General features: G+C 48.0%; 1 protein-coding gene across 7 annotated transcripts; it reads right to left on the reverse strand.

The window, feature by feature from the left end:
* Positions 1–9,158: 9,158 nt before the first annotated feature.
* On the reverse strand, positions 9,159–51,930 carry SLC25A37 (solute carrier family 25 member 37). 7 transcript variants are annotated; one of them, XM_077868822.1, is made up of 6 exons: positions 51,503–51,641; positions 44,622–44,739; positions 42,594–42,687; positions 16,702–16,930; positions 14,649–14,705; positions 9,159–12,788 (listed from the first exon to the last, which is right to left on the reverse strand). In XM_077868822.1, exons 4-6 carry the CDS (start codon positions 16,922–16,924, stop codon positions 12,268–12,270), a joined length of 801 nt encoding a protein of 266 aa, XP_077724948.1. In that variant the 5' UTR covers positions 16,925–16,930; positions 42,594–42,687; positions 44,622–44,739; positions 51,503–51,641; the 3' UTR covers positions 9,159–12,267. The 7 variants fall into 7 exon arrangements, with proteins under 7 accessions (XP_077724948.1, XP_077724947.1, XP_077724949.1 ...); XM_077868821.1 differs by having other exon boundaries at positions 42,594–42,690; XM_077868823.1 differs by lacking the exon at positions 42,594–42,687.
* Positions 51,931–71,536: the final 19,606 nt, after the last annotated feature.

Genomic DNA, 71,536 nt, shown 5'->3' on the forward strand with positions numbered 1-71,536 from the left:
GCCCAGGGTGTGATCCTGAAGATTCGGGATCCAGTCCCATGTCAGGCTCCTTGCATGGAGCCTGCTTCTCCCTCTGCCTGTGTCTCTGCCTCTGTGTGTGTGTGTGTGTGTGTGTGTGTGTGTGTGTGTGTCTGTCTGTCTGTCTGTCATGAATAAATAAATAAAATCTTTTTTAAAACCCCCATGTCTAATTTTAAGTTTAAACAGTCTCTACAATTTAAAAAAAAGCCACAGAAAAACTACATTGTGTCTTCCTATAGGCATATACTAGGTGAAAATAAGGGCATTACTACTATCACATTCCGGAAGTTGCAGGCACTTGATACATTATGACCTATTTTGTTTCAGGCATTGTGCAGAGCCTAGAGTTCAACACAGAGGAAGAGTCAGCACTCAGAATTTTTTTTTAATTTTTTTTTTTTAAATTTATGATAGTCACAGAGAGAGAGAGGCAGAGACATAGGCAGAGGGAGAAGCAGGCCCCATGCACCGGGAGCCCGATGTGGGATTCGATCCTGGGTCTCCAGGATCACGCCCTGGGCCAAAGGCAGGCGCCAAACCACTGCGCCACCCAGGGATCCCAGCACTCAGAATTTAGATAGACATATAGGTAAACCAGTTATTTAATTACAGTTGCACAGAGATGTAGCAGTTAAAAGCCTATTACAGAGAAGGATGTGAAATACACTGAACATCCATCATTTTCCTATACCAATTTTCTGGATGTTTATATTTGATTGTATAGGAAACGAGAAGTGAATAGTAGTAAAGAAAAATGATAATGAATGATTCTTTATGGCAGGCAGGCTAAAAGGTCTGTGGAGATTCTCTTTCCAATCTCATATAAAAAGCATGTAATCATACTTTTGATTATAGACTTAGAGACAAGGTGGAGCCTATACTATATGAACAGAGGCTACTGCAGCTGAAGGAACTATTACAGGACATCTGGCCTACTCCTTTCACTTTGCAGATGAGGAAACTACAGACCAGAGAGATTAAATGATATGGCCAAGGCCACTCAAGATTGTCCAACCAGTTAGTGAGCTCCAGGACTAGCATCCAGACCTTTGGATATGCTGACCCATCTGCTATGTGCTCAATGGTTAAAATGGACCAGAGCAAATAAATTACTTCATTATAACAACAAATAAAATTATCCATGTATTAGTATTCACCATAAGATAATTGTATGCTTTTCAAATCTGGTTTTTAGAAACTCGCTGATCTTAAAAACACAAGCCTTACAGAGGCCAAGGTGGACATTCAAGAGAGCGTCAATAAACAAAGATTTTTATCTAAGCCAAACCAACAAAAACAATCTCTTCAAAATAAGAAGCTGGTTCAGATGAAGCATGACACTAGGAATTTAAGAACATTTGACATACATTTGACAACCCTCGCTCATTGGAACACCATGAAGCTTAGGACCTCAGATTCCATTCTGCGTGAAGGAAGTTTTTCTATCACGATGAATAATAGTCTCAGGGTCTGGTACAATCTTTCCATCTAGAACATTCTCTTTTCTCTTTTCTCTTTTCCTGGCTGCTCCTCTCGTATAATTGCCCTTGCAGTACCATTAGCCATGACTCCTGTATCATTCACCCAGATGTCACTCATGTCATGAGTTTGAGGGGAGGCAAGTGAGGATCATACACTACACTTGGCCATCAGATCCAGGATCCTGCCTGAATACCATGAACTGACCATAAAGTTTCCCTATTATGGACATAAACTAAATCATGAATGAGATCACTGGAAATGCTAGAAAATAAGCAAGAAGCAAAGAAAGTTGTGAGCCTTCGGGTCTTACCAGCTTTTAGGCTGGTGATGTTTTTTCAGTCTGGGACCCAAAGCAGTTGAAGTTTGGACATTGCCTTGAATCCTTAGGTATTTTTTTCACCTAGGATTCTCATTATGGAAAGTACTTACTACAAAGCAGTACCCATTAAAACCTCGTGAAGCCCAGTACTCCAGAAAAAGGGCATTATGGGTTTTTCATTGAAGTTTGCCTATTATTTTATTCCAAACTTTGCACAGACACAATTAGCTAAAGGGAGACAATTTGCTGAAATATTTCACTCACATGGTTGCATTAAGGTAAATATATGACTCTCAGGAAACATGTCTGACACCTGTCATCCTGAGCTAAAGGCGTCCACCAGGAGGATATTCTCATTTTTCAGTAGAAAGCCAGAATCTATTTCCATAAGTCCAGAAACAGAAGAGAGCAAACGTTCTCAGAACTACTCTTTATTTCTTTTTTTTAAGCTACCTCTTGCCTAAAGGCAGCCACAAGGGCCAGTGTGACAATAATGGGGAACCCACATATCCACAGTGGGTCACTTCTGTCACTCTGGGCTTCACGAAGCTTCAGTTGGGTTCTGCTTTTTAGTAAAGGCTGTCAGCAGTGAGTCCTTCACAACAATAGAAATTCATGAGGATTCTAAAGCAATGGCAGGCCTCAAATGCCCTGGGTCAAAGACAAAAACAGTGGATCACCTGGATTTCTATCTTTTCTTCCCACAGAGGAGTTTCAGATAACAGTGAACATGGGCTAGGCTGTCCCTCTTAGGGTGGCACTTTGCCCACTCAGCAAAGCCACCAGTGGTTCTCACCAGGTGCCCCACCTACAATGGAAAATGAAAGATCAGGACCACCATGGGTAAATAATAACATCAGCAAAGAGCTTCCTAATGAAGCCCTATCGGCAGAAAACTGGAATTCTAAAGTATCATCTCATAGCCATACATTTACCAAAGCAAAAGCTCACATGTTCCCCGAAATATTACTTGTAGGAGGCAAGGCCAGAGAAGTAAGTTTGGAAGTATTCTCAAATTGTATAAATGTACTGGGGAGTCTGTACTTTAAATATGGTGTCTGGCTGGAGACCCCTCATGAAATTTTCTTCCTTCCCACTAAACTACTGGGATAGCCTGGATGTTCTACAAATTATCTGACTTCTTGATAGATATCGTTTGTTTCCAGCTTTTGAATTTCATGAACAATCATGAACAATCCTAAGATGTGCAATTTTGAGTACCTAAATATCACCTAATATTATGTGCAATTTTGAGTACCTAAATATCACCTGAATATTATGTCAGATACGTTAGGAATGGCGCTGGGAGGGAAAGCAGGTGAACTTGGCAAAGGTGGGATTTATAAAGCAACTAGTAAAGACAAGAGTAAAGGGGGGGGGAACAAACCAAGGACAAGAGCAAGGAGAAAAATGTGGAAATTTTTAATTGCTTCAGTTGTTTCCCCACCACACATAAGCAGGTAGAACTGATGACACCTCCTCCTTCTGAAAAGCTTCAGCTCTTGGCGACCTTCATGGTTTTCCAACCACTCGAGTGTCTCCCAGTTCCTAATTTTTCATTATTAAATCTGAGCATTCCAGAAAGTTCTTGTTCTCTCTTGGAGTTCTCATCTGTGTGCATGGCTTTTGCCACCACATCCCTTCGGGTAACTGTCAAATCCTTAGCCCCAGTTCCAGCTTTGCTCCTGAGCACCAATATTGTTATTCCTTCTGAGTAGGTATCTCCACCTCTGATATCCCATAGGCATTCCAAACTCTACAGGACTTCAGAAGTTTGCTAAATACAGCTAATGATTGTTGCTCTTATGCAGAATGAGGGACATGATAGGATGGGGGGGTGCTGTGGAGAAAAGAATGAATGAACAGCAGTTTCTGTTCTCATGGGGCACACATCCTGGACAGATGGTAGCAAAAGTGCAAAGCAAGGTAGGCCCCAGTGGCTCTAGGCCAGGTACTGACAAGGAAGAGAGAAAGAGAGAGATCACATTTCATATGAGAGACAGGAAGAACTTTCCAATGGAGTAAGAAATGCCATCATCAGGGCATCTTAAATATAAGACTTTGATGGGTAGAGAGAGGAGGTAGGGAAGAAGCAGGAGAGGGAGGAGGACATTCCAATGGGAACAAAGATCTGTATAGCCAAATGATGGAAAGAGACCAGATGTCCATCTGTTCACCAACAGATGGATGGATAAAGATGTGATATATATAGATAAATATAAATATATACATACACACACACAATGGATACAGATACACACACATACAAAATGGAGTATTACTCAGCCATCAAAAATGAAATCTTACCATTTGCAATGACATGGATGGAACTGGAAGGTATTATGCTAAGCGAAATAAGTCAATCAGAGAAAGACAATTATATGATGTCACTTATGGAATTTAAGAGACAAAACAGAGGATTATAGGTGAAGGGAGGGAAAAATAAAACAAGATGAGATCAGAGAGGGAGATAAACCATAAGAGACTCTTTTTTAAAAAAATATTTTATTTAAATTCAATTAACCAACATATAGTGTAATGCCCAGTGCTCATCCCATCAAGTGCCCTCCTTAGTGCCTGTCACCCAGTTACCCCATCCCCATCTTCCTCCCCTTCAAAACAAAGCAACCCTTTGTTTCTTTCCCAGAGTTAGGAGTCTCTTGTGGTTTGTCTTCCTCTCTAATTTTTCCCCAGTTTCCCTCCTCTTCTTTATAGTCCCTTTCACTATTTCTTATATTTCACATATGAGTGAAACCATATAATGATTGTCTTATTTCACTCAGCATAATACCCTCCAGTTCCATCCACATCAAAGCAAATGGTAGATATCCGTCCTTTCTGATGGCTGAGTAATATTCCATTGTGTACATATACCACATCTTCTTTGTTCATCTGTCAAAGGACATCGTGGCTCCTTCCACAGTTGGCTATTGTGGACATTGCTGCTATGAACATTGGGGTGTGGATGTCCCAATCATTTCACTACATCTGTATCTTTGAAGTAAATACCTGGTAGTGCAATTGCTGGGTCATAGGATAGCTCTATTTTTAACTTCTTGAGGAATCTCCACACTGTTTTCCAGAGTAGTTGTACCAGCTTGCATTCCCACCAACAGTGCAAGAGCGTTCCCCCTTCTCATCCTTGCCAACATTTGTTTCCTATCTTGTTAATTTTAGCCATTCTCACTGGTGTGAGGTGGTATCTCATTGTGGTTTTGATTTGTATTTCCCTGATGGCAAGTGATATGGATCATTTAATCATGTGCTTGTTGGCCATGTGTAGGTCTTCTTTAGAGAAATATCTGTTCATGTCTACTGCCTATTTCATAACTGGATTGTTTGTTTCTTGGGTGTTGACTTTGCGAAGTTCTTTATAGATCTTGGATACTAGCCCTTTATCTGATAGGTCATTTGCAAATATCTTCTCCCATTCTGTAGGTTGTCTTTTAGTTTTGTTGACTGTTTCCTTTGCTGTGGAAACGCTTTTTATCTTGATGAAGTCTCAATAGTTCATTTTTGCTTTTGTTTCCCTTGCCTTCATAGATTGTGTCTTGCAAGAAGTTGCTGTGGCCAAGTTCAAAAAGTTGTTGCCTATGTTCTCCTCTAGGATTTTTATGGATTCATGTCTCACATTTAAATCTTTCAACCATTTTGAGCTTTTCTTTGTGTGTGGTTAAGAGAATGGTCTAGTTTCATTTTTCTGCATGTGGCTGTACAATTTTCCCAACACCATTTATTGAAGAGATTGTCTTTTCTCCAGTGGATATTCTTTCCTGCTTTGTTGAAGATGAGTTGACCAGAGTTGAGCGTCCATTTCTGGGTTCTCTATTCTGTTCCATTGATCTATGTGTCTGCTTTTGTGCCCGTACCATGCTGTCTTGATGATCACAACTTTGTCATTCAACTTGAAGTCGGGCATTGTGATGCCCCCAGCTTTGGTTCTCTCTTTCAACATACCTCTGGCTATTTGGCGTCTTTTCTGGTTCCATACAAATCTTAAGATTATTTGTTCCAACTCTTTGAAGAAAGTCCATGGTCACCAGGGACACCTGGGTGGCTCAGTGGTTGAGTGTCTGCCTTTGGCTTAGGGTGTGATCCCAGGGTCCCCAGGTCGAGTCCTACATCGGGCTTCCTGCATGAAGCCTGCTTCTCCCTCTGCCTATGTCTCTGCCTGTCTCTCTGTCTCTCTCATGAATAAATAAAATCTTTTTAAAAAAATAAAAATTAATTAAAAAGAAAGTCCATGGTATTTTGATAGGGATTGCATTGAATGTGACCACAAGAGACTCTTAATCATAGGAAACAGTCTGAGGGTTGCTGGATGGGAGGGGTTGGGGGATGGGGTAACTGGGTGATGGGAATTAAGGAGAGCATGTGATGTAATGAGCACTGGGTGTTATATGCAACTGATGAAGTGCTGACCTCTACCTCTGAAACTAATAATGCATAATATGTTAATTAACTGAATTTAAATAAAATAAAATTTAGAAAAAAAGTTCTGGAAAGAAGGCAGCACTGCTCTGTTTGGGATTGAGACCTGAGATCTCATACATCTATCCTGCTATCCTATCCTGTTTCTCTTTATTCATTCACACAGGAAGCTAAATCAGGTACTGGCATATGTAGGAGAGCCTATTCTTAAATTCAATGGGAAATGAGGAGCCTTAGAAGGTTTTGAGCAAGTGAGTAGCACGGTAAGCCTCTGGCAGCAGGGGGCAGGAGTCTCTTGGAACTAGGGGACAAATGTTAAGATTTGGAGGATCTCCAGCAGGCACCTGGACATTTAGATCTGGAGCTCAGGAGAGAAGTCAGGGTGCTATATCCCACATCTGGGAACCATCTTTCTCAAGGGGCCAGCTGAAGCTATGAAGGCAGGCCAGCACCAAAAGAGGGAAGAGAGACAGAAGGTGCAAAGGCAGAAGCTTCCCGAGCAGCCATCGTTAGGTGGCCCAGAAAGGAACTGAAGCCAGGGGATGGTAGTCAAGGTGGACAGCCTGAAGGAGGGCGGGAAAATGGAAGCCAGGAGAGGGGAGCTAAAGAGGCAGCTCTTAGCTAAGACCTCAAAGCTCTGGTATTGTGCATCCTGGAGGAGAGGCTGAACGTAGAGACAAGGTACCTTCTCTGCCACCACCTGCTATTCCTCTCAGCCAAGTCCCCCCCTTGACACCGCCCCTGCTCTCAGACAGTGAGCTCTCGTTCTCATCTTTCCGTACAGTCACGTGCACCCTGCCCCCAAGCCCTGTAGATCCCACTTTTACACGCTTATCAGCTACATGCACTCTGTTCTGGTCACCTTGCCATTCCCTTCATTATCCCACTTCTGGTGGTTTCACTGTGGCACCAATACTGTGGCCGCAGTATTCCTTCTCCACCTCATCCTGTCCACTCCTGCCAGAGACTCTTCCTAAAGCCGAGCTCACGGTGCCCTCTGCTCCAAGACCCTTAATGGCTCCACATCACCTACTGATTCAAGGTCAAACTCCTGATGGCAGTCAAAGCTCCGATTTGCAGCTTACCACTGGAGCACCCCCTACAATGCTCAGATGGCCACACACTAAGCTGTTCTCTCTAGTTGCATTCATCACTCCTAGCCCATGGCTGCCTCTGCCTCAGACCAAAGACCACTCTTCATTCCCCTGTGAGCAGTACCAGCCCACCTGCACACCCTCCCAGTGGTTGTCTCTCTCTTGCACAACTCTGGGCCTGTTACATTCTTCTTGGAGCTGTTTGTTCCCTAAGACTGCTCTCGTGGGTAGGACTGGCATCTCTCCCGAGAACTCAGATAGAAAGGAGACCTAGGCCCAGCAGGAAAGGAACCTGCTTCCCTTGATGGCTTTTCTAGGGCTGGCATCTGAGGAGCATGGATGTGCTGGAGAGGGTCCACTGGGATGAACAGGGCCTCTGCCATGGGCAGAACTGGAGGGTCCAGCACTAGAAGGGGAACCGGTGGAAGATGAAAAGTTTCTCTCAGCACACATTTTCCAAGCACCTGCCATGTGCCGAGCATTGGGCTGTGCGCCAGCTGTAGCAGACTGGCAAGCTGGTAAGAAAAAAGCCCTGACTTGTAGCGCATGCCTATTTCTGTGGTGCAAATATTCCTGCCATCCCTGATTTCAAAATAGCAGCATGACAGCATAGCACAGGAAGCTGGCAGGAAATTTAGAGTCTGCCCCAGGGAGCTGGGTGCAGGGGCTGGCTCTAGCAAACTACCAGTGGGGACAGAGTCATGAATAAGAGGGCCAGGAAAATCATGGCCATGGAGTTTGACCCAGCGGCATTACGTTACTGTTTTACCTCTGTGTATTCCCTTATGTTCCCCTATTGGGCTGCCTAAGGCTGGACAGGGCAGGAACCACAGGGTATACTTGGCTGTTTTCCCCAAGGCCCCAGACACGGTGCTCTGCTTACGGGATGGACTCCAGCCTGGGTGGCAGATGGACTTCATGGGGCACACAGAGGAGGATGGACATGTATGCTCTGGAAACAGCCCCCTGCCCCCATGTCTGCCACCCACCCCAGAGGAGTAGAAGCAACCACAAGCCACAGATCTGCTTTGAGAAGCTCGGGTTGGCCTTTGGTAAAAGGCCACAGCTTCCAGTTTACCTCGAGTGTTCCACAATCTCCAATCCCTTTCCCTACTTCACGCACCCTTGCCCATGGCTGGTTCTCAGGTCTGCCCTCGATTTTGACTTTTCACCCTTGCTATGGCCTTCAGTGGTGATGCTGCAAGTAGGTTCTCTGACCTCCGAGCTTTGTGAAGAGTCAAGACCTGTCCCTGGCTTTTCAAAAGGGTCTGAGGTCTCTCTCCACCCCTCTCCTACCTCCAGAAAAGGTTAGGTATCTGGCTTAACCTGTGATCTTCAGGAATTATGTGAGGAATCTAGTTGCTCTTGGGCCTTCCATGAAGAGGGACCCTCACTGAACTTCTAAGAGGGGTGGGGGTGGGGGAGGTACATGCGCACACATGCCCCCCCCCCAACACAAAGCGTGAAACAGGCACATTCCAGGTACCAGGTCTGTGCATCCCATATCCTCACAGCCTGTCACCCTCACACTCCCACACTAGGAAAGAAAACTCCCACCCTCCCCAGGGTGGAGATCAAAGCGAGAGGTGGCTCTCAGCCCTTGCTTTGGCATGATGATGTGACCGTCCCTCAGCTGCCCAACATAGTGATCTGCTTCCATTTCTAGGAATGCTGAAAGGGCATTTTCTATCCCAGCCATGGATCTGGTTTTGCATGAGTGAGGCTGGACTAAGCACCAGCCCCATGGATCAGCCTCCTTCTCCCCATCCACTCTCCTCTTTTCAATATTCCCACCACAGAGCCCACAACACTTCAAAGATCAAGGCTTTATTTTCTCTAGCTCCAGTGTCACAATGGTAGCAGCAAATCTGAAATATCCCCACACATAAACACACATTTGTCCCTGTTCCAGAGAGCTGGCAACAATTGGAGGCAGAAACTGTGCTATTTACTACAGGCATTTAAGAAACAATACCTGCTCACCCTTCTACACTGTGCATCTTACAGGTAGGAAGCAGCAGTACATCCGCATTTAACAGACACAATCATCCTTAAATAAAGTTAAATAAAACCTTATTGGCATAACAATGTGCTAGAGATGAAGCTTTGGAGGGGGGACTTTGGAGGACAGTGCTTGGAATAAGACATCATTACAAACAAACAGAAAACACACAGGATGGAGGCCAGTAAATAGCTAGATTCAATACAAAGTTAATAAAACCCTGTTCTACAAGGGACTGAATCTCACACCACGGTCTGGGCATAGGAGTTCATGCCTGTATGCCCACGCAGTGACTGAGCACTGCACTCAAGGGGCACTGCCCGGCTGCGGACATCACCCCAAAGACACGAACGAACAAGCACATGCCATGATTACGTTAAGGTGATCATCACCGGGGTGGGGTGAGGACACCTTCCCATTTAGTTACTTCTCAATGTCAAAGTCACTATTGATAACTGGACTGCAGCCTGCACGGCGCAAGAACACAAACTTTGGAGCTCAAAGGGGGAAAATTAATTCCCATAAAATTAAGACAACTTACATTTGTTCAGTGCTTCACAACTTTCAAAACTCTTTCAGATACATGGCTCATCCAGGCTCAGGACGGTCCGGGGCGGTGGGGAGGCAGGATGAGTGCCCACCCCCATTTCCCAGACCTTCCAGCTCAGTCCACAGAGCTTTCAAACCCACTCCCTGCCTCTCCTTCTTGCATCCCTCACCCAAAGGAGTTTTCCTAGAGAAGTGAACAGTTTCTTTTCTCAATACCATCGAAAACAAAACCCCATAGGAAAGAATATTTTGCAGCAGTGTGGCATATCTTAAGAGGATGAAAAACAGCGGTTGGATAATTATTTTAGAATTATAATTGTCTTCCTTTTGCAGAATTTCACAGTAACGCACAGCATGTTTTAGAAGATGCAAATACTTCCCGGAGCACCATGGTTTCCATGGGCTTTTGGCACCCCCAGGTGGGACAGAGGCATCCTGCAACTGGTTTCTGACTGGGTGGAGGAAGGTGAGGGAGTGGGAGTGGTCAGCTCCAAAGTAGGACAGGTCAGCAGCCGAGACCTCCCAGCCCAGGAGTCAAGGTCCTGCTCAGGGGTCACGAGTGGGAGCTGCCCGATATGGCACCGTCCTGTCTCTGATCTCAAAACTACTCCTGGAGGCAGTATGCAGGGTGCAAGACGAAAACTGTCCCAGTGCCACCTTGAGTTCTTTGCAGGAGTAATAGCCTCCAAAGGAGTCTGGGTGGGGACCTCAGTGAGGTGCACTGCATTGACCCTGTGGAAGGTGAGGGACAAAGGGCAAAGGCCGAAGGTCAGGGCTAGGCCCACCAGATTGAACATACGTGTGCTTCCTACTCATTTTTAAAGGGCTCCAGAAGGAAACCGTGAAGCCACTTGGTCTTCCCTTGGAGATGCCTGGCAGCCAATCAAAGGGCGTGGCCAGAGGAAACAAGCTTGCATTTTTCTTAGTGAGCATCTGGCTCGGATGTACCATTTCAGAAAACAAGGCAGTTAGGCCTGGAGTCCTCAGCTGATGCAGATAAGTGAGGCTGCAGCCAGCTCTGGAGAGGCGGCTTGACTTGTGCACGAGGGTCTGGGCCTCGCTTCCGCAGCTGAACTTGGCCAGAGGATCCGACCTCAGTCCCTCTCTGCGAGGCGAGAGTCTCTGTGACAGGACAGGTGAGCTCATGGTGAACAGAGGGATGGACAAAAGCCATCAACATACTTGCTAGGCTTTTCAAAAATCCCTGAAACCACACAGGGAAACGGATTTAGTCCACACACACGCGCGCACAAAAACGAGACTATCTGGAGTGCCGGAGTTAAAGGCTAAAGCAGAAATAAGTCCTAGGATAAAGGTAGGACTTACCCCCATTGCCTGCCCAACAAGTAACAAAAGATTGGCATGTCAAGAGCTGCTAAGTGCTGGCCCAGAGTGGCACACACTCGCATCATTCACAACGAAGAAGGGAATGGTGTCAGTAGGTATCCCGATCCTACTGGGGGCCGCTGGCCTCCAATGCAACCCATCCTGCCACATGATGTGTGCACACGTGTGTGCTGACAGCGAGAGAAGACACTCCAGGGCCAGGTCTTTGGTCCTGGAATTTTCAGGAAAGACAGAGGGAAAAGGCACATGAAGGTGACTGATTGAATAAAAGGAGAAAAGAAGTAACTGGAAGTAATACATCATCATTTGGATTTTGTTTTCAACGTACCTTTTACCCCCACGAAAAGAGAACTTCAAAATAGAAACTTTATTATTTTACATTCAAGTGAAACTGCCATCTGGGGGCTCCACACAATTTTAGGCCACGTTCAGCAATTTATCACTTTGGCGCCTTTTTATTACTTAACCCAATGTTAGAATCCAGCCCTCTCTTTTTTTAAAGAACAGCCGATACTCCCAGCTGTACCACTGATCTGCACACACACGCTGGCACACACACACACCCCCCGCCAAAAACTTCTACATAGAAAAATAAAGGATAAACATTATCCATCTATTTTCGACTGTGTACTAGAACTTTTATGTACAGAATTCTCTGTTTTTAATGTTTCCAGTCACTGCACATTTCCTCCCCTCCCGTGGGAGCTGATTCTAGGGCAGGAGACTGCTACAGTGAGGCAGAAAAGCTACATTCCTGTCGAGGGGACGGAGAGCAAAAGCCATTCCTCGCTCCCCTTCCAAAGTCTTTCCCCATCTACCACCTCGGATGTCCCTGAGGACGGCCTTCCGGTAAGCGGCTGTCCCATTGTCCCCTGAGGCGTCAGGGAGCAGAGGGCCCCCCACCCCTGCAAACCTCCTGCCAAGATAACCTCAACCAAGTATGAGGACAAGAGAAGGGAAGCAGGCAGGGAAAGCCTTTTAAAAATAAAAGATTCTGGAATCACTGCCCACAGCCTGTTCCTTTAGTATGGAGTTCGATTCTCCAGCTGGTGCTTGGTGAGAAAGTACTTGAAAAACTCATAGACAGACCAGGAAATGGCAGTGGAGGGCATCTGGTAGATGACACGTGCCTGGATGCCTTTGAAGTAGCCGGAGAGGCCATTGAGCTGATACACCATCCTGAAGGCGTTGGCCATGCCCGACAACCGGCCGCTGATGTTGGCCAGGTTGAGGGCCATGTTCTCCTGAGTGTTGAGGAGCGTCTTACAGACGTCCAGGGGGGTGGTGGCAGCGGCAGCGAGGGCCCCGGCCAGCCCACCCGAGATGATGTGGGACTGCGGGTTGTAGCTTCGGTGAGGGTTGACCTGCTCCTGCAGGAACTCGTAGGTGATGAAGTGGATGGACTGGAAGGGAATGTTCATGGTCAGCTGTGTGGTGTAGCTCCGATAGAAGGCCCCCAAGCCCTCGGTCCTCCAAACCGTCCAGATGCAGCTGAGGGCCGACCGGTGTGGTGAGTCGTACATCTGCATGCGCTGCTTCACAACTGTGGTCAGGCCGCCGGCAGTCAATGGGTGGTTGGTTGGGTTTGGCCCCACCCCAGGTCGGAGTGAGAGGGGAAGCCAAGCCATAAAGAGAAACAAGCAAGTTTAGACACACTGGTAACAGGCCCCAGAGAGCTAGCACACACGCAGCCCCAGCCTGAGACACCAGAGCCAGCTCCAGGCACTCCTGCCTACCAATGTGGCCCTGGGACCCTGTGCTGGGTCACCCCCTGCCTGAAGCCCATGTAAGGAGGTCCTCGAATTGGGCAACCACTTCAGACTAGATTCACCACTGATCTGATCCCCCTGGGGCCCGGAGGCCTCCAGCATTGCACCTGCAGCAGAACTAAATCCTGCTCTCTGGTCCCTCTGCCTGCCTCTCTGCCACCCCAGCTGCACAGGTGTCCCGTCTTTTATTCTCTGCACGTGGCCTGTACACAGCATTTTCAGCCTCTGTGTGTCACAGGGCTCTTGGGAGAAACACTGGCATTAAGTCAGCCCGGATTCAGGACAAACTCCAGTGAAGAGCCTGGCTGGTTCAAAGGAACAGGAGGCAACCGGGCATTAGCTGGGGCCTGAGAAATAACAGCCCCCACACATGGCCAGGTGAACACATACAAGGTGCTTTGCTTTGTTTTTCAAGAAATGAAGTCCTTGGGTCAATACGACAAAGACAAGATAGGAAGTTGGACCTCACTTATTTCTCTTTTAAAAGTAGAAAAAGAATTCTTGCCTGGTTGCCATGGGCTAATTACCTGGTCACTAACCAGGTCCCTGTATGCACTGCCTTAAACACACAAGAACAGAAGCCCACCTCTTCCAGCCTGACCCATCACATCCCTGCAGGTCAGAACAAGTCCTTTGTCTGCTAGGGGATGGGAGGCACCTGAGAGCAAATTAGGAATTTTAACCTTAAAAGACAAAAACTCCTAACACAAGACTTGAAATGTTGATGTTCTACCTTGAATTTTCCCTTCTGGCAAGGGACCATTTTCAGATGGGGACAAAGGAGGACAGTCATATGCATGGCACACAGGGAATAACTCTGCGGAGGGGATGCCCAGGACAAGGCCCCACTGAAGCCCCTCACTGTGAGGACACGAGTCGGCTAAGGACTCCAGTCTGCACAGCTGACAACTGTTTCCCGGTGCTCCCAAAAATCAAAATAAAAAATAAAATAAAAAGTAACGTGGGAGGAGTTGGCTACGACAGGGACGGCCAAAGGTTAATTCATGAGGAGAGTAAGGCACACGTGGGCATTCCTGACACTCTTCTCTCTACAACTGTGTAGGTTAGAAATGGTCAGAATTTCAGATTTCTTTTAAAAAAGCAAATTGAACCCAAGCCCTAATGAATGGCCTTTGACGGCTTCCCCCTAAATTTGTCTAGGATTGATAAAGGTTAACAAGGGTCAGAGGGGGTGTGTGTGTGTGTGTGTGTGTGTGTGTGTCTGTGTGTATACGTACATTACATGTACACACAGGTTTTAGAGGAGTGCCAAAGACTAGCCAAGGGAGCTTGTTAAAACAGACTCCCTGTCTCTACTCCCAGAGATTCTGATTTAGCAGGTCTGGGGTGGGACTAGAATTAGCATTCCTAACGTGCTCCCAGGAGGTGCTCCGAGGAGATGCTAACGCTGTTGGTCTCCCCGGATCATAGTCCCACTCTCTGTTCAAGGGATCAGGACCTACACCATAAGCTCAAATGCTCAGTCCCTTTTCAAGGCCTTTGCTAACGTGGTAAAGAATTCTGCTTATCCTGACTGGAAGTCCCCTGGCCCGACCTTCTGTCCCCACCACCACAGTTTTTCCTGCCCCTTTGCACATCCCCTCCTGCCATTCCCTGGGACCATAAAGCATTACCTTCTGCTGGATTCATTACCGCATCGTGGAGCAGGGTGGCCATACTCCCAGCTATCCCTGCAAAACAAACTTCAGAAAATTACCCTCTGGGACCAGGCGTTCTGAGGAAGTTCCTGGAACCTAAAATCAGACGGAACGCTGTAGGAGAGCTTTCTAAGAAGCAAAATCTATGATCAGCTGCACCCAGGTGAGCACTGACTCCTCAAAACGTAAAGTGATGATTGAACTGTTGGGGAAAATGGGAACGATAACACAGATGCCATGAGCCATATTTTCATCTTGCAGATCTGTAGTCACTGCCAGGCAAGGCTAGACCCGCTGACATCAGATGGTACCCAGGAGCCACACCTTGTGGCTCTTCCCAGTGGACAACTGCCCAGGTTTTAATTCTCTCCTGTCCCCTCACCTTTGTCTACAGATTAATTTATCTGCCCTCAAGCTGGGGCAAGCAAAGGGGATGCGATTATATACACAGCTAAGAGGGGAGGACAAAAAGAAATTCAAAAAGAAAAAAACCCTTAATAAAATCCAGGCATTTTCAAGAAAACAGGCAAGGGAAGCACACGTCAGGAAGCTCTGCATACGGCAGGTTTCCAGGGTTGGTCTGCAAAGCTGTGACTTGTCTCAGACGGCAGACCCCATCTCAGGCTCTCATCTCGCCTGGCTTCAAGAACCAGGAACTTTAAAAGTCTAATTCAGGCCTGGAATCTGGCTTTTGGCTTTGGGTTTCCTCCCTAGACAGGTGACACTGCTCAGCAATTAAGATTAGCACCAGAAGGGGGAAGGAATGAGCAACAGCAGGATAACGCTTCAGAAATGCATATAAAGCCCCCGTCCCCCTCCACACACACTTACAATTACTACCAGAAAGGTCAAAGTGCAACCACAGCATACATCACAGCAAAGCAGTAACAGCGCTGGGCAGAACTGTGTTCCATCCAACCGCCTACAGGGGGTTCAGTGACCCAGGACTAAACCATGACACGAGGCAGTTTCAGCAAAAGGCAAGCCCCGAGGCCACGCACTCAGGGAACAGCATCAGAGTGTGACCTTTGGGGCTGTCTTGATAAATGCAACCAGGGACCCGGTTTTGTTTTGTTTTTAAAAAGCAAAATAAATGTCTGCAAACCAGCCAGGTAGTTATTATTACCAGGGTTTGCTGATGGAAGGGATGCTTTGGGGTTCTCTCTTAGTGGGACAAAAAGAATGGGGGGAAGCTGTCGCTGGTCACTCTACCTCTTCGTTGCTGAAAAATTAGTTTTGTTAAAATAAAGATACCTTACGCTGCTCTTCGTAGTCCCCTTCCATACCCAAAGAAAAACCAACAAAAGCAAAACCCACAGGAGGGGGAAGGAGCAGCTACCACTGAGCCGCCTGCTGACCCAAGCCCCCTCCCGCTGCTCCCTCAAAACGACAAAGGAAAACCACTCCAGCCCTTGCTCGCAGGGCTCGCAGAGATGTGCAACCTCGACCAGAGACCAACAGAAGAGAATGGGGTCGAAATCCCCAAATCCCCAGAGGCTTAAGACGGGAAAGGTGGCCTGCGCTGCAGCAAATCCTTTGTCAGCCATAAAACTTCTTGACCTTTTAAAGCTTAGTTAGATCTTGACGTTGCAGGGACCTGTTGAACCAGTTTTTAAATAGTCTCAAAGAAGCTGTCCAGATAACTTTTTTTTTTTGAATCCAGCATTGAAAAGTTTTGTTTCTATTCAGGGTTTTTTTTTTTTTTTCCTAGATCTGATCATTAACTGCTTTTCAATGTCTTAAAAAGAAAAAAAAATGAAAAACCCACGCAACAATGCAAACTGAAACACCTCTGTCACCGACTTCCCCCAGGCTTTAGAAAGCGAAGAAGGGGAAACAGAAAAAGCCTGTGTGTGTGTGCGTGCGTGTGTCTGGGTGTGTGTGCACACACGACTCTAGAGTCCTTTATTCATAAGCAAGCGCGGCGGAGATGAGGCGTCAGGCTGCTGGGTCACGGGGAGGAGAACCCCGGGGAAGGGTCTGTTGAAGGAGAGAGCTCTCTAACTCCAGACAAACGCTTTCAAAATACCGTTGGCTAGGTGGCTGTTTCCTTGGTGGTGGAGAACGGCATTTAAAGTCCTTTTCATGTTTTCATAGCAGGCAAAGTACATGGCGTGGGCCGGCCCTGCGCCCATCATCATCACGTTGAGGCCTCGCAGGGGCCTCCAGAAGCCTTCAGTCCGAATGATTTTCTTGAGGGCTCCATAGACGCTTGTGTACTGCGCTTTGGGATCCGGATTCAAACTCTGCATTCGTGTCTGGGGATGGGCAAGAAGACAAAACAGTGGATGTTAACAAGGATGATAGGAAAAAGGAGACCTGGGGCAGGGGGAGAGAGAGCTGTCCATTGTCGGTTTCACAGGATTCCTCGGTGAAGAAAACATTTCTTCCCTCCTTCCTGGAGGACTCCCTCCCTCACAGACACACATTCCCATGGATTTCATTACAGCCAGGAGAGGGGGAACAGGTGGGGGGCAGATTTGGGATAGGAATAGGTACCCTGGGGACACCTGGGTGGCTCAGAGGTTGAGCGTCTGCCTTTGGCTCAGGCCATGATCCCGGGGTCCCGAGATCAAGTCCCCATCGGACTTCCTGCATGGGGCCTGCTTCTCCCTCTGCCTGTGTCTCTGCTTCTCTCCCTCTCTCATGAATAAGTAAATAAAATCTAAAATCTAAAAAAAAGAAAAAAAAGGAATATGTACCCTGCCACTGGCAAGCTGTGTGACTCCTGATCCCTTAATCTCTCTGGACCTCAGGACCCCCAATTAAAAAAACAGGATTGCCACAAACATCAAATGAAACAATGCATAAGAATTCCTTAATAAACTCAGAGACCTAGTCACATGTAAGTATTCTTTTTTAAAAAAACAGTTTATTTATTCATAAGAGACACACACAGAGAGAGGCAGAGACACAGGCAGAGGGAGAAGCAGGCTCCATGCAGGGAGCCCGACGTGGGACTCGATCCCAGGACCCCAGGATCACGACCTGAGCCAAAAGCAGATGCTCAACCGCTGGGCCACCCAGGTGCTCCCACATGTAAGTATTCTTATCCTATGGTTCCACTTCTGGTCCTAAAGTCTGTGTCCTCACTTATCTGAAAGTTCTGAATGCTCTTGTTCAGCCCCAACTGGGCATCTCCCGAAGGTCCTCCAGGCCTCATCTCACATCTCCTCTATATTTTACATTGTGCCTTTAGAAGTTAGCACTTATATTTTTTAAAAAATATTTTATTTTTTTATTTTATTTATTTATTCATGAGAATAAATTCATTCACACACAGAGGGAGGCAGAGACACAGGCAGAGGGAGAAGCAGGCTCCATGCAGAGAGCCCGACATGGGACTCGATCCTGGGCCTCCAGTATCACACCCTGGGCTGAAGGCGGCACTAAACCGCTGGGCCACCAGGGCTTCCCAGAAGTTAGCACTTTTAAATACAAACGGTCTTGTTCTTAATTTGTTCCTGTGTGCAGCCTGCTTGAGACAGAAGCTTGGCTTTCCCCACCTCTGTTATCCCTATCAGACTACCAGGGCACTGAAGTAGGTGTGACAGTTCATCTACGAGTCAACATGGCAAGACCATGGTACTTACAATGGCTCCAACTATGGCCACACACTAATCTAGATGTTCTGTGGAGGAATTTCTTTAGATGAGATCAACATTTAAATCATTAGATTAGGATCCCTGGGTGGCTCAGTGGTTTAGTGCCTGCCTTCTGCAGGGCGTGATCCTAGAGTCCCGGGGTCGAGTCCCACATCGGGCTCCCTGCATGGAGCCTGCTTCTCGCTCTGCCTGTGTCTCTGCCTCTCTCTCTCTGTGTGTCGCTCATGAATAAATAAAATCTTTAAAAATCAATCAATCAATCAATCACTACATTAGACTTTGAGTAAAACAAATTACCCTGTGTAGTATAGTGGATCTGCATACACACGCACACACATTCTCTCTCTCTCTCTCTCGCTCTCTCTCTCTCTCTCACCTGGTTTGGCCTCTGGAGAACCCTGACTGGTACAGGAGATAATGTCTGCCAGGTGAAAGACCCACCCTGGTTCTGTCCTGCAAAAGCAACAGCATGCCTTCCTCGGCTCCCCTCAACACATGCACAGCCCAGAAGGGAGGGCTGTTGGCGGGGATATCCTTTCACCACCAAACAAAAATCATACCCAAAACTAATATACAAAATGGAAGAAGAATTTCTCCAGCTGGGAATGGGGGAAGGGCCCCCGGCTCTCTCCTCACTCTGAGGCAGAGACATCCATCCCCTCGGTAATTCTAGGGCTCAGAGGAACTGGGTGAAAACCAATGATCTAAATTAACACTCATCTGTGGAATTTAAGAAACAAATGAACAAACAGAGAAAAAAAAAGGGACAAACAGCAAAGAAAAAAACAGACTCTTAACTACAGAAAACAAACTGGTGTTTGCCAGAGGGGAGGGGGGTGGGAGGATGGGTGAACTAGGTGATGGGGATTAAGAGTCCACTTACGGTGATGAGCACTGAGTAACATACGGAAGTGCTGAATCACTACATGGTACTCGTTTTTTGTTTTTTTTTTTAAGATTTTATTTATTTATTCATGAGAGACACAGAGAGAGAGGCAGAGGCATAGGCAGAGGGAGAAGCAGGCTCCATGCAGGGAGCCCGACGTGGGACTCGATCCTGGGTCTCCAGAATCACGCCCTGGACTGAAGCCTGCGCAAAAACCACTGAGCCACCCAGGCTGCCCACTACACTGCACTCTTGAAGCTAATATGACACTGTATGTTAACTACACCTGAGTTTTATTTTTTTTAAATTTTTATTTATTTATGATAGTCACACAGAGAGAGAGAGAGAGAGAGAGGCAGAGACATAGGCAGAGGGAGAAGCAGGCTCCATGCACCGGGAGCCCGACATGGGATTCGATCCCAGGTCTCCAGGATCACGCCCTGGGCCAAAGGCAGGCGCCAAACCGCTGCGCCACCCAGGGATCCCTACACCTGAATTTTAAAAAATAAATAAATTTTTAAAGTTAATGGTCAATTTTCCGATTTCACCAGCTAACAAAAACCACAAAGAAAATGGGCACATCACTGGCAACTTTTCATTTTGCCAAGAAAGCATAAAACAGTAACAACATGAGCAACCAATCACCAATGTCCTCCATTACAACCATTTTCTATGAAAGGACATTTTTAATGTTTAAAAAAAATAAAAAAAAGCAAAGACTCCCTCTGATTATAAAAGTATTCTGTAAATTAAATTTAGCTTTATTAAAAACTTACCACTTGGGGCACCTGGCTTAGTTGGCACATGGCTTAGTTGGCTAAGCGTCCTACTCGATTTCAGCTAAGGTAACGATCTCAGGGTTGTGAGCCCCACGTGGGCTCTGTGCTGGGCATGGAGCTTGCTTATCCCTCTCCCTCTGCCCCTCCCCACAAGTCTCTCTCTCTTGAAAAAGAAAAAAACAAAAAACCAAAACTCACCACTTTAGGCCTTCTTTTCTACCACAGACTGGTGAAAACGCCCCCTGGTCCAGCCCGAGGTAGCTGCCTGGCACACCTGACACACACTTCTCGGGGAGTGCAGGGCAGGAATGGATGGGGGTCAGGGTCACTGTACCTTTGGTTGAAGTGTTTTCTATTCTAACATGTTTCCAATGTATTCAACGTAGCTTAGTAATGGAGGATACATTATAAGCAAAGGAGAAGTGAAACGGTCAACCTAGAGGACACCTGACTTTGCTCCAAGTGTCCTGCTGGCCGGGGCAAATGAAGTATGGGAAGTGCAAAGTGCCCACTTTGGAAGAGGCACACCTACTTCTTCAGGACAGCTGTGGCTACCTACGGCACTAAATTCTCAAAGACACTTAGATTGCTCATATTTTAGAGCAAAGAAAGCTTTGTATTCCCCTGCCCTTTTCCTATAATTTCCCCTGATAAAAAGCAGGAGCATAAGGCAGGAGGCGGCATAGGGCGAATGGGGATGAACCAGGTCCCATCATTTATGCTGTGACCCTGGGCAAGACAGGATCTTACACTCTTCCTACTTTCATTTCCTCTGGTGACAGAATGGTTGAGAAAATTAAATGTCTATGACCATCATTACTGTTAATAACAATAAAGGATGTGGTTCTAGTCATCTAACCCTGCAGAGGTCTAAGCTCCATGGGGGCAAGGGGCTGCATGTGTCTTATTTACAGTATATCTTCGACGTCTATTACAGTGTCTAGCTCACCCAGGGAGTCCAATAAATATTTGTTGAACGAATGGATGAACAAACAAATGTGTGCAACGTATAGTACCAACTGGGGTCATGGGGTACTCTCTTATTTCACTTCCCCCCTAAAATATGATGAGTAGATTTTCTGGAGTTACCTGCTCCTCCCACCACTCCTTCCCTATTGATTAAAAAAAAAAAAAAAAAGTTCCCGTTTTACTGCATTTCCCAAGACCAACTGTGATCTGCTGAGCCACAAGCAGTCCAGAGGCAGCCTGTCCCTGGGGCCTGTCAATAAAGGGCAGCTCCTGGCAGTCCTGTTCTCAGAGGAGAAGCCCCTGGGGATGGAATGCAGAAGCTGGCTGCCTTCTCCACCACCCACACCCCGTTTCTGGCCTGGGGCAGCAAGAGCAGTGGTGATGAAGGCCTCCCTCGGGTCCTAGGGAGTAGGAACCCTTACAAGCAGGGGTGGCAGTGTAAGAAAACACATAGACCTGGAATGAAGAGTGGAGAGGTTGGATTCTGGACCTGACACCAGCTCCAACAGGGCCAAGTGGCCTTGGCTATGGCATGTCATCTCTCTGGTCCTCCATATCCTCAAATGGAAAATGAAGGAGAGGATCGCAACAGTGGCTGATGACCAGAATTACAGGGAAATGTTTAAAAATGTCCTTCCAGGCACCACTCCAACACATGTGGATTCAAAACTTTTTTTAATTCCCTAGATGATTCTAATCATCAGTGTGGAGAACTCCTAAATAAAGGACCCGTTCGGCCCTAGCACTTTCCAGTAACATTCTGTATCCAGCCTTGGCAGAAAGGGACACACCTGGGTTAAGTAAGGGGGAAAGGTGGGGGACACAGTGTGGACAGAGCGGGGGGCAGAGGCAGGAAGCCTTAGAGCCAGCCAGTCCGACCTTGTCGGTCTGACTCCAGCTCTGGGACCTCGGGCTGGTTCCTCAAGGTTGGGGTGTGGAATGATCCCCAGCTGTCAGAAACCGGAGTGAGGTAACCGTGGGAAAGGCCTGGAGGAGGAGGCAGGCAACAATGCCCATCTTTTCTCCCACTCACCCTTTATATAGTGTCAAGAAGGCTTCTCCCTGACAAAGCTGCTCACACTGGCCAGCTCTCGTGGACTCAGAAGGGAAATTTGGGATTGATGTCTCATCTCTCTCTTTTTAAATTAGGGGTGATGGGACGTCTGGGTGGCTCAGTGGGCTGAGCGTCTGCCTTTGGCTCAGGACGTGATCCCGGGTCCTGGGATTGAGTCCTGCATCAGGCAGGGAGCCTGCTTCTCCCTCTACCTGTGTTTCTGCCTCTCTCTGTGTGTCTCTCATGAATAAATAAAATCTTTAAAAAAATAAGATAAAATAAATAGGGGGGAGGCAGCTAGAGTAAATTTTACTGAACCAAAATGCACCACACCCTGTGAACAAGAAAAAGATAACTGGGTGTCTCTGCACACTCAGTAGACTTCTGTGTCCAGTAGACTTCTGAGGGTCTCCTCAAAGGAGGCCACGTTTAGTGACACAAGCTTGGGATGGAGGCAAGTGGCCCCTGAACAGGGGGAGGATCCAGTCAAGGTCCCTCAGGCCCACCGTGGCCACAGTGGCCAAGTTCAGAGCTGGAGCCCCTTTAGTGCCACCTACATTTTTCAATCTGCTCTCAGAGTTCACCTACCCTCCATCGGGCACCTGGATGCAGAAAGGAAAAGTTGATGGGGAAATAAATAGCAGGGAACATGGGAGATGAGGGGAGAATGACAGAGACTCTCCGTCCATGTGGCACAGAGGATCTCCGAGGGTGGCCATCTGCACCAGCGTGGTCGCCGGAGCTCTCCCAGGAGGGAGGCCGAGAGAAGCCAAGGTGGCTCAGGAGTGGCCACAGGAGTGGCCGCAGCAGGGGAGCCCCCCAGTTCAGCATCTTTCCTTTCTTTCCTTCCCTTCCTTTCTTTTCTTTCTTTTCTTTTCTTTTCTTTTCTTTTCTTTCCTTCCTTCCTTCCTTCCTTCCTTCCTTCCTTCCTTCCTTCCCTCCCTCCCTCCCTCCCTCCCTTCTTTCTTTCTTTCTTTCTTTCTTTCTTTCTTTCTTTCTTTCTTTCTTTCTTTCTTTCTTTCTTTCTTTCTTTCTCAGTGACTCTACTTGGAAAATGTACAACTGAGGGCCAGGCATTTTTTAAGTGACTTGTGGAACCGAGAAGAAGCTGGGGGTGAGTGGAGACAACCCAAGCGGCCCTTCCCTCGATGGATGAATGCATAAACCGAAAGGGATCCATACAGACAATGGAACACTACTCAGTCTTGAAAAGGAAGGATGTTCTGGCCCAGGCTATAGCTTGGGTGAACCTCAGAACATGATGGTGAGTGAAATAAGCCTGTGACACACACCCGCAAACAGATATTGTGCAATTCCACATAACATGAGGTACCTGGAGCCGCCAAAACCACAGAAACAGAAAGTAGAATGGGGCTGCCAGGGGTTGGGGGAGGGGAACGGGGCTGCTCCCCGGGCACAGAGTTTCGTTTCTGCAAGATGTACAGTTCTGCCAATGTACTTAATGCCTCCGAACCGTGCACTTGAACGTGGTTAGGATGACACGTTCCAAGTTATGTGTATTTTACCACAATTTGTTTAAAAAGCCCGGGTGTGACAGGGGACAGAAGGAAAAAGACACAGAGAAAGGGCAGAGATTAAAAATCATAACCAAAACAAACCGAAAAGACAGAGACGGAGAATTTCACAAACTGCCTATCCTGTCCTGGGTTTCAGTTCCTGCTCAGGCCTAGCTGCTCACCCTTTCTTTATGATAAATTCCCATCCTTCACATGTTCATTCTGCATTCTGGGAACTTCGGAAGGCTCGGTAGCACATTCAAGGCTCTGGGAAGTCCTTCAGGAAAGTGGCCAGTGAATTTTGCTTAACAAGGCACTTTTTACATGCGTCTGTCTTGGGCAACAGAAACCTTGTCTCACCGAATAACCAGTTCCGCCTCGCAGAACACACTTTGAGAAAACAGCTGGGCCTGGGAGCAGGAAACACAGGGAGCAGCTTCGGGTGTCAGCAGGATCCGGCCCCCCGGATCCCAATGCCCCCCTCTTCACCCCCTTCCCAGGCAGCCTGGGCACAGAGCAGCTGGCAGGAGCAGCCTGGAAGGCAGGCCCAAGAAGCAGCTGGGCAAATGTGCAGGAGGAGCCTCTGGGCCGTGTTACTCCAGCGCCCCGGCCCAGAAATCAGGAGACCTGGGTCTCAGGCCTGGCTCTTCTCACTCACTGTGTGACTGAGCAAGTCTCCTCCGGCTCTAGAAGGGCAATTCTACAGCAGGGCTCCACCAATGAGACCAACTCTGTACTCGCATGAAACGGGCTCCATAAGCTGCTAGCAAGGCCAGCCTGGAGTGAGGGGCAAGCCCCTTGGCCCAAACTTCCCCCTAAGAAGACAAATCAGGATGAGCCTGCCTTGTCTTGCTCTCCTCTTGAGAGGAGGAGAGGGCGCACAGAAGTGGAAAATGTGTGCTCTGCCTCAGGTGAGCTCGCAGGATCGAATGACAGGAGCTGCAAGGGCCCCAGGCAGAGGACACATGTAGCTCAGCACCTGCCTTTTCAGGTAGGAAACTGCCCAGCAAGAAAAGCAAAGGGAGAGAGCAAGCTGAGCCTGGTGTGAAGATCTCTGCCTCCACTCCAGTATCCTGCCCAACCCAAGGACCTACAGCACCACTGGGCAACTGTCCTCCCACCTGGCCCAGATTCCAAGTCCTCCTTTCTTGGTATTTCTTAAAAACGTCCTGTGTTAAAAACATGTGCACTTTCAAGACCGGGAGATAATGAGAAATCTACCCATTCATCCATTCAAAAGCAGCTGCCAAGCTCCTACTCTGAGGCAGGGCCAGGAATGGGTATGAGTGGGGCTCCCAGTTCAGGGTGTGAACAAACATCCCACCAAGGGATGGGGACTAGGCCCTAAAAGGCTACCGAGGAGTCTCTGCTGTTCCAGGCTTGCTCCCAGAGAAAGGAAATTCAGTTCAGGCACCCACAGGGTGCTAGGAAGATACCAAACAGCATTAGTGTCTGCCGCCCAGTGTCCGTTGCAGAATCAAAGTCAAATCGGTAAGTTTAATTCTATCCCATCTGCTAACTGTTCCCAAGTGGCACTGACAGTCATGAAGTGGAACTACAGCCCAAGCCAGACTGCAGGTCCCAACCCCAGCCACCTCCCAATTTTCCAAGCCCCATGGCCAGCCACCCATGGGCACACAGCCTCACTCTCCAGCCCTGTGGCCCAAAGCTCTCCCACTTCCACCCACACCCCTTCCGTGGCACGGTGCGTCCATGGCACTGGGGCCTGCTGCTGACACTCCAGTTCCCACCCACAACCACGAAGGGCAGACAGAGGCAAGCCAAGGAGTCTGTTCCCACGTGGGTGTCGCTTGCTGACACAGAGTTGCATGGGCTCCAGCAGGCAGTCAGGAAAGAAAGGCTTTTTGGCACAGTGCTGTGAGGAAAGAACCATGTTCCAGAATGAAGCTATGGACCTCATCAAGGGCTTAGAAAGGACTATCCTAGCCTTCCAGATCCTTAGGAGGCATGCACAACAGAGAAGCAACCCTAACCACGTCCAGGAGAACCCCACACACACAGTCACACCTTCGGCACTCTAGAGCTCAAGACTGCCAGCATCCCAACTCAGAATCTGCACCCCAACCTGCAATCTCGCCCTTACTATGTGTGATACAGAAGATGGACAATCACACCCTGGCCCTTTGAAAATACCTGTAGAAGCCATCAAAAGTGAAGCATGAGGATGCTGCCCTGCATCATCATCTGCCTCCCCACCACACACACATTAACCAGGAACAGAGCACTGCAGGAAATGCTTTAAGGAGAACCCACTATTCACGGCAAGCAGAAGCACTTCGAAGTTTATTCTCAAGGTCAGAATTCCAAATCATGTCTTTTCAAATCTCCCAAATTGGCCAAAGTATGTATGTAAAGAGAATATACTTGGTCTCTCTTTTTTCATCACAAGGAAACGTTGATCCTCTTAAAGTTTGGGAGCCAGCAAGAGGAAAATGACTCCTTAAAAGTCTATGCCTCCCCAGCACCAGCCCCAAATAAAAGGGGGGCATGAGGCAGGAGAATGAGGTGTGTGGTGGCTTCAGGAGAGGGGCTGAGCATTATATAATCAATAAATGTTTGCTCAGAGAAAGGCAGGTTGGGGCTGGACTTGGGAGACCCTGAACTGTATGTTCTGAAAGCCCCCGGTAAGAACGACTCATTCAGAGCAAACAAAAGGCAGGTGCATTATACAGTCAGAAGGGCTGTGCCAAGGCAAAACAGAGAAACCAAATCAGAGAGCTGGCAGGGTCATACCGCAGCTAAATTGTGCCTGCATCTATTTCCCTGCCTCACCTATCAGAAGGGCCAGACTCTCCTCTGTTCCAGGTCACTATTCCAGGTCACCCTGATGCTCAGGGGAGGGAAGCTCAGCAAACCAGCAAGGCTGCTCTTCCACTTATGTCCCACAGGAGGTGCGACTTTCAGAACTGTCACCTCTGTCCTTCTGAATGGACCAGCCACAGTCCAGCGGGCTCCTGGTTACCGGCTGCCTCTGAAGCGTGGGGCCTAGCCTGCGGTGAAGTGGTTGGGCCATCTCTCACTCCCACATTCCAGAAAGAATCCCGAAACCTTCAGGGCCCAGGATGAGTATGCTTTCAGGGCACTGCTTTTTCTAAGGATAAAATGACTACGGGGCAGCCCAGATGGCTCAGCAGTTTAGCGCCGCCTTCAGCCCAGGGTGTGATCCTGGAGCCCTGGGATCGAGTCACACATCGGACTCCCTGCATGAAGCCTACTTCTCCCTCTGCCTGTGTCTCTGCCTCTCTCTCTCTCAGTCTCTCATGAGTAAATAAATAAAATCTTTAAAAAAAAAAATGACTACGTATTTAGTAGGAAATAAAAATTCCACCAAAACCAAGCCTCTCGGCCTCCCAGGGGAGAAGCCACAGTACCAAATATCACTTTTCCTAGGAACAGGCCACAGCGGGAGGAGTCAGACCCCAGATCACATCCAACCCAGAAAAGGGTGGCAGAAGAGGGGCCACTTGAGCTCGAAAGAGGAACAGTATTGCGATTGCTAAGAAATGGAACTGTCTTTGCAATCCTTTCCATCCGATTTGATTTTTTGACTTCGGGCCTGTGTTACTGTGATTGAAAAAAAAAAAAAAAAGCAAACGGGAGGGAGAGGAAGTGACTGATTCTGCTAGGGGGAGGGGAGTGTGCAGGTGGGTCTGGGAACCAGCAGAAGGTATGGCCAAAGGGGATGTTTAAAGGGAAAGGCAGGGGTAAGGTGCGGTGGAGAGGTAGTCCTGGACTCAGGAGAGGGGCTGAGCATTATATAATCAATAAATGTTTGCTGAGAGAAAGGCAGGTTGGGGCTGGACTTGGGAGACCCTGAACCGCTTGCTCAGGCATCTGGAATTTACTTTATAGTCAAGTGTTTTCCATGGTTACGTATTACACTCGAGGGCAGCTCTGCGGAGCCACACAGTAAGCAACACAGATGGGATGAAATCGCCAGCTTCTGGGAGAAGGGATCAGGCCCAGGCAACAGAAGCCCTCCCTGGGCTCATTGCAGGCCGGCCACGCTCTGCTCTCTCCAAAGCTGTGGCCACAAGCAAGGCCACTGCACCACCACCGCACAGCCACGGGCAGCGAGCAGCTTACGGCCCTGCTATGGCTCAAAGGACACCATTCCCTCATCCCTTTATCCTGGGAGCTAAACCTGGTCACTCCTCCCCTTCTCTAGAAAACTCTCCTGCAGATGCAGGCAGGGATGAAAGAATCTGTGTCTGGGTCGGATCCAATGTACCCAGGACACACTTAGAACATCCAGTTTGTGGTCGCCCCAAAGGATTAAATGATTGCCACTTTACAGATGGCAAAAATCGCCAAGATTCCAGGTAACAGGGCTCGGAGTTCACGGATGGGATTATGATCCCCCTGGGAGATGCGAGAGGGGAAGCCTGAACCACCAGTCACTCCTATCCACCTTGTCTGGCTCTGGCAAGACAAGCAGGGCCCAGGGCCCAGGATTCTAGTCCCATATCTAGTATTAAGGACTGTGTGGCCTTAAGAAAGTCAGCTTGTTTCTCTGAGCCCCAATCCTCTATTCACAAAATAATTATAATAATAAAACAGTCATTCTAGTGACTAATTATCCCCATCTTAGAAACAAGTCAACTGAGGCAGAGAAGGAATAAGCAACTAGCTCCAGGGTCACAAAGTACACAGAGGACTGGAAGCCAGGCAGACTGGCTCCAGAGCCATGCTCTGAACCAGGAGGCCACCCAACCTCTTGTAAGGGGGTGGACAGTTAGGGATCACAGGTGATCTCCAGCTACCTTCCTGTCTCTGATGTGTTCTGCTAAGTCCTATGTATACCACCCCTTATTGCCTGACCTTTGTGAAGAGGGAGTAGTCCTGACGTTGTCAAAGTCACCCAAATCCTCCCCAGTTAAGACCACAAAGCTCCTGAGGGATCTATGTCCAGCCTACAAGCAGGGTACTTACAGAGAGTCACGAACCCAGTCACATGGAGACCACATAGCTTCACTGTTCCCCATCGCTGGCCACCTGGCCACTGGTCCCCAGTGGAACCGGGTAATAGTGGCTCATTCTATATGAACCCATTCTCACTCCTCCAAAAGAGCTTGAGCCATTTGCCCGCCCAAGTTGTGGGCGGGAGGGGCATCTTGATGGATGAAAGCCTGGCACTCCTACAGCATTCAAAGGCTAAAGCTGAATATTCCAGAGTTCAGGCTCCTTTGGGAAGAATTTAATTCACTGCTAGATCCGGGCCTCCCCAGAGCCTCCCCTGACTCAGCAGCCTCGTCTATGTCATTGGCTTATAAAAACGTCCCACCTACAAGTAAGGACAAGATGCGAGGGGCGGAACTGAATGAAACACCTCATTCTCCAAAGTGTTTTATTTTCCTCGCAGATAGGCAAACTCGCTGAAGCATCATAACGCCACATCAAAGAACAAATTTAATGCAAGAATCCACATGGAAGTACCCTTCGAGCACATGAAGCCACCCCAAGGCACCAGGATTACCTGAGTGCAGAAGTACAAACTCTGGGCACTGAATCTCCACGTGACAATCTGGGCCCTGCTCCCGACTTCAGTCCTGGCAGCTCGGACGGCATGGTTTGGCAGGGTGGGGCCCGACGTGGGTTTCTCTTGATTTCAGAGTTCCACCACCCATCTAGCCCCCAACCTCCACTGTTTTCTCTAATTAGGAAACAGTTATGTGACCAGCCCAAGCTCCCAGAGCTGGTCACCACTGTGCCAGGACTGGCCAGGGCTCTAACTCCCAGACTCTGGCCAGCTGACCAGCTTTCAAGCTTTTGCTGAAAATCCCAATGGTGGAATCTCAAAGAAATCTTGTTTGCCCACCCACCGGCCTGATGCTCAGATGGTCCCTGGGGTTTGAAGTTCATCCATTCCATTACAAATTCTACTCCAGGCCTTACTCTGTGACTAGGACCCGAGGACACAAAGATGTCCCCAGTCTTTAGCCACCTCTCAACAGAAATCCTATTCCATTTTTCAGCTGTAGGCATTTGGAGGAAGTTACTCAACTTCTCTGAACTGCGGTTCCCTCATCTGTGAAAACCCCTCCCTCACATGCTTCCTGCAATGGATACATAAGAAAACGTTCAAGCACATGGATCACCTCGCAGAGTACAGGAGGCCTCCACAAATGTGTATTATCTCTGTTAATTATTTCTGTAAGGGCTCCAGCTCCATCCCTAAACAGTTCCCTAAACCATCACCTATGTTAATAAAACAGCTTTGAAATCTTATTAAGAACCACCACCAAAACTAGCTTCATCTTGCCCGGAAGGTGGGAGGCTTTTCCTCCCGCTTGCTGACAAATGGCTCTTTGGTACAAAGGATCTCATGACAGGTTTGAACTGAACATCAGACCACAGAGGGGGCCAGGCCATAAACCACACACACGATAGACCCCAGGGTCCCAGAAGGAAGCTGCCAGTCTCGGGGCCCTGGTGCTGAGGATTCTGCACCCTAGTTCCTATAACCTCAAGAGGCAGGGACAGGAGTGAAACTCAAGCCCCATCCCCTCTGGTCAAAAAGAGGCTGGACAAAGCAGGTGGCCTTCCTGCTTGCACTGACGTCCGGACCCGCAAAGGCCAGCCACCTAGGTCTAAACCCCACTCTGCTGCTTCCTCCTCACACCTTTATACCTCTGGCAAGTTATTCGATCTCTCTGAGCCTGTTTCCTGATCTGTGAATGGGGGGTGGGGGGGGGGGAGTGGGGATCATAACAGCCCCTCCCTCTCCTAACATTTCCATGAGGATTAAAGGAAATAACGAATGACAAGCCCTTTGCCTGGGATCTGGCCTACAACAGCTGTGGCTTTCCTTTGTTGGTGGGGTTTTTGCTTGCTGGTTTGTTTTGGGGATAAACAGCAAATTCCTAGGAAGACGTAATTTTTACTCCAATTCCTTCATAAAACTCCCATTTTCCCGGGGGAGGATGCCCTCAAGATCAGCCCTGGTTGGGAGCAACAGCCCACCACCCACAATGACCATGCGCTGAGACTACACAGACCACCTGCGCCACCTTCACGACAGCCCGAGCGGCTTGTAGTTCTGCTGCTTCTTAACAGAAGAGAAAAGTGTGGCCAGGGGATATGCCCACAGCACCCACAAGGGCCCCTGTCCCTCCCACCGGCTCCACTCCTGCATTCGCTTTTCTTGGCTCTCAATTTCTAAATCGATGGACCTGGCTGCTTACATTAATCCTGATTATGTAACAAAGGGAACTTGGGTAGCCTGAAAGGTAGAGGGAAAATTCACCAGTGTCAGTTTACACTGGCGCAAACGGTCCAGGATGACTGTGCCTTGGGAAGCTTGCTTGCCAGGCCTGGCTGCTGGGCGGCAAGGGAGGTTCTAGAAACCTTTAACCAGTGCTAAAGTCCCAAGGTTCCCGGACACTGCTGACTGCAGCCCATTCCCTCGAGGTCACCACTGTGGAAAGGGCCCTCCCCATGCTCAAGGACTGGCTCCTCTCTGAACTGTAGGGAAATAGCCAGATGGGGACAAGAGGAGCTACAGAACTGGGTATGGGGAGTCCTCTGTGGGTTCTGCCCCCTATCCTGTGCTCTACGGTCACCCTGAAGGATGTGGGCCCCCCACCCTGGGTATGGGCAGGCTCTCAAGTCCCTCAGATTCTGGGTAATAAACCCACATGGTGCCGCAGGGCACAGATGTCTCTAGCCACAGATGTCTCACTTGCCCAAATGGGGGCAATCATCCCAAAATGTGCACCTAAATGTGAGTACAACTGAATGGACAGAGCCCTGTTCCAAGACTGAGAAGACCCAGACTCCAGGCCAGTTGTGCCCTCAAATCCCTGGGGAGCAATCTAGCCTAGCTGGGCATCAACATGGATATCTACCACCAGGTAAACACCAGAAAGGATGGGAGATTTCTTCCGTTTTCTTCTCAGATCTATTACAATTTGCAAATATCTGTCAAATGGGTCAATGGAGTTAATACTGATATCTCTAAGGAGGTCCTTTTTGGCCTCATACAGTCTAAATTTATAAGAATTAGATAAAGAATCCTTTAAAAACCAAATGTGTGGGTGTGTCATATATGGGGGCAGATAAATCCATATATCTACATTACTGTACATCAGGCCTACCTGCAGCTTTAAAACACCTGTATTTAAAAGAAGGGAAGGAAGGGAAGGGCAGGGAAGAAAAGAGAAGGGAAGAAAAGGGAAGAAAAGAGAAAAAGAAATACAGGAGAAATTGGAAACCTCATGTATTGTCACTGGGAATGTAAAATGGTACAGCCCCTATGCAAACAGTACAGTGGTTACCAAAAAAAAAAATTTAAAAACAGAGTTACCATATGATCCAGCAATCCCACGTCTGGTTTATAACCCCCCAAAAATTGAAAGCAGAGTCCCAAAGAGATAGTTGCACACCCATGTTCACAGCAGCATTATTCACAATAGCCAAGAGGTGGAAGCAACCCAAGTGTCCATACGTGGGTGAATGGATAAACAGAACGTGGTATATCATACAATATTATTATTCAGTCTTACAAACGAAGGAAGTTCTGACACATGCTACCACATGGATGAACCTGGAGGACATCATGTGATAAGCCAGTTACAAAAAAGACAAATATTGTAGGACTTCACTTCTATGAGACACCTAGAAAAGCCAATCTCAGAAAGTGGAATGAGGTTGCCAGGGACTGTGGGGGGTGGAGGGAATGGGGAGTGGTTGTTTAATGGAGACAGTTTTACTCTGAGAAGATGAAAAAGTTCTGGAGAGTAGATGCACAACAATGTGAATGTACTCAGCACTACTGAGCTACACACTTAAAAATGCTAAGATGATCTTGGATGCCTGAAACTAAAACAACACCGTATGTTAGCTATGCTGGAATTAAAATTAAAGACGTAGTGAAAATAAGAAAAAAAAAAAATCAAGATGGGAAATCTTTCATGTATTTTACCATAATCTTTTAAAAATCCTAAATCTAAATCAATAGCTCATGCCACACACTTCTCATCATCTGAAATCCCGCCACAATCAAATAATTCCCTAGAATTCCTGTAACACCTGAGATAGTATTTTTTGTTTTATTTGTTTGTTTTTGGCAGCCAAGGATGTCCAATGTGCAGCATGATCCCCTAGCCACAGCAACAATTCTGGTTCCAGAACCTGCCTTGGAAGGAAGAACCTGGAAGGTCAGCCCAGGGGGCTCTTGGACAGAAGGCCAAGCTTTACCAGAAGGCAGGAATGGATAAGATGCAGTTTGAATCTCCATCCTTTCCCATAGGCTGACCCCCACCGGCCTCAGTGATGTAGCACTTCCCTGTCTCATGCACACTAGCCTGTGCCACCCCAAACGATATTATCCCAGGGATCAGTACCCCAACTGCTCAGGCATGGAGGTAGCTGTCAAAAACCAGCCAAGTGTTTGGATGTGACAGACTGGGTGACGACACAGATGACAAGCCATCAGAGCCAGGAAGTGAAGGGGGCCCCCTGAACGCTGTGAGTGACAGCCCTCTTGGAATCCATCCGAGACAGGCCCAGGGAGCCGGGCACCTCAGAAGCCCTACGTATGGTTCTCAAGTCAAGTGTGGTCCTGTCAGCTTCTGCAGCACCAGCTTCCACACCCTTCCCAGAGGCCACACCCTCGAAAGCCTATTATCCACAGGAAGAAAAGACTTTTCAAAGCAGCCCCATCACCAGCATTCTCTTGTTCATTTCTCTACTTATAATTATATCAGGTGATGCGTCTGCATGCCCGTCTTCCAATAAAGTCTGAGGACAAAAGGAGGGGACAGCCTCATGCATCTGTGATCTCAGTGCCCTGCCTATGTGCTTTATAAAACAGACACCCAATAACCACCTGTCAAGGACTCAGAGGTATACAAAATTTCACCCACAGGCATACAGAAAGTAGGCACTTGAAACCCTGCATGCACTCCCCTTGCCAAACAGCCGCTGCCTTGCTGCCTACCCCCCCCACCAAAGGCTATCTACCTGCTGGGTCCTGCAGCACCATGAGCCTCACCATTTTCGGGGGCCTACCACACAGGGTAAAAGCTGGGGACATAAGCCCCATCGAAGCTGGGCTCCAGAGTTCAGTGTATACTAGAGGCCTAAGGAGGGGTTCAGGGTAAATTCTCAGATGCTACTGAAGCCAGATTTCCCACAAATGCTAAGATCAAATTGTCTCCATGATGTTCGTTGATTAACAAGGGTGGAGTCAGGTCACAGCTGGAGAGGACGTTCTGCTCTCTTCACGCACCTTGCACACCAGCCAGTAACAGAGAAAGAAGACAAAAATACCAGAAACACCAGGCTGGATGTTCTAAGGGTCTCAGGGGAAAGACACCACAGGAAATATCCCAAAGATTTCCCTTTCAGCCTCTGGAACCCACTTACACGTAGCAAATGTCTGCCACGTACAAACTTTCACAAGCTTTTGGGGGAGTCATATTTAAATTTTACTGGATGCCGAAGGGAATGACAGGAACCTACAATCATGGGTGAGATTTCATACTGACTAAATCTCTCGTTCTGGAAACAAGAGCTATAAAGGATTTAAAATGAAGTCGTCTGACGAGAAGGGTTTCCAGAAGTGAGAGCAGGAGATGCGCATGGGGGACGAGAGCAAGAGGCCTCAAATTGGTAAAACAATGGGGTTTGGGGGTCAGCTGGGTGGCTAAGCAGTTGGACGTCTGCCTCTGGCTCAGGTCATGATCTGGGGTCCTGGGATCGAGTCCTGCACTGGGCTCCCCACAGGGAGCCTACTTCTCCCTCTGCCATGTCTCTGCTTCTCTCTGTATCTCTCATGAATAAATAAATAAAATCTTAAAAAAAAAAAAAAAAAAAAAACGGGTTTTTCTCCCCAAGTCCATAAACATCAATGTACCCCTGGGGGGTGCTGGGGCTGAACAAACCTTCGAGAGGTTTGTTGTCTTAGTAAGGACAGCTCGAGTAAACCAAAAATCATACAAATAACAAAATTTCAAAGTCTAAGGGCAAAGTAGAAAGTGAAGGTGCTGGGGAGCAATGCAGGAAGCCTCATGTACAAGTGGGGAGGCGTCCCGGTGGAGGCAAGCCCTGAAGCCTGGGCCTGGGGAGGTCAGGCAAGTGGAGCTCAGGACAAAGGGGCTACCTGGGGCACAGGTCGTGAGTGGCAGGTCGGAAGTGGCCAGAGGCCCCCGGAAGGCTGGCAGCCAGCTGAGCAGAGGGAGGTGACCCCAGAAAAAGGCCTAAGGACACAGGCCCACGGTAAGCCCTGAAAACCACAGCAGCAGAGGAGGATCGGTTCACCCTTTGGTCTGTTTGGTCCTGACCTCTGGCTTTGGAGGAAGATTCTCTTGGATCAGGGAACAGAGAAGGAGGAAGTGGGGAGAAAGGAGGTAAAGGATACAGCGGAACATTTCCCACTGTGAAATCTAAACGGAAGCGCAAACCACGAGGAGTGGTGGTGCTCTGGTCCCCAGGAAGGGACACACCCAAAGGCCTGCGAAGTGAGGAACCCCCCCCCCCCCCCCCCCCGCCACATACCCCACCATCCACAACAACGCTCGGGTCCCCTGGGCTAACCCAACTTGTGCTGCTGGCAACGCTGCCTGACCTTGGCCGTGCCAGCTGACCCCTCAATGACTCAGCTTCCTGGTAGTGAACTTGTTAAAGGTCCCCGGCAGGAAGGAGTCAGAGTTATAAACAGGGCCTTCCAGAAGCATCTGCTACACGGCTCCCCTTGATTCCAGGGTGGGGCTGTGGCCATTCAGCATTTCTGGAATTGCCTGAATGAATGGTTTGCAGTCTTTCAGCACTGTAGCTGGAGGTTCCAAGTAAACCAAACAGCCTATAATTTCTAGTAGTCTAGTAAGGACTAGCAGGCACTCTGAGATGCAGGAACTCCCAACAATACCCTGGCTGGTCCCTCTCCCTGCTCCTTATCCCCCCTGGTACAATTCCAGGGCAGGAGTCTTCCAACATCCTCCTCCAAACAGAAGTGCCTGTTAGTCTAGACATTCCAGGTCAGAAGACGATGATGTCCAAATGCCCCATGGAAATAAGGGGTGGAAATTTTAGAACTGGAAGCTTCCTAAGAGATCATTCAGTTTGAGCTCAATCTTGCCATTTTACAGATGAAGAAACAGAGATTCACACGAGTAAAGTGCTTTTCTCAGAGTCACTAGTTGCTCAGCCTCTCATCTTAAGCTAATTACAATTTGCTCTAAAAGGCCAATGCTAAAAAAAAAAAGAAAGAAAGAAAAAGAAAAAGCCAATGCTAATGTTATGTGTGCATATGTACAGAAAGAATCTGCTTTTGCTGTGCTTTTCCTCAGTTTGCTCCCTGCCCTCCATGCTCAAGTTCTAGGTTGACAAAGGTTCTCCCTGTCTCTTAAACTGGCTGCTCAGAGATCAGAAATCTGTTTCCAATTTAAAGCAGTTTCTGGTAAAAGTCCAGCTTTGTAGTGACTCTCAGTTCTTAGGGTCTGAAAGAGAACGTCAGAAACTTTCTTGTGCCTGGATCGTCAGAAAATACAAAAGACCCTGGAAAGAGACACTAGGAAAGTTTCAGATGAGAATTCCTACCCAAGGTCAGGGAAAGCATGACCAGAGGCCTCAGGAACCTGGGGCGGGGGTGGGGGGGTGGGGGGGTGGGAGAGACAGTGTTAAGTCCAAGAATAAATGGAACCTGCCACCACCTGAAGCCGTCCTGACATGCACACGCGCGTACACACACACACACACACACACACACACCCCAGGACAAACTGGTATGGAGTGCCAGCTCCTTCTCTACCTCCTTCCTAAACTCAAAAGATTCTTCTGGAAGCACAGAAGGACCTAGGAGTCCTACCAACTTGTCAATAGATTCCTTATTGCTACTACATTGTTTTGTGCGATCAAAAGTCACTTTTGAAGCAGACATTCTTAAAGCTCTAAGTGCTAACTATAAATATGCAGTAACTGGCAAAGTCGGGTCCCTGAACCCCCCATCCTTCCTGGGCTGCATAAATACACATACATTAATTCTGTTTATTATCTGAGAAGCCAAGATTCCAAGGGGGGGAAAAATGAAACACTTACATTAAAAGACAGCTCTCAAGTCTCACACGCTATTTAGGATTTTAACTATTTCACTGATGGCTCCTGTCCAGACAGGGCACTTTCTATGGCATAACTTGAACCAGATCAAATCTTGGCTGCTACCCTGACCGTTTCTTCTGGGTAACAGCTCAGCATTGTCTAACGACACTGAAAAGGCCCACACACACCCTCCTTCAAAACACTCAGCAAAGAGATTCGGTAACAAAGACCTCCTGTGCCAGGGAAATCCACAGACACAGAAACAGAGGGCCAGCCTCGGGGTCAGCCAATTCTTGCCCATGTCACCGGGCTGGCCTTTTAGAGAAACAGGACTCGGTTTCCAGAACCTGCGAGTTCCAGGAACTTCTGTCTAAACCCTAGAGTAATACAGATACCAGGGGAGCATTCCTCAAGAGCCCAGTTTCAGGCTCTTTATCAAAACAGCCACGGGCTGCTGGGACAAGCTGGGGGACTGTACTCTGTATTTTATAAAAGGCTCCACCGGAGCCAGATAGGCTAACAGGAAAGAAAGGAACAGGGGAAATGTCCAGCTACACAGTTGCCTTTAAAAAGCGATAAGGGGGCAGCCCGGGTGGCTCAGCGGTTTAGCGCCGCATTTGGCCCAGGGTGTGATCCCAGAGACCCAGGATCAAGTCCCACATCGGGCTCCCTGCATGGAGCCTGCTTCTCCCTCTGCCTGTGTCTCTGCGTCTCTCTCCCTCTCTGTCTCTCCTGAATGAATGAATAAAAAATCTTTTAAAAGAGGGGATCCCTGGGTGGCGCAGCGGTTTGGCGCCTGCCTTTGGCCCAGGGGCGATCCTGGAGACTCGGGATCAAATCCCACGTCGGGCTCCCGGTGCATGGAGCCTGCTTCTCCCTCCGCCTATGTCTCTGCCTCTCTTTCTCTCTCTCTTTGTGTGACTATCATAAATAAATAAAAATTAAAAAAAAATCTTTTAAAAGAATAATAAAAAATAAAAAGCGATAAGGAATGGCATGCAGATCTGAGTGTCAAGAACAGGTCCAGGTGCCATGGGGCTCTGGAACAGTCACTGTCCTTTGGAATACACACCAGGCACCTACACTGTTTGTCAAGTTTCTCCCTCATAACCCTACAAACTGTGACCTGTGCCAGTAAAGGTCACTCAGGCAAACCCTAAACCTCCACATAGTCACATGATGGTATTTAATTTTTAGCCACTTATCTGGCTGCTGCTGCAGCTGGCATTCGACACTAAGGCCACCCATTAATTATGAGACAATTAGGAGCAGAAATGCCTTTGATATGACAGCCTTTCTCTCTGCCTCCTTGTTCCCACCCTCCTCTGGTCTTTAGCACTGTGGTTAAAGTTACCACTCAGGGATGGAAACCCACCAGCCAGTCACTTGGGGAATTAAAAATCCCAGAACGTGGGAGAGAGAAACAAGAAACTTCAGAAAAGGGGAGCGAGAAAATTTCAGAACCGGGGGCAGGTTCCACGTGCAGGGCCCCATGAAAACTATCTCTGCCGATTCTGCAGTCAGAAGACTCAGAGCAGGGGAGTCTGGGTGGATCAGTGGTTGAGCATCCAACTTTGGCTCATGTCGTGATCTCAGGGTTGTGGGATCAAGTCCCACGTCAGGCTCCCTGCATGGAGCCTGCTTCTCCCTCTGCCTATGTCTCTGCTTCTCTCTCTGTATCTCTCATGAATAAATACACAAAATATTTTTTTAAGTGGCTCAGAGTGGAACCCCAAAAGCAGAGTGTCAGAGGGGTACAGGCATCCTGATCATGACCAGGCACCTTGGGGACAGGACGTGACAGTCTAGGGGACAGACAATTGCAGGGCTCTGTTCTAACATCTACATCTCCTTTGGTCTAGATATAGATACTGAGATAATTCTTTGAGAGGCCCTTTCCTTTCCTGAACCTCTAGATGAGGTTCAGGTTCCCTAAGGACAGGCTCAACACCCACTACAATAATGATTCGTCAATATATCTATCCTCCCTGACAGACAAGGGCTTCTGTGGGGAGAGATCCCCAAGGTGTCAAGACTCTGGCTCCCATGAGGTCACTCTGCAAATGTCCTCACTCCTTAATTAACGGAGTCATTCAGTGAAGTTCAGCAGATGAAACTGCATTGTTGCAAATGCCTTTCAACTCTTCCATGGTTCTATGAATCAGGCTAACACAAGCCCACATTTAGCAAACAAGCCACGGAGACAGTGACTAAGGAAAGAGACTGACTTGATTCTTCAGTTAAAGACGTGCCCTGGGTCTGCCCTTTTGGCCCTCACACACATGTGTACACACACCAACACCTTTCTGTTGGAAAGGCTTCCCTATTCCAGTCTGAGTTCTCAGATCTGCTCATCAGCTAAACCACCCTGTCTCGTGACAGCCCTGGGACATCCTTGGGACATCCCCTATCCCGGGGGAGCAGAGCCCAGCAAGTCAATGGCAGTGTCTGGCACATTCCTGTTCCGAGCAGGCCTGGCTGGCAAGCTTCCTGCGGGCTGCTGGTGTCCACCCACCACCACCTTCCACACCTACTGCCGGGCCTGGGGCCAGCAAGGCACCAGCAAAACCCTCAAAGCAGGCAGCATGAGGAAATAAGAACCAGAGGACCTCAAGACAAAGGCACCTATGTCCTACCCCCTTCCCCTTTCTTTTCTATGACAGCGGTCATGAGAAAACAAGGACAACACAGACACAAGGGCCCAAGGTGGGAAAGCCTCATCTGCCTGACACTCAAAGGGCAGACTCACTTAAAAAGTAAAAGTGGGCTGAGGAGCCTGGGTGGCTCAGTGGTTGAGTGTCTGCCTTCAGCTCAAGGCATGATCCCTGGATCCTGGGATCAAATCCCACATCAGGCTCCCCACAGGGAGCCTGCTTCTCCCTCTGCTTATGTCTCTGCCTCTCTCTCTGTGTCCCTTATGAATAAATAAAATCTTTAAAAAAAAAAAAAAGGAAAGTGGGCCTATAAGATGCCAACCGACAGAGATGAACGGGCACACTGCTGTCCTCCATGCACACGACCTTACCATTCACTAGCCTGATCTCAGTAGCCACACACAGCTCTGCTCAGAGCCTGTTCCACAATAAACAATTCTGAATGTGTTTCCAAGCATGCTCAGAGTCTAACTGGCCCTTCCGCATCACCCAGCACAAGAGGCGGGGGCAGAGGGTCACCCTGGTCTTTACTCAACAGATGGGAGACGCCGTGTGCGGAGACAGGTGAAGCGCCCATGGCCGTGCAGCTGTAGCGAATCCCACAGTGGCTGGAAGAAGAGCCTGGATTTTCCATTCCAACGAGCTAACCTTACCCCTTTAACAGGATCCCAGTGTGATAGTAAATACCATGACCTGGCACCTACAGGGAGCTTTATACTTCTTCAACAGTATAAAGGTTGGTTTGCTGCGAGCCTGGCTGTATTTTCTTCCTGGATGCAGTAAGTAGACGTGAAAGGGAAGCAAGATGGTCACTGCTACACTTCCCTGGGTGAGGTAAGAAAACAGCTGTCCTAACTGACCAAGGATCGATGACATAGTGCTCTTCCCAATAGGCCATCTCAATCCTTTGATTTGGGAAAGGATTCTCACGCCAGTCCAAATTCAAATCGCTATATTGAGCCCAATGTTTCAACTCCCCACTGAAATGAGAAGGGGCCACAGCAGCTGCAAGTCACTCCAGAGAGAGAAACTGGACAGAGCCAAGAATTACCTACAGCAACGACCATTTGTCATCATCCCCTTGCCCTCTGTACTGGATGGAGTATCTGATCAAAGAACTCCTACTTATACGTTAGAGCCCTGCGTTCCAGGCCGTACTCTGATTTTCTGCTCGCACTCCCTTAACTCTAGTTCTTCCTTCCCAAGAATGTAGCTGGGGCTGCACCATCTCCTCTCAGAACCCAGCTCAGGGGCTCTGCTGCCATTAACGTGTGAGTCTACTCCCTAGCAGCTCACTTACTTCCTCACCGTCCCCACCTTTAGCTCTGGTGTAACAGAAAATGCCTGAGTTCCAGAGCATGTTATTTTTCTGAAACTCGGTTTTCTCATGGGTGAGATGAGAAACAGCACATGCCCTTTCCCACCTTCAAAGATCTAGAGAATCAAATGACAGAATGCAGGCAGAAACAATTCAAAAATACTGCAACATACAAGCGCAAAAGCAACATACAAGCATAAACAGAGATTCAAGTAGTAACACTTTTAGAAATGATATAGGAGCTAAATTTAACTGACTGCTTACCAGGTACCTGATGCTATTCTTAACACTCTAGATGTATCCTAATTAATTCTCATAGCAACCCTCTGAGGTGGGTACTGTGATGATCCCCGTTTTGCCGATGAGAAAAAGTAGGGGTAAAGCTACTGACGTAGCTTGTCTAGGCACCATTCCCAGGCAGGCTGGCCCCAGACCCTGTGCTGTGAACTTGAACTGCCCTCCTCTGAATCATTAAACATATTGCCTCCGATAGGATCTGTCATTATCTGGGCATGCCCAGGTTTACGAAAGCCACCCACAAGCTCGCGATCCCACCTGAGCTCAGCAGCCCCGTCAAGGGAGTAAGCAGATGCTGTTAGTCTAGAAAACTAGTCTAGAACAAAGAGACACCAGCCTAGCCTAGAGAAGTAACTTGGCCAAGGTTTTAAAGCTGGCCAATGGCAAGACCAGGACTTAACTTCACAGGGCCTCCTGTGCCCCAGGGCAGTGCCCTTTTCTAGGGGCCTCCACGCCAGCACACACGGCCCTTCCCAGCCCTGGCCCACAGGAGCATCTCAAATGCAGCCTTTATGGCGGTGCCAAGGAACAAGAGCTGTCACCACGATGAGTGACCAGGGCAGGGGCTCTTGCCGGCCAGACCTCGGTGTGCCGCCCCCTCCTGGGCCTCTCGCCGGCTGCGTCCGATACATCAGAGGAAGTCCTCTCAGTGACATGAAGCTACAGTCCCTCCACTTGACCCAACAATGGCCAGACATTTCTTAAATCTGTTATGCAACTCTTGCTTCAGCCAAGCTGCTGCTGGGATTTCTATTTCAACACGTTTTGTTTTCTCTTCGGAGAGAAAGCATGAATGTGAAACCATAACACCTCTTAGGGACCGGACAACAGCCCTTCCCGACAGTCTGGGGTTACTGGTAGGGTGGAGGATGTTTTCAGAGGCACCTTCTGGAAGCCAAGTTCAGCTTCCAGAATGACTAACAACCTCGGGGGTGAGCAAGAGGATTGGTGGGGTAGGGGGGTGGGTAGGACAACTGACGGCCACTGTCTCCTACAGGGGAAGGAGCCAACTCAAGACTGCGTGGCAAAGAAGCCTTGAATGATGCTCCCTGGGCAGTCACTGGACCTGCAAGATGGCAGCTTGGGCACTCCAGAGTCCAAACACCCCAGACCTTGTGCCCATTTGAAAGTAAATACCAATTTGGCCCATTCTTCCCCTCAAAGGGAGCCAGTCCTGCCACCTTAGCTCAGGATCTAATTATAGGGAGCAATGCTCTGGAAACAGAGGCCAGGACTTATTTTTGTTGTCCAGTGTCTAGCACAGAGACTGGCAGGAAAGACGCTCAGTAAGCCTGGAATGAAGTGGGTGGCCAGATGAGTTAACAGCTTAATGGCGATATAACTGTGGCTTGAGAATTCAACTACAAAAAAAAAAAAAAAAAAAAAAAGACAAACAAAAGGGCTGAGAAAGTCTTTCTACGGGCAAGGTACACGTGGATTCAAAAATAACACGCACAAAAACATTACAACTAGCATTTGTTTAGTAGCATGTTTCAAAGCACTTTTTTCCCCACATTTCTTCCCTTTTTTTTTTTAGAGAGATTTATTTATTTATTTTAGAGAGAGAGAACATGCGGTGGGTGGGGGCAGGGGAGAGAAACTCAAGCAGACTCCCCACTGCGTGCAAAGCCTGCTGGGGGGCTTGATCCCACAATCCTGAGGTCACCACCCAAGCCGAAGTCAAGAGTCGGATGCCCAGTTGAATGAACCACCCAGCGCCACCCCTCCCCATCTCTTTAAAACAACGGAGCCTGCACTCATTCAACCGATATTCACACGATACCTTTGTCTTGCTCTGGTGGACAAGTCAGAGGGGAGAGGATCTGGGTCTCTGCACACTCCTCAAGGTTCAGGCTTTATTCTGCAAGCAACAGGGACTGCTAGGGGAATATGAGGCAGAGAGAGACACCAGCTGATATGAGATGCAGAAGATGGCACTGGCCCTCAGGCCCCAGTGTGGACTCTGCTACACGTGGAGCACAGGCTAGATTTTTCATTCTAGTCAACTAACCTTACCTTTTAATGGGCTCCCAGTATGATAATACCACAACCTGGCCCCTACAGAGAGCTTTATACTTTTTAAATTGCATTCACTGTTTAAACACAGTTCACTGCAAACCTGCCTGCAGGTTTTTCTTCCCAGATGTAGGAACTAGACCTGAAAGGATGGGGATTGTGACTTGTCCCTATTTAAGAAGACTACAGCCACCCACAAGCTACAGGACTCAGAGGTGAGCGTGAACAGCTATGAATGATTTCCAGTAAATCATTCAACAATTTCCTAACTGAGCCCCTATTACGTGCCAGGTATGGTTTCTGGCAACAGGAAGATACCAGAGAATAGAAGAGCAAAAGATTCCTGCCCACTGGGAGCTTACATTCAGATAAGGGGAGACAGACCATAAATAACACATAATATTTTAAATTTTTTTTTTTTTTTTTTTTATGATAGTCACAGAGAGAGAGAGAGAGAGGCAGAGACACAGGCAGAGGGAGAAGCAGGCTCCATGCACCGGGAGCCCAACATGGGATTCGATCCCGGGTCTCCAGGATCGCGCCCTGGGCCAAAGGCAGGCGCCAAACCGCTGCGCCACCCAGGGATCCCTAACACATAATATTCTAAATAGAAATAACATATACAACAAATATAAGTAATAAATATAAGTAAATGGCACTGCATGTTAGAAGGTAGCACATGCTGTGGAGAAGAATGGCATGGCCAGGTCACAGGGAAATGGGGACAAGAAGTGTCTCAAGTGGTTGGGATGCCATCGATCCAAAGAAGACAGTGAGTCCTCCCAAAACCAAGGTGTGGTGGGAGGGAGAAGAATAAATACATGCTGGAGCTATTAGAGATGCACAAATGGAAGGGTCTTGAAAACATAAGAGGTGGCAGCTGGGGAGAGTGGGCAGAGGTGAGAGAAAAGCTGAAGAGGATCACCAAGTTTCTGGGGCGGGGGGGGGGCGCCAGGCTGGAGGGGAGGCCGGGATGACCACACTGGACGTCCTGGCCACCGAGGCAGCCAAGTCTCCAACATGTCTGTGAGGCAACAGGCTGTCCAGCTTCCAGGAAGACTGCACCAGAGACACCAATCTGCCATCTGTGAATAACGGGGACCCAGACAGAAACTGAGACATGTGTCCTGGGAGAAGGAAGGAAGGTGGCAGACTGACTTCCAAGGAAAACCAGGCGGCTGCCCCTCATCAGAGAGACCAGGAAAACAGTGACTGATTTTATTAGCAAGATCACTAGCAGCCTCTGAGAGGATTCCAGCAGAGGGTTGGGCACAAAGCCAAAGGCCGGGGCCTGTGAGGGTTTGGGAGGCGGATAAGGTGAGGAAGCAGAGACCAAGTGTCAATGATCCTTTCCTAACACTTGTTATTCTAAGGAGAAAAACCCTCGGGGCACACGGGGTCAAGGTGAGATGTCTAGGGTTTGTCTGTTATTTAAGATGGGACACGCCTGCACTGTATAAATGCTTTTAGGAAGGAATCACTGGTCAGGGGAAGGCTAAAGATACTGAAGCCGAGTTACTCATCAGAGAGATGACCAAAATAACTACCACCATGACCATTTATAGCACATTTGTGCAGGAAACACTGCAGCAAGAGCTTTATGTGAGTTGCCTCATTTAATTCTTTCAAGAGCCCTATAAGGTAGGGCTTGGTGTTAACATCTCCACTCTGCAGACAAGGATACTGAACTGGGGTAGAGGCAGGATTGAAATGCGGGTGTATGTGGGTGGTTCCCACACACCCCCTTTCCCCAGGCCCACCGGACTCGCCTTTGGCAAAGGAAGGACCCTCTTACCTTACGACAGTAGGAAGGTACAGGACAGCATGCTGGTTGGGAGGACAGTAACAGGAAGGTGAGCTTGACCGGGGTCTTGGTTTCTGGATGAGCTCGGGAGCAAGATGCTAAGCAGAGGCTGAGAAAGCAGAAGGATGGGAAGTGGAGAAACAGGAGCCTACATGGTCTGGAGCAGCTGTTGAGAGGACTAGAAGCGGAATGACCAGAACCCACAGAAGGACAGGCTGAGGGCCCAGAGGCATGCGCACACAGGACACCAATGGACACAACATGTGATTTTTTCCCCAGAAGGGCTTGACTGCTCAACAGGGTAATGGGCAAAAAAAAAAAAAAAAAACAGGGTAATGGGCCATCCAGGATGGGGGTTTGGGCAGGCCGGTGTGGAGGGGAAGGAGAGGTCCCGGGAGCGGCTGCAGTGGCCCCGGTCTGGATGAGGAGGACAGGGCCAGGCTGAGGGGGAAGAGAAGAGGCAGGGACCTAGGCCAGTGTGGCCAGGTTGACACATCTGGATTCAAGCCCTCAGGTGCCAAAGCTCTGGGTTAGGACAAGGCCCCCGTGGAGTTTATTTAGTAAGGCCACCGACCTGAAGGGCATAAAGAACACAGGGATTTGGGTGTTAGTCAGGTGGTGCCCAGGAAGGGGGTCCTCAGAGTGATGACGGGATTCATTCGTGGTGGAAGCAGTCTGTGCGCCAGACGCCCAAGTCCAGAGAGAGCGGAGCAGGGGAGCTGCACAGCTGTGTTGTGGCCGACGATGGAGATAGGAGCACTGACCCGCAGAGAGCACTCACCACACGGCAGGCTCTGTCAGCAATGTTCTCCAGACCTAACCCGCACAGTCACTCCCGGGCAGCAGTACCACATTCCCCTTTGCACGGACGGCCACCGGGGCCCAGAGGGAAGACGGGAGGAGGGACTTGCCCAAGGTCACACCAAGCGGAGCCAGGACCAATCCACAGTCTGGCTCAAGGGTCCCTGCTCCTCATCATTCCACCTCCCGCCCTTCAGTATAAGTCAGGCTGGAGGCAGAGGTGGGCAGATGAAAGAGAGACAGAGAGATGGAGAGAGAGAGAGAGAGAGAGAGAGAGAGAGAGAGAGAAAGGGGAGGAGCCTCAAAGGAGGAGGAGAGGCTGAGAAGAGGCTGGTCGGTAATGGTGAGAGGGCAGGAGCCCCACAGGTGCCTGGGCTTGAGCTCATGGGAATGTTACACTCCAGAGTCTTCAGGGAAGGAGTGGCCTCAAGGGAAGAGCTGGATTTCTATCAGGACACGGAGACGGAAGGAACATTCAGTGCAGATATAAGGGAGCTTGTTCCAAGGAACTTCCGCAGGGTGTGATGAGAAATACGGTAAGCAGCAAGCGGTGGAAAGCTAGGTCAGGAGGGAGAAACCAGCGGGAAAATCAGGATCTGCATTTTACAGACAGAGCAATCACATCTCAGCAAAGCTAAGCTTCCTGCCCCAACCAGCAAGTCAAAGACTAGGGATCTGAATCTCTCCCCAAGATAGTTCTCTGAGGGTGAGAGAACCCTCGGAATCTCTCCAGCTTGGAAAGAGCTTGGGGGAAGGTTTGTAGTTCAAGACAAAGTGGTTAGATACATTCCACCCTCTCCCCACCCATAGAAAATGTCAGCCATGAGCACTCAAGGTGGAGGCGGGGAGGGGAAGGGCAGGCTCGGGCTCCTCACGCCTGCCCAAGAGCCCCAGCAAGCAGCAGGACCGTAGAGACATGGCTGCAGCCAGCCCTGAGGAGGCCAGAGGGCTCAGAGGATGAAAAAAAGAAAAAGGAAATTCCCTGAGAAGGAAATGTCGGGTACTAGGAGAAATACGGAGACAGCCAGAATGTTCTGGGGTTGGAGAGAGACTGCCAAAGGCTTCGTTCAACACAGAAGCCAGTTCATCCAGTGGGTTGGGGAAAGACAGCCTCCTAAAGCTGGAAGGGAAGTAAAAAAGGGAAAGTGGACTTCAGTCGGTCAGTGCTCCAAAGAGCAGATGGAACAGAAGCTCTCAAGAAAACCAAGGAAAAGGGGATGCCTGGGTGACTCAGGGGTTGAGCATCTGCCTTTGGCTCAGGTCATGATCCTGGGGTCCTGGGATCAAGTCCTGCATCGGGCTCCCCACAGGGAACCTGCTTCTCCCTCTGCCTATGTCTCTGCCTCTCTCTGTGTCTCTCATGAATAAATAAATAAAATCTTAAAAAAAAAAAAAGAAAGAAAACCAAGGAAAGGTCTGGGACACACACTCCACAGACACACGCGCACACATCCCTGAGTGCTTGAATGACACAGTCAGGTACACTGTGTCCAGTAAGGCCCACTGCCTCTCCCTACTCAAGAGGGGAGGGCGCCCTCCCTGCCCATTAGAATTCTGGGGCGCCCCCCCAAGGCCTGCCCCAGCCCGCCCCTCCCCCACTTCCGGGCTGAGGGGCCTGGGTAAGGTCCTCCCCCTCTTCCCGGGCAGGCCTGCAAAGGTGCAGATCCAGGCTCCGGGCATCAGCAGGGGCAGTCACGAGGCAAACAAAAGGACACAAGTTCAAGAGTACACCTCTCTTCATTCTGTGCCCCTTCCAAATGCACCTTTGAGAAAAGCATCACCCACTTAAGGACAGAAAAAAAATGGTGGGGGGGAGGGGAAGGACCTAAAGGAGACAAGACGGGAGAAGAGAGACGGAAAAATCACTATAATTTTCTCGCAAGAACTCGAGCAATTTGGGATTTCACGCCCTTTTGAAGCTGAATGGCATCTACTGAATTGTACTTGGTTTCGAAAAGCTGCAGTGGGTGCAGACTTCCCCCCCACCCCGCTGAGCACCCTGGCTCCCAGCAGGCCTGCAAGGCTGGGACCCCGGGGGGGGGGGGGGGGGGCGGGGAGGGTGGTGGAACAAACTCGAAAGCTGAGGAATGCTGAGCCATCCTGGCACCTGCCTGGTCACTGCTGCTCCAGAAACCCCTGAGGCCAACCGAGGTTTCCAACTGGCTCAGCACCCACCAGCTCCTCGAGAGAAGGCGAGCCTCAGGCCCTCGCGGTCCTCTCCTCCCGTGGACTGTGCGCCCGGCTGGGAAGCAGGGCTTCTCCCAGCACACTTAGGGACCGCGTTTCCCTGAGAAGCAGAGAGAAGGGCTGAGAAAGGGCCAGCGGAAGCTGCCTCGCTTCAAATCTTTCCTGTTTCCTTTTGCCCCCCGCTTTCACCACCACGGGATTCGGCATGGTCTAGAGTGGTGTGCCTAATCTGGTTGGAATTTCCTCCTCCACCCACCTGGCATTCTCCCCACAGTCTTGAGCACTCCCGACCAGGGCTTTTCGCAGCCACCCCACGCGCGGGTCTAGGTGATCACGCCACTTGGCCACTCGGGAGCACCCGCTAGAGAATCAAGGAAAACCCGCTGCAAAGCCCCAGTTGGAAAGAAACGAGTAATTGCTACTGTTGGCGAAAGCGCTGCAGGGCCCCCATATGCTCCCTCCCTTGGTACCATGCAGACCAGACAGGGAGTGGGAACCGACAGGAGGTCCCAGTGACCTGGCCCTAGCCCTTTGCAGATTCGTAAGCACTCACACTCCACCCCTAGGGACTAAGTGAGGGAAGGCGGCACAGGAAGGAACAGCAAAGTTGCCAAAGGTCTTCCAAATAACCCTTTAATAATCACAGACTGCTGGAGCTTGAGAGACATTAGTGATCATCAGGTTCAGTGTTCTTCATGTTTTTTTGGCTGTAACCTCCGGTCAGAAGGGGATTTGACACAGCCATCCAGGGGACACACACACACACACACACACACACACACGCAAAACCCCAACAACTTCACCAAGCAAGGCTTCTTACTGTATGGCGCGCACACACTTCATTTTGTACTCTCACCATTAGAAAGACTGATCTTTCTTAAAATGTTGATGTCATTAAGGGGTCACAAGACACAATTTGAAAAATACAGGTAATTAAAGTCACACGGGGGGGGGGGAGTGTTAGGATGGGACTTCATGGGAAACATATTTAACATAATAATGTTAAGCATCAGTAAGGTTGGCTTTCTGCCCTTATGACCACAAGAGCAAGCAGCTCCTGGCTCAGTGGTCAAAGTGACCAGCACTGAGTTCCATGGACCACAGCATCTAGGATGGAAAAACTGGAAAAAGCAGGCCCACCTGATACCCTCACTTAATTCACATATTCACAGCTCAAAACGTGTACCTTATAAAATCAGAAAAAAAATTTTTGCCGACATACAATTGACACTGCCATGGCTTCAACTGTAATAATTATTTGGAATTTCAAGTATCGTAAAAGAGGACAATAGGTTTTCTGTGTACACAGAAAGGGGGACAGATTAAAAATGGGGAGAAATACTCAAATGGCCCATAGCCCCCATTTTACAGTGACAAAACTAAGATACAGAACAGTGCCTAAAGCATGAAGCAAGTTAGAAGCAGGGCTGGAAACCCCTCCCAGGGCTCCTGTCTCCATTACTCATGGTCTCCACCATCCAAAATATTTAAGAAGAACACAGTCGAGGTCTCCCCAAGAGAAGCATTTCCATGACTGAGGCATGGATGCGTCCCTGATATGTCATGCTGGGCACAGACAACTGTGCTGATCTCGGCAGCCTTGGCAGCAGCCTCCCTGGGACCATGCAACAGGACTCCCACCGCTTAACTCTCTCTCTGTGTGCCTTTTGTCTCAGCTGGAAAATGAAAAGAATAATCCTTGCTACCCCCTTCCAAGAAAGTGGTCATGAAAAATGAGGTGCTCTCAAACTCAACCTGCATGCTTAAACAAAGAAGGACTCCCTCACTAATGAGCTAACCCAGGCCTTCATGTCACGCCCCATAAAGTGAGTGACTTGTCTGGGACAGCCAATCCTGTTGCCTATCCAGAGGTGAAAACTGCTATGTAAAATAATACTAAGCACACAGGGACATGTGGACTATAACATAAAACGTCTACAGGGCAGAAGGCAAGGCAGGGAAGAAACTAAACACAGAACATAGAAGACAGATGCCTCTTTAGACTGACAGACGAAGGTGAGAAGGCATGACTAATTACATCCAACCCTGAAGATAAGCTCTAGTGATGCCCTGAACCAAACTCAGCAAAATCTCACAGGTGATATAGCTCTCCAATGGGACGTTCATCTCAGCCACCCTGTGGGTCTGGTGCCTGCTGGAATAACATCTCCCTGCCCCTAACTTTCCCCATACTCTGTCCAAGGCACTGGAGACAACAGCTTCGAATATGGGAAATTTCATTACAAGAGATGGATTCTTTCCTATACAAATGCCACCTGGTATGTGTCCAGGGTCTTTCCTGGAGAAGCTGTGAAAACCTGCGGGGCAAGATCTGCCCCCAGGCCCTCCATAACCCAGGCATCGACCCCTTAATCCCCCCTGGGGATTCTGAAGGGTCAGAAGAGTGACCCTCCAAGAGTTTGCCCCAGGCCCTGAAACACAGTCCAAGGCTTGGGCCTCACCTTACTACAAATGCCCACACTTTCTCTCACTGGATTCCTCTCTGTGCACTGACTGCTAGCTCTCTGAGAGCTGCCCAGGGGAGGGAAAATCCTGTCTTAGACATTCTGGTCTTCACACACACCCCCACCCCCCACCCCCGCCCCATGTGGGGTCAGCCTCAGCAACAAGACACAGCCACCGACAGGGGGGCTCTGTGAGGTCCCGCCTTTCAAGAGAACTGCCACCCGGAGAGGCCCCCAAAATCTCCGAAAGCACTCTAAGGCTGGAGTCAGAGGAAACAGGTGGAGTGTGAGCCTGGCCAGGTGAATCAGTTCATATCTCTTTGCCTCAGTTTCTTCATCTGTTAATCCCTGGGCTGCTGAACGGATTCGATGAGTGATGCCCACAAAAGTGCAAGACATCAATACCAGGACTACCTTCCTGCCACTGGGTGTCCTACACAGGCGGGCAGAAGGCAGCTGTAGCCTAACAGGAAAAATCCGCCTGGCTAACGCTGCCTCCTTGCAAAAAATGCACGTAAAACTACCTCGGGGAAGGGCGAGCAAACCAAGTGAGTGCCTATTACACAACCCACAGTTAAAGAGTCGTAGAGCATAGCATATGCTCTCCTTGCCTGCCTTCCCTGCAACAAAAAGAGAAGGCAAATGTCACTGCAAGGCTCGCTTGCCTGTGGGCTGCTCGGCTGCCCGAACTTCTGCGGGAAGAGGCGCAGACACCCTGGGAAAAGGGGATCACGCGGAGCGTCGCTGAACCGGTATGCCCGAGAGAGCTGCCAAGAACCGGTAGAACCCCTGCCCCTCCCACGCCTCCCCAGGGACCCGGGAGCAGAAGCCACACACCCAGGCCGGGGCCACGTTTCTCAGCGCTGAGCGTGCCGAGCGAGCGCCTGCGGGCGGCCAGCTGCCGGGCTCCCCGGACACTGCGCACGTGTGGGCAGCCTGGGCCACCCCGCACCGAGCCGCGGGGCAGCGCGCGCGCCTGCGGGAGCCGCGGGCAGCGGGAACCCCAAGGCCCCGGCACCGCGTGGGCAGGCGCGGTAAAACTGTGCAAAGCCGCACCGATCGCCTCCCTCGGGCACCCCGCCGCCGCCGCCGCCGCCGAGCCCGGGGGCGCTCGCCAGTCCTCCTCCCCCGCCGCAGCGCCGCCAGCAGCCCGGGTCGGGAAGGCGGCGCGAGCGGCGGTGCGCGGCGCCTGCCGGGGCCCCCTCGTGGGCTGGGGGCTGGGGGCTGCGGGCTGCGGGCTGGGGCGCCCCCGGGGCGGGGCCCCGGCGCGCGGCGGAAGGAGACCCGGGGGCCCGCGCCGCCGGGAGCGGAGGTGGTTTCGGGGCGCTCCCCCAGGCTGCTCGCGCGGGATGCAAGCGCACGCGCGCTCCCCGCTCCCCGCTCCGCCCGCCCGGTCCCTGAGGTCCCCGCGCGCCTCACCTTCACCGAGTCGACCGGGTACATGACCGAGTGCTCCAGGATCCCGGCCATCGCTCCGGCTGTCATGTGCGTGGATAAGGAGGCGCTGGTCGGCAGGTTCTCATAGTCCTCCGACCCGGCGTCCTTGCAGCCGCCGCCGCCGCCATCGCGGCTGTCCCCATCCATCCTGCGCCCCACAGCCTGGCCCCCTACGCCGCCGCAGCGCAGCTCCATCCGCCAGCTCCGCGGGGCGCGGGAGGCTGCAGGAGGTGGGCAGGGAGGGGGAGGGGGCGAAAAACTTCACTTCTTAAAGTGGGAACCACCTCCCCGGTTTTGCGGCGCCTGACGCCATGGCGGGCTGGGGTGGAGCCAAGGGGCCCGAGACACCAATCGCTGGAAAAGAAGAGGCCGCCCGCGGCCGCGCCATTGGCGTGCGGGACCCTGGGGACCCGCCTTCCTGTGTGACGTCACCGTCCAGTGCAAATTTCCAAGCAACCGGACGGGGGCGAGAGGAGACGTTGGGGTGTCCCGGGAAGTTGTAGTGCCTCCCGGGGGCTGCTGCGGCGCCTGGCGCAGGCGGGGCGGGGACGGGGCTGGCGGTCCCTGGGGAGGGTCGTCTGGGCCCGCAGCGCGGGGGACGTGCCCAGGGCTGCAGGAACAACGGTTAATCCTTCCCCGGAGCCCGGGGTTTTGCAAACGTTGTTGCTCAGCAAGCACTGGCATTCCTCAGGCCTCGAGTGGGGACAGTTACTGCGAATGCCATTTATGGGGCAGTTACCGATGGCTGGATCGGAGGGGGGCGGGGGGGCCCACGTGGGGGTGGAGTGGAGTTCTAGAATTGGAGACACACTGCGCGAAATCTGGGGGGCAGCAGCCTCTTTTGTGCGACACAAGGGCATATACGGTGGAGGAGACAGAGCTGAAACTCAAGGTCCTGTGCGAGGCTGCTTTGTTGGAGAGAACATTCGTTTAGTGGAAATTTTTTCATCTCATTAGAACACATAGAGCTAAATTTGTTTCTCTTCTTATCCTCATCAGGACACTTAAGGGATGCCTAGGTGGCTTCTCGGTTTGGCGCCTGCCTTCGGCCCAGGGCATGATCCTGGAGTCCCAGGATCCAGTCCCTCATCGGGCTCCCTGCATGGAGCCTGCTTCTCCCTCTGCCTATGTTTCTGCCTCTCTCTCTCTGTCTCTCGTGAATAAATAAATAAAATCTTAAAATAAAAAAAAAAAAAAGAAACTTAAAGCCCCACTGCCCTGGACTGATCGAAAGACATGAGTAGGCATCCGAATGGAACCTCTCTGAGGCCTCTTAAGCGCGTTTTTCTCAGGACTGGTATGCCTGCGAGGCCTTTGGAGGCTGGTCTCTCAGGTGCAAAGTGGCCCTGAGTAAAATCTTGCAGCATTGCATCTGCCTGCCTTTTAAGACCCTGGTCTCCTGGTTCTTAAAGTATCCCATGCTGACTTCCAAAAGTGTAACCCAGGCTTTATTTCAACCTAAACAATACTGTCTTGCTTTATCTCGGGGAAGAGGGAGAAATCAAAAAGTAGAGGAATGACCTGTCTATGGAAGTCTCCATGAAAGCATGGCATCTGCATACCTAAAAGTGCATGTTCCGGGGCTTGCAACTTGGCACTTCTAAGGTACTAGACACCTTATCCAGAGAAGCCTTCTGGTCAGAAGAGCTGGGCCTTAAGATATGAAAGGGTGGGGGAGAGCCTGAAGATGCTGCACCCACTCTACTCTCACCCTGGTCCCAAGATTCAGGTCACAGCAACCTAGGCACCTCTCAGGGATTTCAGATACAGTGATGTATTGTGCATCAAGGTTTCAAGGCCAAAGGCATAATTCCCCTTTAAGGATGTCACAGGGAGAAGGAAGTTCTTTGTTTAGTGGTTGGCAGAGAAAATTTTCCCTGCTTTTGCCATAGGTGATTTTTAAGAAACATTAACCAAAAGCCATTGATACTCATTTAAAAATGGATACCTTTTAACCAGTATGTGTTATTGCTCCACTTCTGGGAATGTGCCACAAAAGTCTAAGTATTCATAATCTCCTCTTCAAAGCGCTCTTTATAATACTAAATAATTGGAAACAATTGAAATGTTTAACTAGAAGGGAATGGCTGAGTAAATTATGACATGTATATTCGTAAACTATTATGGGGCCATTAAAAATTGTGGTTGTATTATGCAATAAGATGAGAAATGAGTATGATACAACGTTGGGTGAAGAAAAACACAAACCTCTATAAATATGACATTTATAAAAATGTAAATATTATGCACATGGGAAGAAGGAAGTGGTCATTGTGATAGTGACCTGGCATTAAAAGTATTTTTGCTATATTTTTCAGACCTAAATAATACTTGTATTATTTTTATAACTTAATTCTTTTTTAGGATATAATCTCCTAATGGAGAAAAAGCCTTCTGAACTTTGCAATGGTGATATTTGTAGAGAGGAGCCACCCACTGGATGATTAAGGGGACTCTTGGCAAATGTGAACAAGCCCATAATCTTCAGAGACATTAGATATATGTTTTAATTTCATTAAATAAATGTGAAGCCAGAGCTTCTTAGAAAATCTTTGGTACATTTGTTATAAGTATTCAGTATTTTTTCTCATCATATAAGGTGGTTTAGTTCTCAGCATCCATCTTAAACACCTTTTTGTTTTGCAGCAGCCAGACATTTTTTAAGCCATATTTATCAGATCTTTGCAGCTAGTAGTCCAGATGTGAATTATATTCTGCTAGTTGGATGAACTGGAGAGACCTGGGAGGCAGTAAGGAGACAGAGGTCACTTTCCTGCTGTTTTGATGATTTCTGCTGCCTTGCAAAGTCAGAGACACTTGGGTAAGGAGCAGTTGGGGTAGGCAGTGGCTTTCCTATTGCAACAGCACTGCGGTGTCCACTCACCAGATTCATGGATGTCAAGAAGCAATGTGGAGTAGGAATGGCAGCAGGAATGGTGGCAGCCTCTGGATCCCTGCACCATAGCTTCAATAGGTAGCCTTCCTCACCTTTCAGACATGGCAGAGGTTCCCTCGGGAAGCCGGTTTGGCAATGTGGATCTGAGAGTTATTCCCAGAGGCCCAGTCTAGGTTTCAGCTCTAACAATATTGCATATGGTAGCAAGAGGACATGATAATGAAGGCGCCATTCCTGGATATCAGAATACAGCCACCAGCCCTGGTTCTGGATCTCTGTGGAATGCCTGTTTGGACATCCCAGATACCATCACCCAGTGCTTTGGCCACACTGTCGGCAAAAAGGGGGGACCATGGGGAGCCAGGAGCAGAATAGCAATCCTGTCCTGTAGGGTGGACCTGGAGACACAAAATGATTTGCTGGTTCCCTGGAGTCTTACATAAAGTTCCTGAATGTTGAAGTTCTGAAGATGTCATCATACTGCCCTCTCCCAACTGGGAGCCAGCCTTCATTAGAAAGGGGGAGCTACAGAGGGTGTAGGGTGAAGAACACTTGACTTGGAGTCATAGACCTGTTCAAACCCTGGTTCCACCATTTACTAGGTATGTGGCTCTTGCCCATTGGTTGGCCTGCTTCCTCATCTGTTGGTAGGCATTCATACCTAACACATGGTGAATGAAACAGAGAAAAAATAAAATCTCGTGGTGAAGGATATATAATTTAGGAGTATTGAGAAGAAAGAAAATGGAAAAAAGTTAATGGTACAGAGGTAAGAGGTCCAGACTTTCTCCAAAATCTTACTTTTTTTTTCACAATAATTGCTCCAACCCTGGCATCCACCTGCCCACCTGTGCAACACACAGACATTAACACCCTACCCAGATTTCAGCCAGTGGAGGCTCTGTGCCTTGGAGTGACTGCAGCTGGTATGATGTTTCCTAGAGCACCATGTGGTGTGGTACCAGGGTGTGAGGGGGGTGCATTTTGTCTTTGTTTTTCTCAATGTGCACTCATCCACAAATCCATTTATTTTAAGTCAGGGTTATATGCTGGAAAGGCTGGGAGGACCTCTAGATGTGCAGGATCCCTCCTATATATACGTATATTGGACCATGTATTCCCAGAATCTCCCACTTTTCCCAAAGACAGAACTGTGTTTCCTAAAAGCTCTGTGACTCATACTTTGAGATGAGTCTCTCCATAAGCAGAAGAGGAGATGAAGACAAAAAGCTGCTTCTTAGGGACACCTGGGTGGCTCAGTGGGTTAGCATCTGCCTTTGGCTCAGGGTGTGATCCCAAGGTCCTGGGATCAAGTCCTGCATCAGGCTCCCTGTGGGGAGCCTGCTTCTACCTCTGCCTATGTCTCTGCCTCTCTCTGTGTCTCTCAAAAAAAATAAATAAAATCTTAAAAAAAAAAAAAAAAAAGGATCTGTCTATGGCTCAGGTCATCCAGGGTCCTGGGATCGAACCCAACCTCCACTGCTCCCCCTGCTTGTGCTCTCTCTCAAATATTCTTTTTTAATCTTTAAAAAAAAAAAAAAAAGCTAGTCTTACTCCAGAGCCCCATGTCAAATACAGAAGTAGTGAGTGAGAGCCATCAGGCCCAGAGAACATGGAGCTGTTTCACTTTACCATCTTTTCAAAGGATGCTGATGGGCAAGGGTGAGAGCTGAGGGTTTAATCAGCAGGTTGGGAGTGGAGTGTTGACCTACTCTGCCTCCTGAGAGCCTAGCCCTGCTCACACTTCTGTAGACTCTACTACTGAGTCCACTGGTAATCGTCCCGGTGAGGAGGCTGGGCCCCACAGCTGGGGGACAGTCCCCTGACTCCTGTTCTGTGGATGCCCATGCCATCCACCTTCGCAGCTGCCCCCATGCACTTTCCCTGATGAGACCCAATGACGCCAGCTGCCCCCTCCTCACATCAGGACCCAGACTCTCTCTGCCTTGCAGCCATGCCCACTCCACTCAAGAGCGCATCCCCTACTGAATGGCTCAAGGCTCCAGGATTGGACAGGGCTGTGGCACAGGAGTACTGAGGCATCAGCTAAATTCTGAGTGAGGGGCGCCATGTCCGTGTGTTTGCATGACTGGACCTTGGGCCATCCATTAGCCACCCACCACAACCCCTTACATCTGTGATTACTCCCTCTCCTCACCTTTCTCCAAAAATACACTCGATCCTCCACAGCTTAAAAAAAAAATCCCTCTTCCCTGCTCCACACTTTAAGCTATTTGCCTGGTTTCTCCCTTCATCCCGAAGAGTAATCTCCCCTCATCTTTCCATACTCATAACGCCCTCACCCCTGCAGCCTCTGCCAGATTCTAACCGCTACAATTTTCGAAAGGAGCTCTTGGAAAGGTCACCAGTGACCTCGGTGCCAAATCAGCTGGGGCCAGTCCTGACCTCTTGACCGCTGCCTCTTCTGGAATTCTTCCCTCACTTCCTCTCTCTTCTTGAACTTCCAGCAGTGATGTCTGCCTCCTGTCTTACTTCTCCACACTCTGTCCTCAGAGCCCCTTTCTATTCCTCCCTTGGGTCCTGTCTTCCATTCCCACATCCCCATCACCACCCCTGGCTCTGTTTTAATCCTGACCATTCCCCTGCACGGGGGCCCCACATTTTCTCATGCCTCACAGACAGGGCCATCTGAATACCCCACCTGAACCGAAACCTCAGAAGGCACCTCAGTGTTCCCGGGCTACCATAAGTAAATACCACAAACGGGGGCTTCAAATAACAGAACTATACTCTCTCATGGTTCTGGAGGCGACAAGTCCAAAATCAAGATGTTGGCAAAGCCTCGCTCCCTCCGAAGCCTGAAGGGAAGATCCCTCCTAGTCTCCTCCTAGCTTCTGGTGACTCCCAGCTATGCTTCGCTTGATGTTCTTTGACTTCTAGATGCATCACTCCAACCTCTGCCTCGACTCTCACATTGTGTTCTCCATGTGCATCCCCATGTCTACCGTCCAGATTTTCCTCTTCTTATAAGGACACCTGTCATACTGGATTAGAGGCCCATACTATGCCAGGATGACATCATCTTAACTTGATTACATCTGGCAAAGACCCTATTTCCAAATAAAGTCCCATTTCAGCGGACGTGAATTTAGGAGGAACACTATTCAACTCAATACAGTGAGGTAGAGAGGCAAGAGCTGCAAAGGGGGGCAGGTGACCTGGGTTCCTGTCCTGAGTAACGTCCTTTGCCCCATTCCTTTCGCCTGTGAAAGGAGGGGGTGGAGTCAGTGGTGCACAGGCCCCCCCCAGCTCTATCTTTCTGATCAAAAACTGAATTTGTTGGGGTGTCTGGGTCACTCAGTTGGTTAAGCGTCTGCCTTCTGCTCAGCCCCGCATTTTTTTTTCATGATCTTTCCTACTAATTGGCAACTCTTCTAATGTCATTTTTATCTGTATTTTACCAGGCAACCAACTGGCAAGCGTAAAGTCATTCCTGACTCCCTTCTTTTTCCTCCTAGGTTTTTTTTTTTTTTTAAGATTTTATTTATTTATTCATGAGAGACACAGAGAGAAGGCAGAGACACAGGCAGAGGGAGAAGCAGGCTCTTTGTAAGGAGCCCAATGTGGGACTCGATCCAGAAACTCTGGGATCACATCCTGAGCTGAAGGCAGACGCTCAACCACTGAACCACCCAGGTGTCCCTTTCCTCCTAGTTTTAATTGAAGTCTAATTAACTACAATATCTTATTAGTTTCAAGGGTATGTTACAATAATTTGATATTTTTATACTTTACGAAATGACCCCCACAGTAAGTTTAGCTACAATTAGTCACCATACAAAGTTATTACAATACAATTGAGTGTATTCCTTATGCTGTACATTACACCCCCATAACTTATTTATTTTATAACTGCAAGTTTGTACCTCTTAATCCCTTTCACCTACTTTGCCTGCTCCCCTCCCCTTCCCACTCTGGTAGCCAGCAGTTTGTTTTCTATATCATTGAGCGTATTTCTGTTCTGTTTGTTACTTATATTCTACCTATAGGTGGCCTTTATTATGTTGAGGTACATTCCTCCTCTACCCACATTTTTAAGACTTTGTAATCATAAAAGGATGATGAATTTTGTCAAATTTTTTTTCTGCATCTATTGAGACAATCATATGATTTTTACCCTTTGTTTTGTTAATATGATGTATCACCTTGACAGATTTGTGTATGTTGAAACATCCTTGCATCCCTGGAATAAATCCCACCTGATCATGGTTTATGATCCTTTTGATGTATTGCTGAATTCAGTTTGTGAATATTTAGTTGAGGATTTTTGCAACTACATCAAGGATATTGGCCTGTAATTTTCTTTTTTGTGTGTTATCTTTGGTTTTGGTATCAGGGGATATTTGACTTGAAAAATGAGGACGGAAGCATTCCGTCCTCTTTAATTTTTTGGAATAATTTGAGAAGGGTACGTTTCTTTGTGATTCAGTGTTGAAAGGTTGCATGCTTCGAGGAATTTATCCATTTTTTTTAGATTTTCTAATTCATTAGCATATCATGATTCATAATAGTCTCTTACAATCTTTCGTATTTCTGTGGCATCAGTTGTAACTTCTCTTTCATTTCTCATTTTATTTAGTTGAACCCTCTTTATTCTTGGTGAGTCTGCCTAAAAGTTTATTCATTTCTTTTTATCTTTCCAAAAAATCAGCTTTTAGTTTCATTGTCCTTTTCAATTTTTTTAAGTCTCCATTTCATTTATTTCCTCTCTAATTTTTATTATTTCCTCCTTTTAACTTTAGGCTTTGTTTGTTGTTCTTTTTCTATTTCCCTTAGATGTAAAGTTAGATCCTTTATTTGGAATTTTTCTTGCTTCTTGAGGTCGGCCAGTATCACTATGAATTTCCCTCTTAGGACTGTTTTGCTGCATCCCAAAGATTTTGGAAAGTTGTGTTTCTGTTTTCATTTGTCTCAAAGTATTTTCTGATTTCTTCTTTGCTTTCTTCACTGACCTACTAGTTGTTCAGTAACACTCCTTTACTTCCTCGAAGATCTTATTAGCCATGTGATGATTTGGCCTCTTAGAGAGCATCACTTATAACTATGGTGGCTATATAGTTTATCATCCAAATTACGAAGATTTTTGAGAGTAAAAAGGGGTTGCTGTTAATAATTACACCCGGACAGAAAATATAAGCTGAGACTGTCCTAGGAAAACTCAGACACATGGTCACTCTACATAAAGCCAGCCCCCAAACTTTGTCAACCTATGGCCTTGTCCCTTCCTTACACCTTCTTCTAAGGGAGGACTCTCCGTGTCTTCACCTGCTGAAATGGTACCCATTTCTCAGTTCAAATGGCTTTGTTTTCATGAAGCCTTATCTGACCCGGAAGAAGTGAGCTGAACCTTGTCACACTTTCATCCTTCCTTCGTGGATCTTGCTACCTTTCACCTTGCATTACAGTTCTAGTGGCCATGTCTTCTTAGCTCTCCCACTACAATCTAAGTTCCTTGAGGATGTAACCTGAGTAAGCAACCAATATTTGTTAAAGGAGTAAGCATTTCTTTCCAAAGAGCTCCGTATTCTTATATAACATTAAAACATTGCAGACTCATGATCTCCAGAAAATTAAAGCACATTGCACTTTATATCCCAAGGCTCTGAATACAGTTCATGAAGAAGAGAAAAAAGTGGCATTTTCTTTTCTTCCAAAGGACATGTCACAAATGCTAACGAAGGTTGCTACTTTTCTTAGAAACATGAAGTTGCAAAGCCCCGGAACTGGAAGAGACCTAGACTGTGATCTAGTCTCTAAGTCTCATCTCACATGCCAAAAAGAGATCCAAAAGGTAAACTAACTTGTCCAAGGACACAAAGTGGTTAATGGCAGAACTGGGATCAAAACCCAGGTGTTTCATCAGTACTCTTTCACTCCACACCTTTGAAATAACCCCTGAGGCTGATAAGACTCCTTTATTGCTGCCATATTAGTCATATCTCAGATGGCTGCTCTATAAAAATCAATAGTCATCAATCCTCCACTCTGGCCAGGTTTACCTGACACAGCACATTAGCACATGGCCACATTTGCCAAATTCCACATGTGAGTTTTACATTGAGCTCCAGGCCTTATGAATAAGAGTTCATGATCCTTCAGACAGCGTAATGACCATTTTCAAACATCTCAAATAGGCTACTGAGCTAAGAAGAGGTGCTCTTTAAGGGAATACAGAAGAAATAGAAAGCATGTGCTTTGGAGACAGACCAAGATCAATTAAGTAAATACCTGCTGCTTCCAAGAATTGTCCTTGAGCAAAGCAACTCATTTGCAAATTGGAGCACCACCATTGGGATTTTTCATTCGGGTTTCATATTTGTTTCCTCTGTCCATAGTATCCTATTATGCATGGCATGTCTCTCCTGACCTCTGGTTACAGGTGTCTTTTTGGTGCAGACTCATTTTCAGCTGCTGTTGAGGAATAATTGCAGAGCAATTGTGAATTAAGAAGTGAAAGACACACGGAGATGCTCTGGTCACTAGTGAACAAAGCAGGGGTTGAGTTAGCACTTGGAGTCTGATCAAGGAGAAGTGTTAACCAGTGGTAACCACTGGATTATCCATCTCCACAGTCCCTTTCAGAAATGGAGAGTAGAAGAGAAGAGCCCTGAGAGTGACCTCAGAGACCAGCCAGTCCAAACCTCTCAGCCACACTGTTGGGAAGTGGAGCACCAATATCCAGACTCCCAATCTGGCCTTGCTAGAATGGGCTGGAAGATACCTTTCCCTAAATTAAAGCCCCAGTCTATGGGAAAATTCTACCTCACATAAACTGTGAAGTCCTTAATTCCAGGGGCACCTGGGTGGTTCAGTTGGTTAAGCATCTGCCTTCAACTCAGGTCATGATCCCAGGGTCCTGGGATCGAGCCCCGCATTGGGCTCCCTATGCAGCAGGAAGTCTGCTTCTCCCTCTCTCTGCCCCTTCCCCTGCTTGTGTTAACTCTCTTGCTCTGTCTCTTTCAAATAAATAAATTAATTATTTTTTAAAAATCCTTAATTCTGCTTTGTTAATTAGTAGAGTCTCACTTGCTATGAGACACATATCCTTCTCAAGTTACCCTAAATGTAATAATTCACAAAATTTGGGTAAGCAGTGTGCTATGTAGCTGTTTTTCCCAAGAAATCTGCCTACCCAGGACAGGTTATCAAAAACCAAGGTGTTTGATCAATATAATCAGAAGGAGTATTTTTAGTCTGGTTTTTAAAACTAACTAAACCGATACAACCAATCTGGAAAACCGTCCACAGTATCTACTAACCCAGCAATCCTCCTAGTATCTACCCAGCAAAAACATGTACTTTGTTACCAAAATATATAACATGCACATTTTCTACTTTTACAAAAGTGCTTCTGGCAACAGAGTTCACAACAGCCCCAGAATGGAAACAACCCAGATGTCCATCAATAGCAGAATGGGTAAGTCAACTGTAGCATGTTCACACGAGGGAAAAACATTATGCAGCAGTAAAATTGGATGATGTCTGATGTCTGGCTTGAGGCAGCGGTATGAATGAATCTCAAACATGTGATATTGAACAAAAGAAGCCAGACACAAAATACAAAGTATAATTCTTTTTTTTTCTTTTTTTTTTAGTATAATTCTTTTTATATAAAGCTCCCAAACAGACAAGCTACTCGTTAGTGTTAGAAATCAGTACAGGGGGAAAAAATAAAAATAAATAATAAAAAGAAAGAAAGAAAGAAAAAGAAAGAGAGAGAGAAAGAAAGAAAGAAAGAAAGAAAGAAAGAAAGAAAGAAAGAAAGAAAGAAAGAAAGAAAGAAAGAAAGAAAGAAAGAAAGAAAGAAAGAAAGAAAGAAAGAAAGAAAGAAAGAAAGAAATCAGTACAGGGTTACCCTTCTGAGATTCTGGTTGTGTTCTGTTTCATGATCCGGATGCTGGCACACAGTTGTGTTCATTTTGTGCAAGTTCATTGGGCCCTTATGATTTCTACACCCTTCCACATGTATAAGTCAATACATAACTATAAATATGGAAATATTTGTATATTTTGGTGGAAAAATAGAATCTTTCCTTATGGATGGATGGGACTTGTAGATGATAGATCCAGAGCTGAAATATCCTACTAATCTTGTTTCTCGCCCTCCAAACAGAGAAGAGTGAGGTATATGGAGAACCAGGGGTGCGGAAAATCCAGTGAAGTGCTCCTCCTACCCCGACACTTTAGAACTGAATCCAGGGTGACCGCTGCTTCTGTCCCTCATGATTATCCCCAGTTAGGAACAGTGGAACCCTCAAGTTCCCTACACACAGCTAGACTCCTTTTTGCTATTGCAAGCTATCCATTCTTCAGGGAACATGCAGTCCCCTGGGAATTCCCACTGCCCTAGGAACGAAGCCAGACCCTCCAGAGCTGGTTCTCCGGGGGCTCGGGTGGTGTGGCCCCACCTGTCTTAGCCATCTCATCTTCCCCACTCTCTGAGACTCTTGCACACCAGGCTCCAGCCACGTATTCCCCAGAGCTCTGGACCTGCCGTTCCCCCTGCCAACTCCTCCCATGGGCAGCTTCTTAGTCTTTCACTATTAGCATTAAGGTCTCATCCTTCAAGAAAACAATCCAAACCAGTCCCCAGTCACTTTTTTTTTTAAAGACTTTATTTATTTATTCATGATAGACACACAGAGAGAGGCAGAGACACAGGCAGAGGGAGAAGCAGGTTCCCTGTGAGGACCCCGATGCGGGAATTGATCTCAGGACCCCCGGATCATGCCCTGAGTGGAAGACAGATGATGAGAAGAAGACAGACACTGAGCCACCCAGGTGCTCCTCCAGTCCCCCCCCCTTTTTTTTTTAAAGCTTATTTATTTAATTCTACGCCCAACATGGGGCTTGAACTCAAGACCCCAAGATCAAAATTCACATGCTCCTTTGACCGAGCCAGCCAGGCATTCGGCCCCTCAAGTCAGTTTTTAAACATTTTTACTTATTTGAGAGAGAGAGAGAGCACAAGCAGGGGCAGGGGTGCAGGAAGAAGTAGACTCCCCTCTGAGTGGGAACCTGACTTGGGGCTTGATCCCAGGACCCTGAGCTCATGACCTAAGCCAAAGCCAGACGCTTAACTGACTGAGCCACTCAGTCACTTCCCGAGTCACTTTTTTTTTTTATTATTTTTTTAAAGATTTTATTTATTTATTCATGAGAGACAGAGAAAGAGAGAGGCAGAGACGCAGGCAGAGGGAGAAGCGGGCTCCATGCAGGAAGCCTGATGTGGGACTCAATCCTGGGTCTCCAGGATCACGCCCTGGGCTGAAAGCAGGCGCTGAGCCACCCAGGGATCCCCCGAGTCACTTTTTAAAAAACGTGTAGTACCCATTGTTCTTTCAAATTATCTTGTTTGTTAGTTATTTATAGTTATTTATATCTTGTTTGTTAGTTTATTCTCTCTCCCTCCCCCACATGTCTCTCTCTCCCTTTCCCTTTCTTTCTCTCTCTCTCTCTCTCTCTCTCTCACACACACACACACACACACACACACACACACGCTCACACACTGTAAGCTTCAAGAAAACAGACACTGGTGTCACATCTTCCAAGCCGTGTCCCCAGTGCCTAGAAATATGACTGGCACAGAGTCAGCTATCACTAAATAGATGTGAATGACTAAATGCAATGTCACTTCCTCCAGGAAGTCTTCCCTGACCCTGACAGCCCACACACATCTCTGTCACTGAACTTTTCTAGGATTCGTTTGCTACATCACTCACATGGCATTCACCATTTACTACTTCATACTGTGGTTCATTTCGGTACATGCCCTGGTCTCCCTTCTAGATATTAAGTCCCTGGAAGGCAGAGCTCCTGGTTTAAACTCCTTTCTATCCCCAGAACCTAGTTCAGAGCAGGCTCATAACAGGAAAGCAATAAATATGTGCTCAATCCACCGAGGAGGAAGCAGAGCTCAATAGAAAAGGTGAACTTTGTAATCAGAAGTGCTCACTTACCACTTAACACCTAGCAGTATGCTTGGAAAATTTCCTTAGCATCTCTGAGTCTAGATTCTCAATTATTAAATGAGTACAGGCATTCCTACATCATAGGGTTTAAAAAGAAGTTATATAAAGTAATGTGTGTGTGTGTGTGTGTATTCAAAATGTCAATTCCCCTTTAATGTTTGACAAAAAGTTTGTCATCTATGACTGTAACCATGGACATATTTCATAGCATGCTTACGATCACCAAAGGCTTTCTCTTAAGCAGGAGTTAATTCTGCTTTTTAGGTGTTCTCTTTTTTTTTTCCCCAAAAGAGGCAAGTCTATAACATGTTTACCAAAGTGTTTTTGATAAATGCAAGTGTATAAAATCAGGGCATGAACACAACTTGCTAAATTTAATAAGCTTCATTTCAATGTTGTGATAAACAGGATCAATTCAAATTTTCACCATTGGCTTCACATGCACAAAAGTGACCTCAAGAGCAATAGCAGTCTGTCCAAACTGATCAGCTTGGCACAAGTCAGGGACGCTCTACTGTAGCACGTTTGAACGGGCAGGAATCCTTCCCTCATCTGCTCTGTGACACTTAGCCTGCTTACTTAGCACATGTGTGTCTCCATTCCCAGAAATTCGTGGCCAAGTCATAGTAAACATTGGCAATTTGTGTGACTCTGGAGAACTTTCTAGCAATTTGACATGTCTTATCTAATTTGATTCTTGGGGCTGTGTAATATTGTCGTATGGTCGGGTTGATCTGTAGTTGTCCCCTGAGGGTTGATTAATGGGACCAGTATCAGCTCGAAGGGAGGCATGACACAGGACTCTGACCTTGGCCAGGTTCAATTCCACTATATTTTTTTTTAAATCAACTATGAGAAAAAGGCATGGAAGACAGACTTATCAACCTCTTAGAAGACACAATACCAGGAGGAGTAGCTTCCCAGAATGCTAACAGTCAAGATTGTTTTTAAAATCTCTAAAAACAGAAAATATTACACTTCAATCCTAAACAGCATGGATATGCTGAACAGGATAGAGCCCTCCGGAACTGCTGAGTCTTCACATGACTGTAGCTGCCCATAAGCTTGGCACAAGCTCCTGCTTCTAGAGCACTTTTCCTGGCTCTCTTCAATTGCATAGCTACCACTTGTCCTTCCAATCCCCATTTAGATGTCACCTCCTCTGGGAAGCCATCCTGATCCCACACACCTTGACAGCTCAGGCCAAAAACCTTGGAGTTATCCCAAAGTCCTCATTGTTGTTTACATCGAACACTCTGCCTATCAAGAATCATGCCAGACCTACCTGCCCATAGACAATATAGTTGTATTTATCATGTATTAATGCATAATATGACTTTCACTACTTATAGTTTTATTCAATACACCATTGTCTGTCTCGCTCCAATACCCTGTAGGCTTCTCAAGAGAGAGATTTTTGTTTTGTTCCACTGATAATTCTGAGTTTACAACTGTACCTCACACATGACAGGAACCTAATAAGTATTTAACTTTAAGAAATGAGTGAGCATTTCAACCATCAGAAAGGGCAAGTACCCACCATTTGCTTCGACATGGATGGAACTGGAGGGTATTATGCTGAGTGAAATAAGTCAATCAGAAAAGGATAATCATCATATGGTTTCACTGTATGTGGAATACAGGAAACAGTGAAAGGGATTATATGGGAAAGGAGGGAAACTGAGTGGGAAAAATCAGAGAGGAAGACAAACCATGAGAGACTCCTAACTCTGGGAAACAAAGGGTTGCAGAAGCGGAGGAGGGTAAGGGATAGGGTAACTGGGTGACAAGAGCTAAGGAGGACACTTGATGGGATGAGCACTGGGTGTTATACTATATGTTGGCAAATTGAATTTAAATTGAAAACTTTAATTTAAAAAAAAAGAAATGAGTGGGTGTCTGGGACCTCCTGGGTAGCTTTGTGGGTTGGGTATCCGACTCTTGGTTTCAGCTCAGGTCATGACTTCAGGGTCGTGGGATGGAGCCTCGCATTGGTCTCCTTGCTCAGTGAGAGTCTGCTTGGGATTCATTCTTTCCCTCTCCCTCTACTCCCCCCCCCCCATTAGCTCGCACACTGTTTCTCTCTCTCAAAAAGAAAGAAAAAAGAAAAAAGAAATAAGTGAGTGTGAATGGAGGTGAGTTAGGTGCCACACCTTTGTGCTCCCATATCTCCCTGTAATTTTCTCATCAGAAGATTTAATACACTGTGGGACAACTGGGGTTTATTTATATTTAAAAAACATATCTTTTAATTACACGTTTGCCCATGAATAAAGTCTAGTTGTCATGTAATGGTTTACTTGTCCAACCATTTCACTAGACTGCAAACCACAAAAAGCCCAGAGCTGGTCTGCCTGGTCAACTACCGTGCCCCCAGCCCTGGGCACAGTGCCCCAAGCAGAGAAATAGCACATTTATGGAGCACCAGGCACACTTCTAATGTTTTAGGTGCACTAATTCATTTAATCCACACAACAACCCAATGAGGTGCCTTCTATTATTACTCCAATTTTGTAGACAAAGAAACTGAGGCTCTGAGAAGTTAAGAAATAGGCCCAATGGCTTCTAGTAAGGGTTGGATCTTGGAATCTGACCTACAGAGTCTGGCTCTGGAGCTCAAGTTCCAAACAACTGCCCTGAATTGCCTCACTTTTACAAGGCACCCAATAAAACTCGTCCAATAAATGAATCAAGGAAATACGGCTGCCCAAAAAAAGGCAATGCATTCTCCGGCTATGTTAGTAAAGAGATAACAGAGGTTGTAGTCCCAAAACAGAGGAGAAGTCAGCTCAGTTTCGGATAATTCCAGTTGAGAAGGAGATCAGTTAACTGAAGTGCGTCTAATGACCTACTCCACAATGGCAAAGCATCTGGAAATTATGAACTAGTCCGAGATTGCTTAGCCTTTGAGGAGTTGGCAGTGCAGATTCAGGACTTCTCTTCAAATCCTGGGATTCATGTGGGAAGGGGGTCAGTTGGAGGCTGTGGGCCCCAAAGGTAGAGCTGGGCAGATGGGCACGATTCACAGAAAGGCAGGTTCCACTTCACGGTGTGGAGGAGTTGATAGTACCATTCAAAACCCGAGGATCCATCAACACATGAATGGATAAGCAAAATGTGGTGTATACATACAGCGGAATATCACTCAGCCTTAAAAAGGAAGGACATTCTGACACAGGCCACAATGTGGATAAATCTTGAAGACATGAAGTTGAGTGAAATAAGCCAGTCACAGGGATGCCTGGGTGGCTCAGTGGTTGAGCGTCTGCCTTTGGCTCAAGCGTGATCCCCAGGGTCCTGGGATCAAGCCCTGTATCAGACTCCCAATAGGGAGCCTGCTTCTCCCTCTGCCTATGTCTCTGCCTCTTTCTCTGTTTCTCATAAATAAATAAAAATAAAATTTAGAAAGAAAGAAAGAAACCAGTCACAAAAGGACAAACACTGGAGGATTCCATTACTTAAAGTAGTCAAAATCCTACAGACGGAAAGAACAGTGGTTACCAGGACCTGGGCATGGGAAGGAGGACGGGGAATGGGAAGGTATTGTTGAAAGGGTATAGCATTTCTGTTTGGGGTGATGAAAAACCCTGGAGCTCAACAGTGGGAAGGTTGCACAACCATGTGAATATATTTAATGTGCTTAAGTATCCCTAATGGAAAGTCTTACGTTCTATATATTTTACCACAGCAAGAAAATTAAATGAACAAACAAGGAAACAGGGAGACAGTGAGCCTCCACCATTGGCAGTGAGCCAGCAGTGGCTGGACATCAGGGAAAATCCAAGGGTGCTCTCGAGGCCGGGTGAGAGTCGGACTGCACGGCCTCACAGTCCCTCGGCCCTTCAGTTCTGTTTGCTTTAACATGGATGGGGCACTTCCTGTGCACAGAATAGCTCATGCATGCTGCACCACTCCAGAAGGCATGACTATCATAGTCTGCAGCTCACAGGTGAGGACACTGAGGCCTGGAGACCGCCAGGAACTTGCCCACGGCCTCCCAGGTGCCAAGCATGAGGCAGAAAGGCGGGAACTTGAGGGTGGGTGCTGTACTACTGGGCATCGATTGCTCTGTGCCAAGAACAAGACCCAGAGGCCTTTGTGACATACACAAGGTCATGCCAAGCTAGCATCAGAGCCCAAGTCTTCCCATGCTGTCTGGGCCTCCTCCAGCAACTACATGCTGCCTCCTGCTCTTTCCTGCTCCACCCTGGGCATCAAATGCACGATGTGGGCATTCCCGCACAGTCACAGAGGGCACTATGTGGCCCCCAGGAAGGCACATCCTCACACAGCTTCTGAGGGGGTTGCTCTGGTGTCATGATAGACAGAAAGCCTGACCCAGCACTGGCTGTACCATCACTGCTCTTTCAGGGTCAAGTTCCTGGAGTGCTAAACAGAGTACCTTGTCATTTCCCTCACAGTTTCTCATGTCACAACTTCTGCATTCCCTTACTTAAAAGCTGACTGTAAATGATGGTTTGAGAACAAAAGCTCTTCCATAGACTCAAAGCCCATTTTTATTTTATGAGCGTAGTGCTTTATATCTGCCACAGTCTTTAAACACTCTGAAGTAGAGTCTAGACCAGCACGGCCCAATAAAAATACAACACATGCTGCATATGTAATTTTAAATTTTCTGGTAGGCACATTAAGAATGTAAAAAGAGGGGTGCCTGGGTGGCTCAGTCCAGTTGAGCGTCTGACTCTTGGTTTTGGCTCAGGTCATGATCTCAGGGTCGTGGGATGGAGCCCCTCCTCGGGCTCCTGGCTCAGCGTAGAGTCTGCTCGGGATCCTCTCTCTCCCTCTGCCCCTCCCCCTGCATGCTCTCTCTCTCTCTCTCTCTCTCAAATAAATAAATCAATCTCTAAAAAAAGAATCTAAAAAGAAACAGGTAAAGCTAATATTAGTAATATGTATGTTTTATTCATTTCAGTTTTTCCAAGATAATTATTGATGCCATATTTTACATTCTTTTTCATCTTGTTTTTGAAATTGGTGCACATTTTATACTCAGAGCACAACTTGATTCAGACTAGCTATCTTCCAAGTGCTTAATAGGCAGTGGAGCTGGTGATGACCATTGAGGTCCACAGGTCTAGTCTCTGCTTTTCAAGGAGTTTGGTGGTGAAGAGGGAAGAGAAACCAAGCATGATGTAAGGGGAGCTGGATCTAGGGAGAGTTTTCCTTGGTACAAAATGCGTGATTACCTGTTGACTGGGGGATAGAAGACAGAAAAACTTAAGATGGAAGCAAGAGGAAGTCGATCATGGTGCCTCATCCTGGAAAAAGCTGCATAGAAATGGGGACAGAGGACAGCCAAGGTGGCTCACCAATTTAGCGCTGCCTTCGGCCCAGGGCATGATCCTGGAGTCCTGGAATCGAGTCCCAGGTCAGGCTCCCTGCATGGAGCCTGCTTCTCCTTCTGCCTGTGTCTCTGCCTCTCTCTGTCTCTGTGTCTCTCATGAATAAAATCTTAAAAAAAAAAAAAATGGAGACAGAGGAGAAGTTGAGGGCCAGCAGTATCAAAATCCCAAGACAAGGGCAGGCTTTCAGGCTGTTGCTGGTTGGGTTCTTCTATAATTGTTTAAAATAGTTTTACTCTTTTTATGATCCCTAATTGTCAACCTGATTCCCTTCTCTCCACCCCTGCAGCTCTTGGTTTATCCAGTTGCCACTGTTGTAATATCACAGAGCTGAGACTCACAACCCCTATAGGTCTGCCCCCAGGTGCCGTGGCTCAGCGGTGTGACTTGAAACAAATTGGCAGCACTCCCTCCAGGACTTAAAATTTCCTCCTTCGTGAAAGGAGCCAATTGAAGTATTCAGGAATTCATTCAGCCAGTCAATGAACAGCAAAATTGCCTAATGAGTACTGGTCTCTGTTCTAGGTGCTTTCTGATTGTTGCTTCCTTCCAATTCTACTTTTTTGGTGTGTGCCCCATAACCTCTGTGTGGTGCTTTCTCTGTTACGAGGTTGATTTCATAACCTGAAAATGTCTATTCCCAACTGATAGCAGAGGCTCCTCAGACAAGTCAGACAGTCCTCAGGAGGAGTGAAGAAAGGGAGGGGAGGGAATGGTCACGAGCGGGGTGGGCCAAAGCTGTGCCCACTACACTTTCCCACTCTGAACCCATACCGAGAGGGATTTCCTCAGCATCGGTGACCTCCTTCGGTGACATTGGAGGTTTGGGCCAACATCCACCTAAGCTCTCTGTACTAGACACCACAGCACTGAGAGGGTTGGGGAGAAAAAGGTAAAACTAAAATTCCTACACTTGTCTCTCCAGAAGCCTAATTCATAGCTGCTGTCAGTACTTGGGGGCTACAGGAGGGTGCTTCTCACCACCTTAACCATGAGGAATATTTGGCTTTCTTCTGAGTGCTAAACTCAAAAACCTACACACAGTACATCAGAGGTATGTAGTCATTTGAAAGAGAGAAGATGGCCAGGTCCATAAAATCTGACCGATAACTGGTTGAAAGTAGCAATATTTCAGTTAAAGGGGGAAAAAATGGACCTTGAGGAGCTTAAGTGAAGTGAAGTCAATCAGAGGAAGACCAATCCTGTGTGATCTCACTTATGGCAGAATCTGTAAAAAAAGAGATCAGATTTGTGGCTACCAGAGACTAGAGGTGGGGAGAGAGGGGTGATTGAAGGATGATGGTCTGAAGGTACAGACTTTTCGGTTGTAAGAGAAATAAGGACTCAGGACAGAATGTACAATGTGACGACCGTAATGAACACTGCTCTATGGTATAGCTAAAAGTTGCTAGTAGAGTAGATCCTAAAAGTTCTCATCATAATCCAAAGGGGCACCTGCACCCCAATGTTTGTAGCAGCAAAGTCCACAATAGTCAAAATATGGAAAGAGCCCAAATCCATCAACAGATGAATGGATAAATAAGATATGGTGTATATATACTTTGGACTACTACTCAGCCATCAAAAAAAATGGAATCTTGCCATTTACAATGATGTGGATGGAACTTGAAGATATCATGCTAAGTAAAATAAGTCAATCAGAGAAAGACAATTATCATATGATCTCTCTCATATGTGGAATCTAAGAAACAAAACAGAGGATCATAAGGGAAGAGAGGAAAAAATAAAACAAGACCAAATC

This window comes from Canis aureus, chromosome 24 (assembly GCF_053574225.1).
Source record: "Canis aureus isolate CA01 chromosome 24, VMU_Caureus_v.1.0, whole genome shotgun sequence".
Classification (NCBI taxonomy): Eukaryota; Metazoa; Chordata; class Mammalia; order Carnivora; family Canidae; genus Canis; species Canis aureus.

What these genes read in the sequence shown, in the direction of transcription:
- SLC25A37 (XM_077868820.1), bottom strand. Translation starts at nt 51,715, where the DNA reads ATGGAGCTGCGCTGCGGCGGCGTAGGGGGCCAGGCTGTGGGGCGCAGG. An exon ending in ACCCGGTCGACTCGGTGAAG is followed by an intron (nt 16,931 to 51,502) that starts GTGAGGCGCGCG and finishes GCCCATCCCCAG; the next exon opens with ACACGAATGCAGAGTTTGAA. An exon ending in AAACAGCCACCTAGCCAACG is followed by an intron (nt 14,706 to 16,701) that starts GTATTTTGAAAG and finishes TTTGTTTTGCAG; the next exon opens with GGATAGCTGGGAGTATGGCC.